We start from the raw sequence: 68,464 nt of genomic DNA, 5'->3' as shown, positions 1-68,464 counted from the left end.
AACCCATTTCTGAGCGTCGTTGGGCGGCACAACGCCGCGGATGACGGCTACACCATACCGGCGCAGCCTGTGCGCAAAGGCCTCGACGCGGACAGGGTCATTGATGTCGGTGAAGTTGATGGACGGGATCAGCTCCGATCCACGGGTAGAAATATCGGTAATTTCGGTCCTCAGAGCGTCGATGAGACGGTGCCACGAAGCCTCAACGGCAGCCTCATGGCCGGCAATGAGCCGCTTCTTGACACCGGCGAAGCGCGACGGCAACGGGATGGGCTCGGCCCCGTAAAAGGAGACGACGGGGGGCTCCATACTTTTGGGGAAGACCTTGCGGCTTGCAGCGGCAGCAGCAGCGGCGGCGCCGGCCACTGCAGCAGTGGGAGTCGAGGTGGACGAGCGCGTCGTCGCGGCAGAGGTTGCAGCTGTGATGGCCGCAGACGAAGGGGGCGAGGTGAGGAAAGTAGAGGTAGGGGAGACGGAGGTGGACCGGGACACGGCGGTAGACGACGGCGGGGTCGTCTTAATAATTCTGGAAGAAGTCCTGCGTCTTCCTCCTCCTCCTCCTTGCCCTCCTCCTGATGGTTGTCCAGGTCCTCCTACTCCTAATATCCCTCCTCCTAATAACGGTATCCCTCCCCCGATGCTCCCACCGCTTCCGCTTCCGCTGCTGCTGCTTGACCCTGTACGTGTACCTGACCCAAGCCCCCTGCGAGTAGTAGACTTCTTCCCCAGCCGTGACTTGGGGGACTTGACAGACGAGGAGGTTGCAGCGGGAGCTGGTGTTGTGCTTCCTGAGCTCGTGTTACTACTGGTCGTCTCGGTCAGGATCGCTGTGTTGCCGGCATCTCCAACTCCCCCAACTGCTGCTAGTCCTGCTCCTCCTCCTCCATCTTCTCTATCTCCATCTTCTCCTCCTCCCTTTCCCCCCTCCTCATTTGCGGGGGGCGCCTCAGTGGGGCCAGCGGCCCAGCGGGCCAAGATCATCCGAGCTGCCGTCGCCCAGAGATCGAAAGGGGGGTGGTGTGGTGGGGGAGACTCAAGTAACTCTTATTACTCGAGACTCTTGAGTCGAGAGCGGCGTGAGTAGTGTGTCTGGATGCACACACTCACACTGATACACGCCTATGCGCGAGTCCTGCAGCCGACTCACGGGTCAAGGTATGTACTGATACCAAAGGTTTGGCAACGGATCAGTACAATTTCAGTCCTGCTCAACAGAATCTTTCGCCAGCCAACAGATGCGATTCCCGATAGACGATCAAATATTGGGTATGGGCCGGTCTAGTTCCTGGGTAGAGCAGATAAAAAAGGACACGTCAAGTGCTCAAGTGACTGTCAGACTGGTGCGTTGTGTTGTTGAGATTCATGGAAAACGGAATCGAGTATCGTATCCGGCTGGCCGAGGTGAGATAGGAGCTGTCAGTTGACCCAATTGTTGCCTCCAAAGCAAGGCCCTTCAAGGAGCGAACGAAATGCAACAAGACGCAACGCGTGAGCCTGGTTCCCAATAGTCTTCTTTTTATATATTCCGAAATGTCTCGTGACGGCGCAAACCACACCACAACGTCGTAGGCTGTAAACGTCTGTTATCCCCAAGTGGTGGAAAACGTCGACAACTCCTGTCCTGCAGACGTATTGATCCAAAAACCCGGACAGACAGCGGGCGGCGGCGCAGGAACAGAGCAGGTTCTGGGCCTAGTGTCGCTCGGGGCTTTTTTTTTTGACAGCAGTTCCGAATCGAGTGAAGAATGACACCTCGTGACCATCCCAAAGCGGGTTGAAAATAGTGGCGGACCAAGACGGCCGAAATGGTAAGAAACGGTAGTTGACCTCTCCGTTTGTACTGTGGCCAGAAGAAGACGAAACAAAATATCTGCAAAAGTGTCGATATGGCTGAAATTCAAAGACTTCAGAAAAAGAAGCCTTTCCAAATCAAAAATAACTCGCACAGCGTGTGTACTCTTGGGGCATCACGAAGACTTTATCATCAAGGGATTCAAGGTCACGGCCCGCACCACGACGCAGAATGTGTCCACAATTTTCTCTTCTACCTTAGCGTCAGCATGGCCAAAGGAACAACAGGATACAGAGCCGAAAAGCTGGTCCGGCCGTTCTGGGCTTGGCCTGGAGGGGGTAACCATCCATCTGCGACGAGATAGATTGCATCAAAATCCTCACTCTGCACCAAAAATGTCTTCTTCCGGGTGAAAAGAGGATAGGACGGGAGGGGGCGCCGCGGAGCTTACGGGCAGATCGAGCGCTCGTGGCCCCATCACGACCTCCGTCTGCGCTGCCCGCCGGGCCGCGAAGCCGCGCAGCAGCGCTACGGCTAATATGCGGAATGTCGCTTTGGGCGTGGGTTGGTCAGAGCCTGGAAAGGCCTCCTCCTCCTCCAGAGTCTCATAGAGTCTCTCAGAAACTGAGAGTCTCCCCTGGCCAGAGAGGCCGCTTCTTCCTTGGGCGGCATCCTTGTCATGGCTTACTGTTCTATCCAATCAACCCCCGGTCTCATGAATGTGTGCTATGGACGGAATCGTGCAAGCCTCCTGTACGACGGATACAGACAGTGGTAGGTCCCGTGAAAGCCGCCCGCCCCCATGTTTGTGGGAGAACCTGGGCGAAGAGCCGTTGGGATTTGGGACTTGCTGGTCACTTTGAACATGGGATTCTAGCGGAGGGAGACCAGTCGGCTTTGCCTCATTCTCCCTGGATGCATTTCTTAGTATCATACGGACATCCCACTGGCTAAATTGCGGAGTCTCTATCTTTCGTTCTTGGTCTCCATCGGTAAATGTATCCGTCTTGAAAATCATTGTTCAGGACTCAGTACACAGTGACTGGCCTACCACTCAGACCCTTACCTTCGGGGCACATTGCGCCGTAGCTAAAAGGGTGACAAGACGTGCAGAACTCAAACTGAGTCGTGCTCGACATGCGACTTCATGCCAAAAGGAACAGTCACGTTGCGAAATTGAGAACATGTGATAATGGACAGAAATTGCAAAACACATGTCAAGAAGCCCCTAAGGTTTCTCCTCTTGACGTCTTTGCATTGATAATGGCCATGTACTATCGCCATATTGGGCGCGTTTTCGGATGCGAATGTGACTGGCAGCTTTTACGTACTTCTGAGACGCGGACCCGAAGAGCTTCGTGAGGGCCGAAAGGATGAATGACTGAAAGGACAACTCCGTTCTTGACGAACCCTCAATCGCCTGGAAAATTGCAACGTTGCTGCAGTCCGTTGGACCGAATTACTGACTGGCTAGTCCCAGAGATACCAGACGAAGGGGTGACGACGCCAGAGAAGTAAATTGTCCATCCGGATTCTGAACTCGTTTTAGAGGGATACCAGAAGGACGGACGGCGTGAACCCTCACTCACTCATAGAGGCGAGCTAGGTATCAGAGCGTAGCAGCAGCGAAAGCGACATGAACGCCCGCGACCGATGGCGATATGAGCCTCCAATGGCGACTTTACTTGACACAAAGGGGCGGCCCAGACTGGAGGGTCGGTAACTTGGTCGTGGGAGAATCGGACCTCAATCGAGATTTGCCTTTTGGCTCCTAGTTGCATTGCCAGTGTTTCGTGCGCATCTACACACACCACCTGTTCGTTGCAGACGGTCCATCGGGACCAATCTCTACCACTTCAAGAAGCAGTTCAACAAGTCAGTCCAAGGTATGTTGCCTGAAGCCAATGAATGGATGCTGACAACCTGGAAGCATCCCACGAAAAGACTCCGGTGGCCCAGCAATGCAGCACCAAAAACACCAAGCTGGCCGTTGGCCCCCAAATGTCGGGCAAACGCAGAGGCTCCGTCTACCCCGATTCCCCGAGACCCCCCCGTCAACTATTATGATTGCGGGGGTACGGAGTATCCGTATATAGTATGCTAAGTAATAAGCAAGGCTTCTTCTACCCGCCGACATTGCAGGAAGGGTCTCCCGTTTGCCGTCTCGCGTGGATTGGACTGCGGGACTGGCGGACTGGGGCCAGAACTGCACGCGCACTTCCCACTGGTCCAAATATCCGTGAATTACTACGGATACTGCCTGCTTGGTCATCAGTAACCGAAGATTCTGCCCCGATCCACCGACTCGAATAGAGGCATACGACGAGCCCTTGATGCTTGAGTTCCCTTAGGTGCCATAGATGATCCCGAGGGGGGGAAAAGTCCGCACACACGGCACACGCCGCCGTTGGATGGCACATTGCCCGCATTCTGCACGCCTTGCAGACTGTCAGACAGGAAAGGATCCGGCAATACGACGAACCATGGGCTACGACGAACGAAATGTCCTGAAACCCGATGGCCCTCCGATGCTCTCGGCCGCCGGGGAGCTACCTTAGTTGGTTTAATGTTGCTTACCACAACTGCAACCGTCTGGCCAACCAGTCGCGTGCTCTCACGACTTCGACTTCTGTAGTGAGGAGGTATGACTTGGAAAGTTGGAATACGAATTCACTTAAGGATTCAAACGGGCGAGCGGTGCATATGAGACGTTGGTTCTCGGACTGGGTCCTATCATCAACCAGTTTGGATAAGGGGTCGCGAGAGGGTGTACTGGGCGTTGTGTGTGTGTTTGTGTGTATGCATGAGGTCTTCCAATGCAGATACTCCGTCTGATTTCTGACATTGCAAACTCGTTCTTCCGCATGCTTCTCTCGCAGCATCCTTTCTCTCACAAAGTCACAGGCTCACATCAACCACCAAACGTCTTTCTTCTTCCGCAGAACTGCAAGCAACCCACAGCAGCTGTTAAATCGGCGGCTCGGCCGAAACTCCTATTGCTCCAAACGCGCCGCCGATGGGGACCATGGCACGGATGGTGCCGACAGGCAGATCCCAAGGACCCAAGCCCAAGTTGAACGGAAGGCTAATAAGCACCCAATCTCACAATCTCGTCTGGCGGCCAGCCCCTCCCGAGATTTGACTTGGAGAGTCCTCATCTCCATCGTGATCAGACTTTCTGCCCAGCAAATAGCGTAGCACACAGAACGACCCCTCCACTGTCCAGTGCCCAACCCAAGCCCGCCGAACCTGTCAATAAACTTCCGCTTGAAACGGTTTTGGGCGACTCGTCCGTGATAGCCCAGGGGTACCCGTCGACATCGACTTGCCTATTGCCTTCGAAGCGACTAAGCCTCCTGAGCCTCTCCATAGACTGCCAAGATTGACGATTTAAACTTTAGGCACGAACCTTGTTGCCATCAGTCGGACGGAGTTTGCTTTGCTTCACCGCTTGGCTTCGTCTTCGTCTGTTCTTTTTTTTGCAGTCGGACAACGATTCCGTACCACAATAGCCTTCCAACACTTTACGATGAAGCGATGAAGGGAAACCAAACAGGCTTGAACCCCGCCGACCCCGCGACTGGGAACGGGCCCAATCCATCAGTCCCAGACTCCCCCAGCCGTCCTTCTCTACACCATCTTCCGCCGTTGTTGATACACCACTTGCGCCCGCCAGGGAGGGAAAAAAACCTGTGCACAATCACATCGTACCTTGCCTACCTACGGATACACCACTTTATCCACCCCTTGCTACCTCATGAGCAGCAAGCCTCCAGAGTCCAGGGGCCATGGCGCCGGGTTTCAGATGGCGGTTAGCACGCTCAAGAGAGAAGAGGAGAGAAGAAAAATCAGCCTTACTCTACAAAGGGTACTCCGTACACAATCTACCTCGAGGTTTGCTGGTCTTGGCCCGTTGTAGCTTGTAATTAACTCGAATAAACTTTTTGTGATGCCTTCCCAAATTGTCAAAAGATTGTCGCAGTCGACGACCGAACATGCCGTACGCTTTTTTCCTCCCAACTTTTTTGGCTTTGGCATGCCTTTGCCCTACTCCAGTCTCTCTACTCTATCAAACCCAGGGCCCAACGTGGTCTCTATTCTCCACGCACCACATGTCAAGAGAAACTCTCGAGAACTCCATGTTCTTCATATTAAGGGACCTGATCTCCCGGTCCCGTCAACCTTAGTTTGTTGTCGTCTCCATCGGGTTGTTCTGGCAGCACACCGGCCGTCGTTAATTTGATATTTTGGTCCAATTTTGCAATAATCGTGTCCGTTCACTATTACACGAGCATCTCTCTCTCTCTCTCTCTCTCTCTCTCTCTCTCTCTCTCTCTCTCTCTCTCTCTCTCTCTCTCTCTCTCTCCTTTGTTTTGTTACTCGCTTCGTCTCTTTCAGAGTCAAGATGAGCCGCGCCAGCAGTCGATCGTCAGACCGGCCGGCCTCGGCCGACCTCTCTGGCAGCATCTACCTCATCACCTCCGATGGCAAGACACTCAAGCTACCCATGCCAAGTAACTCACCCTACGACCCGTTGAACTGGAGTTTGCCGAAGCGACTCGTCGCCATGGGAGTACTCATACTATACTCGATTGTTTCCATGCTGGAGACGCAAGCTGCCAGTTTAATGTATAAATCTCTCGCTGTCGAGTTCAACGGACAGGTATGATATCCAATCTCCCATCAGGCGGCGATGGCCCCCCACTGAGTTGACCAGGTGCTAACACGATTTTAGCAAGCCGACAAGTTTCCACTGAACATTCTCGTTTCAACACCGAGCACAATATTCCTCGGTCTCGGGGCATTTCTCTGGATACCCCTGTCGGTAGCCCTCGGGAGACGGCCAGTCTTTTTGTTAGCTTCGTGTTTTATGACAATCGCTACGGCCCTGGCTGCGAATGCCTCGGGTTTCTACCAGCTCCTCGCGGCTTTGAGTTTGCAGGGGTTCTCGGCCGGGTTGAGCCTGAGTGCGGTATGTGACGGCCCTTCTCTTTCCGTCCCTCTTCCCGGTGCTTGACTGACTTGTCTTCTGTAGTCCATCTTGATTGTCATTGACTTGACTTTCATCGACGAGCGCCCTAATGCTCTAGGCATGTTCTGGAGTATCGGGTGCGGCGGTGGCCTTCTGTCCCTCCGCATCGTCCCGGCACTCGCGGCCCCGGGATGGAGAAGCTTCTATACCGCATGGCTCGTACCTTGTCTCGCCGTATTCATTTGCGCCTTCTTCTTCCTGCCCGAGACGTACTTTGTCCGGCCAGCCGTTGCCTTCGACGGCCACATCCTCGTCCAGGGTGGTTCGGAAAAGGTCAAGATGTATGACGACTGGGAAGAGCTGCCAGGCGGAAAGACCAGCGAGGTAATCCAGCCCGAGGCTGCACCCGAGACGGTCTGGCAAGGCATGATCAGGCGATGGGGAGTGCGCAAGAGCGGTGCAGGGTTCCGGGAGATGTGGACGTGCTATGTGCAGACAATGCTCTGCGCGTGCAATCCCCTCGTTTTCTGGGTCGCGATCCTCAACGCCCTCAACTTTGGCGCAATGATCTTCATTGGCGAAACGTACGCGGTGGTCATGTCCCAGCCGCCGTACAACCTTCCCGAGCGTGTCATCTCCATGGTCAACCCTGTCTCGGCGATCGGTTCCCTTCTCGCCTGGCCCGTGTCGACCATCCTGACTTCGCGTGTTGCTCGTCGTTTGACGCTCCGCAACGGCGGAATCCGAGATGCGGAACACTACCTCATCGCCTTTCTCCCCGCCGTCCTCGCTGGTGCGGGCAGTATCTTTCTGTACGGCTTTACCGTGCACTACAAATGGAGCTTCATCTGGATCTTTGTCTCCTACCTCATCAACGCCTTCAGCGCGGCTGCATACGGCATCGCTTCAACGCTCTGGGTAACGGAAGCTTTCCCTCGCTGGGCGGCGCCAGCCATGGTCATTGTCGGCGGAGCGGGGTACATGTTGAGCTTTGCGACGAGCTACGCTGTTACACCATGGCTTAGGTCACAAGGCTACCTGGGCGCCAACTTCGAATTGGGTGCTATCCTCCTCGTCGTGGGCGGCGTTGCTGTACCCCTTGCTTTCTGGGGAAAGAGTTTGCGACAGTACATTGATGGCCGGTGGGGTGTTTCGGAAGCTGGAGCGTTGCGTCCGCAATAGGAAAACGCGGCAAACAGAACGTGAATGGAGTTTGTGTGTACCCATGTATGGCCCAGTCAGTATCATGGGAGGTTATATTACAGCAGCGTTGAGACCCTATTTCCTTGGTTCGCTCTTGCTCGTCAACGAGCAAGACCCGATCATCAATGATAATCATAGTCACTAAGACTGAGTATGGACCCAATCCTTGCATTGTGATGCCCTGCTATATAGCTCTTGAGACATTGGCCAAGCTCAAACCATCCCAAGATCCTTATCTGGAGTAGTATGGTGATCAATAGTAGAGAGGAGGCCAATTGGCGTCCACTCCCCGCCGAGGAGATTTTGCTCCATGGCAAAATACGCATCTGCCCGAATGCGAGAAACACCGGCAGATGATATGAGTGAAATCGGCTCAGTGGGCGGGACCGCGGAATCCAGAGTATGATGAGAGTTTCCTCCCCGGTAGGAGAAGTCATGCTGCTTCCGTGTGGGGAGCCGTGTCTCAACGGACCCGGGGTTGCTATCGAGCCCCAGCACAAGGGTCTCCTCTATTTCAACGGCGGAAGGATCGGATGCGATGCTTTCGTGACTATGCAATGAGTGTAACGCCGTGGTGTGAGCATCAGTTGCCGGCAGTTGACTGTCGCCAAGGCTGTGGGATAGCGGTTGCTGGAGAATCCTCAGACTTTCGGCGAGTCTCTCCATCTCCATGTCGTGGGCGAAGGTATCGCCAGAGCAGAATTCACCAAACAGGTATCGTATACTCGTGGTGTTCCGGAGCCAGTCGACAGGATTCACTGTGCAAGGCCACACATCATTGGGGCGAAAGATTCGAACCAGATCGCATAGCTCTTGATAAGACGAATGCCGGGAGTAGGGGAATGTGATTACTCTGGGCAGTTCCCCGCTTGGTCCGTCTATTGTTGGTTGCGTGCTTTGCGAGGGTTGCTCCTCAAGGTGTTTCTTCCGACCAACTGCCTGAAAGGCGTCCATGATGGCCGCCTCATTCTTCTCTCCAAAGAACGCAATATCGAGATCCAGGGGAAGGTTTCGCCCGGTTTTGGCGCCTGTCTCGAGGAATTCGGAAAGACGGAGCTTTGCCTCTGGGGAAATATCCGCATTTTCAATAAGCTTCGAGACTGCTGCGATGTCTTCCGTTGACAGAGGGTCGAGCTCGGCGTCTCGTTCTAGATCATCTCCGCCACCGCCAACACCAATCTCAGCAATGTCAGCACCGCTCCTGAGATGCGCGACAACCGGCTGGATTGACACTACTCTTGAGCTTTTGACCGTGTTGCAAAAGTTTCCCCTCTCGCAACTGTGAAGTCGAACATTCTCATCCCGAGTGAGGCACCCGGGATGGGGTGTATTCCCACACACGTAGCCGGCCAGAGCAGGAGCTTCGTGACATAGCTGAATGGCAGAACTGAAGCGATCATTGGATGTCTTGCCGGTAAGTGACGAGAAGATACGCATCTTGTAGTCATCGACATGAATCCGGGACTTGAGAGCTTTGGCCAGAGCTATCCAGACCTGTTCGTATCCATAGGTCCATGCTTGGATGTGGAAGACTGTATCAACTGGGTACTGCGCTACTTTTCGGAGTAATTCCGCGATACCTTCAGCCTTGGTCTGGAAGGGTACGTCCTTGATGAAGGAGGTGTCAAGGTAGATCTTATCGAGCGTCTTCATGCCAGAGGTGTACTCGATGACGGCTGGATTTCTGGCAAGCGTATTCACGAACCATGGCTCGCTCCGGATGTCACCCGTGTAGAGAATGGCGCGATATGAATCCTCAATGAGGAACATAACAGCACCAGGGCAATGGTTTGCGTCGAATAGCGTGACTTGAATGTGACTGCCCGGCGCCAGCTCCAACGTGGTAGGGGTCTCCAGGGGTAATGGCTTGAGTAGGTTCTTCAGATGCTTGTACGTCTGCACTCGTGCCTCGAGGATGCCTTTGGCGTAATTGATGCGACAAGGGTAACGCTCGAGACGGAGGAGCATCTCCCGAGTGGCTGCGGAGCAGTAGACGAAAGGAGACCGCAGGGAGTCAAGCCCGGCCAAGTGGTCACTGTGTATATGGCTCAGGAAGCATGCAAGAGGCGGACGACGGTCTGCATGTTTCCGAAAGAAGTCAACTGTGTGATGGTCAGCAAAATGTTGCGATGGAGATACGGCTTGTTGTGCGAGGTGAATTCTGTGAGGCAATAGGCGATTCGCCATGTGCATTGTTGGACAGGAGGCTTACTTCGTATGTCAGGGAACTCCGCGACGAGTCCATTGAATGTCGACATGTTGCCTGTCCTTCATTATTCAGGCGGTGGTAGCACGAATAACAATCCTGCGATGCTGTTGAGAGGTGAGGTTGAAGTCGCGTCGAGAGAAGAAGGTGAATTCACCTGGAAGGGGAGCACACATTTCGGGAAGGAAGCTCCGATCCACTTCTGGTAGCGGGGCAGCTGGCACCGGCTGTGCTGGGTGGAGATAGTTGAGCCGGACGGTCGAGTCGGGAATAGTGGGTCATCGCCCGGCTCCGAACTCACAGGTCCGGAGGAGATCTCTGTACCTGAGTCTCGATCTCTTGCTCGTCCATAGGAATTTCCTACATTCTCCTGGACTAATGTGCTGTAAAGATTCATATAATCTTCAATTGTGTCTACCATACTCATACAAGAACTTCAAGCCTACAGGACCGGGTGCGGGACTCAGGCCGAAGTGCTCATCGTTGCAAGAAATGCACATGGATGATGGGGCAAAGTCTCAACTCCGAAATAGTGGGGCTCAACTCCGGAAGCCGTTCGTCATGGTCAAGCCCACAAGACATCGACATCCATTGCAGCCATATTTAGACCGGCTTCTTGTTCTTTGAGCCTCAAGATACTGGCAATATCTTAGACCATTTCTGAAAGTTGTAATCCTACTTGGAAATTCAAAGGTCAAAGATGGCCCCTCAAAGTGCTGAAGAAACCCTCAATGTGAGCAACACGCAGCCGCACGAACCGTACACCATCTTCGATAAAGGCCAAAAAAGAGTGATCGTATCTCTAGTATCGATTGCAGCTACTTGTTCGTATAGCCAGTGATGCAAAAGACCTCGGCTTCTCTGCTAATCTAGACCACAGTCTCGGGCTTCGCCTCAAACATCTACTTCCCAGCCCTACCCACCATCGCCGACGACCTCAACGTCTCAGTAAAGCTCATCAACCTCACAGTAACCACCTACCTCATATTCCAAGGCCTGGCACCAAGTATATGGGGTCCAATCTCCGACGTCAAGGGCCGACGGGTCGCCTACTGCTTCACCTTTGTCGTATTCCTCGGCGCATGCATCGGTCTCGCAGAAACCAAGAACTACGCAACCTTAATCATCCTCAGATGTTTACAGAGCACCGGAAGCGCGAGTACCATCGCCATAGGCTCTGGAGTCATTAGCGATATTACGACGCGGCAAGAGAGGGGCGGGTACATGGGCGTCTTCCAGGCCGGCTTGCTGGTTCCAGTTGCCGTTGGGCCTGTCATCGGAGGCGCTCTAGCTGGATCTTTGGGATGGAGGAGTATCTTTTGGTTCCTTGCAATTTACTGCGCTGTATTTCTCGCATTTCTGGTACTTCTACTACCAGAGACTCTGAGGTCTGTCGTCGACAACGGTACTAGAACACCAAAGGGTTTTCTCGGAAAGTACCCCTTAATCATCTATCAACGAGCCACACAGGTATCGTGGCATGCCGACACGCCAACTCCAAAAATGGCACTTACCAAGCACGTTGACACCACCGGACCTCTTCGGATCCTCTTCAACAAATGCGCTGCCCCTATCGTGTTATTTCTCGCCATCTACTACGCGGTATGGCAGATGAGCATCACAGCCATGTCAAGTCTCTTCAAGTCACGCTACGGCCTATCAGAAACCCATATTGGCCTGACGTTCATCGCAAACGGCGTGGGCTCCATGATCGGCACGCTGGTCACGGGCAAGCTTCTTGACCTTGACTATCAGCGTGTCAAGGCAAAGCATGACGCGAACAACGACCAAGAGAGCAACACCCTTACGATCTCGGACGCCAACCAAGAATTTCCTATCGAAAAGGCACGACTTCGTCTCATACCAATCTTTGCGCTTCTCCAATGCGTCTCCATTGCAATCTTTGGCTGGACCATCAACTTCCCTCGCCAGGTACACATCGCAGTGCCCATCATATCGACCTTTATCACGGGCTGGACCGCCGTTTCGATACAGTCTCTGGTCATGACGTACCTCATCGACATCTTCCCCGACCGCAGCGCTGCGGCTAGCGCTAGCGTCAACCTCGCTAGGTGTCTTTTCGCCGCTGGTGGCACGAGTTTTGTGATGCCTATGCTGAGCGGGATCGGTGTGGGATGGGCTTTTACTGTGTGTGTTGTGGCTCAGCTGATCGCACTTATAGGTGCCGGGGTGCAGTTGAGGTTTGCCGCGCGGTGGAGGGGGGAGATGGGCAATAGCTGATCAAGACCTTGAAGAAGATACGACATATACGAAGTGTTTGAGACAATTACTGGCACGATCCAAGGTTGAGTAAACCATCTCTGAGTTGGAATAGACAAAAGCAAATGATACTTATCCCCCTTTTTGCGCAGTTCATGTAGCATCTTATAGATGACATTTTGGTCAACTATCTCCCTCGGAAACAAGGAGTATAATGGCTCACTGGAGAGACCACAACATGAATCTAGAAGTCTCACCGAGAATGGACGTAGGAATTGAAGCGATTCATTGCTGATAGGTGATTCGGAAGACCTGGAGGATACGACTTCACTTTGTTGGCCAGCTTGCCCCTCAGCCTCGCATTGATGCATCGTGAACTCTTCAAGTCTAATAAATCCATCATTATACAATTCAAAGAGCTTTGAGATTGGAAAATTCGGAGATCTGCGTCACTCCGGGAGAAGCCAGCGGCGAGATCATTCTAAAGCCTCGTGATCAGTTCTCAATCGGTCATCTTCAAACCGCCATCCCAATCACTGATTACGTTTATCTCTTAGTTGTAGGCTTTTTCAACTTCGGTCATTGCCAAAATATTGTGTAACTCCATCATTTCCGACTTTGCATAAGTGTAAATCTGTTCTAAAGATGTTGAAGATGTAGCGCGAGGGGGAGCGGATGACGGCAGAGATGGCAAAGTCATTTCCGGCCAGCTTCTCCGCGACGGTACCGCGTCAGCGGCGTGGTCTCGAACGTACATCGACCATCCTCCGTCGAAGAACCTCTTTCACTGTAAGCTGAACCCGTGGTGTCCGGGAAAGATGCAGGACACTTCGAGCTTCAGCCTCGTGCTTGTGAGAGTGTAAAACTGCTGGATGCCAAATTCTGAATTCAATTCCAAATTTATTGAGTCATTGGTATGGCCGTCTGACATGGAAAACTTTGCAGAGTGTTTAGTATTGACCCAATTTCACCTTGAAGCACTGTTAATCATATAGGTAGCTGGAGGCCTCTCTAACCGATGGGAATCTTCGCTGTCGCCTCTGGAGATATCAAAAGACCGTGGACTCCATCAAGAAATTCACTCGAAGCTCCACCAAGGTCGTGTCACGAGCCGTAAGAGGATGAAGGAAAACCAAAATTTAGTCGCAAAAAGCACGATAACCGGCAGTTAGGCTCACGACCAATTTGACTCATGATGGATGAGGAAGAAACAGCCGGCAATAGTATTCAATAAATAGCCCATGGCACGACGCCGAAAGATTGGAATCCCCGAACCGCTGTGCGGCTGTGAAACCTGCGAGGATTCAAACGCCACCCTCGGCTGTTTTCAGTCCATCATAATCAGGGTTCGAATCATGAGTCAAGTAGGCCGGGATACTTACGGCGTCAAGGTGGTGTAACTTGCGTGGCTGCTGAGAGAGTTTCCGGGTTGACGAAGACGTCAGCCAAAGTTGTCTTCCCTCACGGCCTCAAGGACCCGATAGCTTTCGACTCGGGAGAAAATGTCGCCGACTCATGAAGCCATCTTCGCCGAACCCAGCGAAAGGCACATGCGATGCGTAAGCCACCCAGAGTTACAAGTTAAATAAAACACAATCAAGGCCCTCAGGGTCGCTGAGCAGCCCGGGACCTGGCCTACCAAGGTTGTGCCACACTCATAAGGGTACGTGCCTCCTCAGCATATGAGCCCGTGAGGGTGCTCCCATTTCAAGATTCTCATTACCAAGCTCAGTATCTCTCTCATGATGCCGATTTCGATTAATATCACTGTCCAGAAGCCGCTTCGCGGGGTCAAGCCTGACACGACTAACACCAAGGCGGTTCCGCGGCAGTCCATACAGCAGCCGAAAAATCGACTCAGGTTCGACCTGAACTGCCGCTACTACGCGACTAGAGATGATATCCCTCAATGCTTGACATCCTTGTGGAGGTATCTGCTTCTCCCCAAGCACCAAAAGCAATTGGTAGGATGGGAGCTGCTGGGGAGAAGGTTGAGACGTGGGCAAAATATCGAAGACGAGACGCCGAAGATTGTGTTCTTGGAAGTGAGTCAACAGTTTCCCAACCACGAACACTCTCATTCAGACATCACTAACATGAAATAGATGAGGTTTGCTCATAAATGGCTTACCTACGACCAGATGGGCGTTGCGAGACGTGCGTTTCTGGATACCATGGAAGCCCTCAGAGACATCATGTCAGGGTTGGCCAGGGCAAATGCCGACGAGCGAGGCACACTCGATTGGGGAAAGGTTTTTTCGTTTGCTTGTCATCCTCGCATTGCCGGTGAATGTAGGAGGCCGTGGGGTATCGAGCCGGCAGGATACTACTGCCACCCTCTTGAACAGGGCGGGCCAAGTGGCAGTGCGCAGAAGGCAACCCAGGAGCTTCTCCTCAAGTACATGGAGGTATGCTTCCAACCCGGCTGAGTCTTGACTATGCACGGAACGCTGAAAGAGCATGCTCAGGTGACAGACCCCGTTTGTGGAATGACATTGGCGACGACCTCGAGTTCCGTCGCCCTTCGAGAAGCTCGTAGGCGAGTTGATCGGAGCGACGACAACACACAACCTCTCTGGAATGCCATTATGTTTTCTTCGGTTCTCGGGCCCGACCCTCTTCAGCTCGATGTTGACTTGGCCGTCTTCACAACGAAGAAGGTCGTCAAGTGGTACGACGAGCTTCTTTCCTTGTGCAAAGTTGCTGTGCAATCACAAGGCGTCGAGGGTCGAGTGGATAAGGCGGTGACGCTTGCCAAACAACTACAAGTGGCGTCTGAAAGGAGGACCGCCGCACCAGACAGAATGTCGGTCACATCCGAGTCGGCGTCCGAGAAGACTCTCTGTGGCGAGAAAGATTGGGGATTAGGCAAAGTGACTGTTGTTGAAATCGAGGATGTCAGAGATTCGGCGAGGTACGAGGACCGAGAGGAGTTGGCTCAGCCCAGAAAGGCAAGATGGTGGAGAAGAGTGCTGGCGTCTTTCGTCACCAAAGTCAGGGCCTCAAATCGCCAACGGCAACAGGATGAGGCAAGCAAGCTTGTTCGCCGCTCGTTGGAGATCAGCCGCACGAGAACCGAGCTTAGCAAAAGTGTTGTTGAGTGTAAGCATCGTCCTGAATTCCACTTGAGAAGTTATCGAGGTAACTGACACCAGTTGTAACCTACAGTTGGCGCCGAAGTCGAGCAATTACGGCTCACAGCCAGGGGGTTCATTCTGCAGCTGAAACTACAGACCAAATGGCGCCAGGTCCAGGCAGTGGCGCAACGACCCGGGGTGACTATGGTCGAGGTCAGCAAAGTGACGACTGTCAACATTGACCACTTGTCGTGTGAGCGACGGCGGACGCAGGCGATCCGCGAGAAAGTGAGCAAATTGAACGGCGCAGACGATGCCATGATGCAGGGAGTAGGAGAGATACTGGAACGTAGTAAAAAACTCAACAAGGAGCTCAAGAGCTTGCACAAAGACCTGAAGAAGCACGCCTATCGGTATGAACCCAGAGCAAGCTTGGGACGGCGGGGAACACTTGTATGTTGCGGGTGACAGCCATAACGAGAGGTTGAAGTTGGTGGAAAGGATTTAAGCGTAGATGTGAATTATGAAATTGAACTCCTCTTCCAACTTTTGGCTTTGAACATTGATACCCAAAGGGGCATGTCACATCTGCAAGTGCTGAGCATCGATTCATGAACGTAGGCCTTCTGACCTCTGAATTGCTTCGAAAACAGTCGCTCGCGTGAGGGGTATGCCAATGTGGGCTCCTGAAGAAGCGCGTTTGCGGGGCTCAACGTTCTGGCAGCAGCAGGGCCAGCACGGACAGACCCTTGATGCAGACAGCGCGGCGGGGAGGCATTGGGGCGCGCCGTTGGACGATCATCGCTGTAGCCACGATGCCCTGCAGCCCAGGGCGTTTCCTTTGTCTGCCATCCCGTGTACGAGGCGGCGTGCGTGGGCCATTGGGTAAGGAAATGGCGAGGGAACCGGCCGGTCTATTTGGCATCGTCACATCCTCCCATTTCGTTGAATGCTCTTGGTCATTCTTGTCTCCATCGTCCGATACCTCAACATCTGGGAATGCTCCCCTGCGATGGAGAGCACGCCATGTGAAGCAGGAACAGCAAGGTGAACGGAGACAGGAGTGGGCGTGGCGTTTGCTGTGGTCATGGGACACGCTTGCGCTGCACGGTTCAGGCGGGCTTTGCCGCTGAAGAAGGATGAAGAGTCGATATTGAGTAGAGTCACCGCGAACGGTGGTCGAGACTGTAAACACGGTGGAGGGCAAGCTCGTCGAAGGCACCCGTCATCCATCATCGGTAAAGGTCAAGATGGACCGTAAGGCATCTGATCCATGGCCATGAATGAGCCCGGGAACGAGAGACCAGAGCGTCAGACTCCAGAGACCGGGGAGTTGGGCGCCAGACGTCGCGTGCCGGGGATGGTTTCGGTCGGTCTAGAACTGGCGCGTCCTTCGCTTAGGTCCATCATGTGCTTGGTCTATCGGGACCATCTAACGAGATTGCCGTGACAGAATCTTGATAGAAACTTGATTACGATAGCCACTGTGACGAATCGAGAGATGAGGTCTTCATGCCGACGAGCGCTCGAGGACATGGCTACATCATGAGAAATGTAGGCAAAGAAGACGAAGAGAGGTAGCAACGTAGGAAGTGGGAGGTAGAAAGGACGCAGGCTCATTAACAAGGCTGGGCATCACTGAATTGCCGGGTCTGCGCCGAGACGGGGAAATTGATGAAGAAAATCATAGTGAAATGCGGAATAGAGCAGAAAGGCAAAAAGAGGGGAAAGACAAAATGTTTACGTGAGGAAGGTTCAAATCAGAGAGGGTCGACAAGGGCAGGACGGGAGGGGGAAAGAAATGGAAGATTGAAGAGGACTAAATGGAGGAGGATAGAGCCAAGGGAAGAGAAAGGGGGGAGGGGGGACACTGGCGACTGCCAACTTTGACCTTAGGTGTGGTGAAGAAATGGATGAAAGTGGGAAGGGGCAATATCAGGCCGTCTTGCCGTGTGTGATATGACGCCCAAAAATGACGGGGGGAAACCACCACAAATTCAGGTATCTGGGCCAAAGAGCAGGAAGGACTTGCCGGACAGTAAGGTAGGTAGGTACCTTACCTTAAAGTATCCAGATAGCAAAGGGTAGGTACCTAAGGAAGGAAAGAAAAGTATCAGACGCAGCAGCCCATTCGGGCAATGGGAAATCCCAACGTAAGGTATCCAGATCTTCCATGTGTTAAGGTAAGTGGTGTTGTGTCTTGTGCCTGCCTTCCCTCCAAGTTCACTCACTCACTGGCGGCTGTCCCGCTCTTTCCTACCTTACCTCTCTGCCTCTGCCTCCCGTCTGCCTCTTTTCTTCCCCATCCCCTCCATCCTGCCGTCGCAGGTGAACAAGGTGCTCCTTCCATTTCATCCTCTCGCAAATTCACTAGAAAAGAAGGCACGGCTTTACTCCATTCATTTGAAAGATAATTTAGTTAGCCGAAAGAAAATAAACAATATGAAAATCAATTCCCTCCACATCGCCCACGATAATTCAATCTCCAAATAGATGTGTTCCGACACCGCTCCTCCCGTGCAAAGGTGTGTGTGTGTGAAGACGTGTGTGTGTGTGTGCCCCTTGTGACCGTCCACCACCAGCACCACCGACCGCCAGCACTCAATCAGCCATATCCGCAGTCCTCCCCCCTCCCTCCTCGCGCCGCAACACGAAACCACGTCACCTCCCATCTTCTCTTCTTTCACAACAACACCTCGCCATTCCACCACACTTCGTCGCAAACTTACCATTTTCCATCTTCCTTTGGATTAACTCGATTCTGCAGCTTCAGAAAGCTCTAACGCGTCACTTTTTCATCATCTTCATCCATCCGTAAGTCTTCCAAAAACTACCAACTCTAGCCCGTTTTTCCCGCCCATCGCGCCATCGCCACACGCCTTCAGGTTTCCCCTCCTTCTACTCGATTCTTCAAGTCTCTTTCTCACGAGCGCATTCACAACCACAACCTCTTCTTCTCGTCGCATTACATCTATCGCGATCGCGTCAATCTCGTCATCGTAAACCAGTAACTAACATTTCATCGCGACACCAGACCAACCGTTAAAATGGCACGTGAAGGAACCCGCTCCCAGACCGGCAACTCCAAGCCGCGTCTCTTCCCAGTCGTCGACACCGCTCCTGTTCGCAAGCAGAACACTACGACCACCACGACCGCGAAGAAGCCCAAGACCACTTCTACTGCTGCCAAGGCCGCAAAGCCTGTTGGCGTCACCAAGAAGAAGGCCACCACCGCCAAGAAGGGCCCCTCTGTCGCTACCAAGGTATGTTCATTGTGCATTCTTTCTGCCTTATACGTGTTGGAGGCGCGCAGCTCTCTCTCTCTCCACCACAACTACCTTCAAATTGTTCTGTTCCTGGTAACAACCTTGATATTTGGATTCAGTCCTATCATGTTGTGTTCGTGTTCGGGAATTTTGGGCAACCAAGTCGCGCCTCCCACACGAAACCAATACTTCTGCCCCAACTCTATGACATAGACACTCTTATTCCAATAATCCTTCTTGCCATTTCAAAACTTGATCTTGATCACTAACACACCTTTTGCAGGCCAAGTCGGTAGCCAAGAAGGCAGAAACCAAGGTCGCCGCTGCTACCAAGGCAGGCAAGAAGGAGACCAAGCCCAAGACCACAAAGGCCAAGGCGACCCCGGCCGCCGCCTAAGTCTGTCTTGGCTGCTTCTTCTTTCGAAGCATGCTTCACGCAGGCATGAGAGTTTCTCTCTCTCTCTCTCTCTCTCTCTCTCTCTCTCTCTCTCTCCCATCTTCAGTACGGGGCTTGCCAGTGTCTTTTTTCCTCCAAGATACCACCTTGATTGTTGTTGAGCGAGCGGACTTTTGGGCTTGCTATTTGTGACTTTGGGTTCTTGGGCGGGCGTCTTGTCTATCGGATTGCTCTCTGTCTATACGCGCCTCGTCCGCATGTTTGTATTGGGAGGCTAGCTTCTCGTTATCCCTCTCTTTAGTGTAACGTTTGGGTTTTTTTCGGACCATGGGGTGGGAATGCAAATAGGTTACTTACTTGTTGGGCTTGGGTCTGGGTCTGGGTCTGGGTTTGGGTCTGGGCTCGTCTGGTTTGCTTCACGTCTTGTTACTGCACTGTAGCAAGGACCAAACAGGGGTCCATTTCAACAGTCAATTATGGATGAAGTCGATTTTCGTTTACATAATCCTCGGTATGAAGCCTGTGTTTGAAAAGTACGACATGGGATGTGGTTTTCCGGCTTCACTGGCGCAAAAGATGGACGTTCAGTGGTTAGGACTCTATCAGTACAAGTCAGATGTGTTCCACCGTGAGGATAGTATGTTCGGCCAAAGTGCTTATTTGTCTACACAAAATAGCACAATAGAGGTGTATGGGGAACCCACACCCATCCAATGCTAATTGGACTGACGCGGTGCGCCTTTCTTACCAGGGGCGGTTGATGTGATCAATGGGTAGTAGCAGCGGCAACTGAGAGGAATCGTTGATAGTAGTGTATTCAAAAGTATAACGAAAGTGGTATCAAGGTGCACAAAGTGTGCCAGTACGTCTACGACACTTTTCCAAAAACCCCATTGCCCCTTTTCGCCCCCCTTTTGGGTGGCATACAGCCTCCGTACCCAACAACCTGTTCCCTATTGAGCCAACGTCGTTATACCCAACAGGTTGATCCACTCAATGCTGCCGAACAAGAATAATGCTGATGCTTCATAGTTTAACCAACCGCAAGCGCCGTGTCCCCCATTACACCAATCAATAAAAGCGCCGTCAAAATCGAGAGTAAAATCAGATGGGGAAGTTCAACTGCTGCTCCGCCCATGGGATGTTGTAGTGGTTCTCCCAGTTGCGTCCGTTGCGCGGGCCCTCCTTGATGAGCTGCATCTCCCGGACTCCGCAAAACATGCCGTTGCGCCCCGTCCGCTCAACCATCTTCCACCCCTCCCGGCGTTGGTAAATCTCTTCCATGAAGCGTTGCCCTTCAACAACCTCTCTGTGAGGGTTCGGGGTCGGGAATCGTGAAAAGTAGGTAATGATCTCCTGCGGCAGGGCCATGAGCCGTTCCCAATGGCGAATAACACGTTCGAGGCGTTGTGTCCTCTTGCGATAGGCTACGCGCACGTATGGGTTCACAAAGACGCCCATGTCTGGCTCTCCGGCCTTATCCGCAACACTCGTAACATCAGCAAGGAACAGACAGCATTCGCAGGCGTCAAAGTAGACCTCGGGTTCGTAGCGGAATCGGACTGGTGTCGTCGTGTTGTGAGGGTGATCAGGGTTAATGACGTGGTGCGCAACAGCTTGCCAGTCTTTGGTTGGCAGCTTCTTATCCAAGTTCTGGATGTACTTGGCTTGCATAGCCACCATTCCACCCCAGCAGCTCTTGACGGGGACCGCATCTGTCTGCGCGAGCATAGCCTTACGCGAGATTCCCTGGCCCTTGTTCGTGAAGTATGGAAAGATTGGAATGCCGTTGGAGTACCCTTCAGCATCGCGCTGCGCATAAAGATCATACTCGAGGAAGGGGTTCCAGTCATAGTCCAAGGAGCATGCCGAGAGGTAGTGTGCTTTGCCGTCTTCGCCCGCGTTCGTGTTGAACAGTAGATGAGCGGCGTCTACCGGCGCAAAGAGCGCGTCGTTGAGGAACAAGATCTTGTCATACTTCACAATCCCTGCATCCGTGTCGTACTGGTCCAATGGGTAGAGCGCCCGGTTGCGCATCTCGGACAGGTACGCCAAGCGTTTCAACCTCTGTGTTCCATCAGGCATGGTGACATGTGGGAAGTCGCTGTAGTCTACCTGACCCTCGCTGACGATCTTGTGCTTGCAAGGCACATTTTTCTTAAGCTCCTCCAGAGCAGCAGTACCCAAGTCGCCGCTGTCATTTTCGTAGATGCTGAGGAATGTGTTGTCCTCGCCAATCATGTGGATTAGGTCTAGGACATTCTTGGCCCATTCTCCCCCTGCAATCTTGCCCTCTGGGTCGAACAAACTGACGGCAATGAATACCTTTTCGTTTTGCATGTTGGCGCAGCCAGAAAGGCTGTCGGACACCAGACATCTTTTTCTCAGGTTTTTGTAGTGCTTCGGATGGCGCGTGTACGACGGGAAGAATATCGGTGTTGTTACAAGGATGAAGATTATGAACATGAACGTATATCGGAGTAAGAGTCGTGGGAGGGATCGAGGTTGTCGACGGAACTTTCTCAACAAGGACTTTGGCCGTCCTCTGAGCCACGCAAGCAGTGTTCCTCGTTGCCTCCGACGCGAGATTGTGGCCGAGCCGGGCAGCAATGGTTCCTTATGTTCGTCATCGAGGTCAAAGTCTTCTACGGAAGATGAAGACCGCTCTTCAGCGAAGGGAAAGTCCCCTGATTTCGGCATTGCAGTATTTTCGGTCGTATCAATAGAGCGAGGCTCGGTTCGAGAGGTCGTGGTCCAGGTCGTCGTCTTCGTCGTCGTCTTCGGAATACAAATACGTATCTAAGTAGGTCCTGGAGGCTATCACTGTGTAAGTCTAGGCCAAAGTCGTATGCCAAGACAAAACTCACGATGATATTAAATGTCCAAAAAAGATTCCCTTTAGCCCTAATCGAGACTGGATGTTACGGCAGCTGTACAGGAGCAAGGTGTCAAGTCCGGCCGTTGTCGAGTTTTGTTTGGAACATGCGCGGTCAGAGGATCCAAGATCGGACGACGACTGCAAGGGCTTGGACCGAAGACGAGCTGACGTTGACTGAGCAGGGGAACAGGTCCAACGGGTCTCCTTGGCAGAGATGGGGAGGAGGGACTCGGGAACAAGGCGAGGAAACGGAGTATTAAACTAAGGTAGTAAAGTAGGCTAGAGAAGAAAGAAGATGGGGGGGGATAAGCATTACAAGAATGGTAGTGGCTTCTTGACGAAGCACAAGAAGGGAAAGGCGCGGAGGCGTGTAGGTCTGGAACGACGGCGAGGAGGAACCAGGACGAAAAAGGCCTCGAGGAATGGGCTTAGAGTTTGGGATCGAGTTTGGGGGCAGACCAAACATCAGTCCGGCCCTGCCCCAACAGCAGCCACAATTCCATAGCGACGACCCACGGTCCAAGATCCACGACGGCCCACGGCCCACGGCGATGACGGCCACCGCTAGAGGTTGACCGGGGACACGACGCTTCCGAATTGGGAGCAGCATTGTGCGATTGGGGATGGTCCATGAGGTGGCTTATGGTGCCAGTGACAGGACCTGATGGCCCATGGATGGAAGGACCATGGGAGGGAGAGAGGTAGGGGCCTTGAGCTGCACAGTCTGGTCCATAATCTTCCCGCTCCGTATGTAAGGTAGTCGTACAGAGCATTTGTACTCCGTATTCCGTACATTCTGTACAGTATCTATATTTGTACAGTCGTTGCGTAGAGGCGTACGGAGAGGCGTACGTAGTAGAGGCGTATGGAGTAGTGTGCGGGTAGAGTGTGTATCCTAGGCGTGAACGTGGGTATGGCTAAGGGATGTGCAGCCGCAAATGCTAGGGCAGACGCAACATGGCGACAGCTTGACTCGAGGGCGGCATGGGTTGGACGTGACCGCAGTTCGCCGTTCCTGGTCAGAGGGTCGGTGGTAGACAAAGGGGGCGCGCCGCGCGCAGTGGTTGCGTGGTTGCCAACTTGCTTGCTTGGTGCTAGGTATGGTGGGTGGGTGCAGGGGAAGCAAGCGCAGGACGTAGTGTATGTCGCAGGCAGCGTGGGGACAGCAAACCCTCGACGACCTCGAAACTATGTTTCTGTTCCGGCAATGCGGCGCCATCCTGGTCTCGACCTAATACACAGTATGCTCCTTGTTATTGGTGGTGGTTGTGGTGGACTGGTGGTGGGGCCATGGAGAGAGCAGCTTTGCAGCTTTGCTTCATTCATCGTTTTCATGCAGAAGCGTCGAGCTGAAGACGTGCGCCATTGGCTAGGAGGAGGCGGTGGTGGTGAACCGTTGGGGTATGGCGAATGTGGCCTTGATTGTTCACTGTGCACTCCGTAGGTAGGTTGCTTTCGAGGGGACACCTTACAGGACGACTGAAGGAGATGCTGCTGGGAAAGAGACTTAGTGGATGGAGATGGTCAGGTTGGGTGAGTGAAACATTGATCCCGATTTCCAAGTGTTGCAGCTTTCGAGATGAGGTTGGGGGTAACAGAAACAAGCGCCAAATCCAAATGGAAGGGAAAGAAGTTCCGCATCCAGTATCAGATGCCAGGGCAAGAACGTGCTCGGTCGAGGTCGAAGAAGAAGGTCCGGCTGGGCAAGCGGCAGACATGGGTAGCTCCGGCACCTGCTAGCTGTGCCTCTCCCAAGTTACCTTACACCTTCCCACTTGCTCAAAGGTACGGAGTAATTACCGTACCTTGAGATACCTTAGGTACCTTGAGAAGGACCTTGGCATGCAGCTATCTTAAGGTACCTTACCTTAAGTACCTTATCCGTAAGTATCTTGCCTATCGTGCTTGAGGTGAGCGATGGAAACAACGACCGTGAAATCAAGATACAATCAGATTGCAAGTACGGAGTAAAGTGCAAACATCACTTCGATTGTTCGATAAATGAATGTGTCGTTTGCACGGCCAAACGTTGAACGAATCTATGATGATCAGATTGTTTATGTACACAGTACGTGGTCCCAGTGGTGCCAGTTGCTAATTGCAGAAAGACAAGGAGGTAAGGGGTACGGAACACCTAGCGGGCCCCGTCTCTCAAGCATCGAAGATCGCACCTTAGTGTACCTTACCTTAAGGTGCAGGGCTGCAAACCAAGCAGTCACAGTGAATGCCAAGGCCCAAATGGAAGGAGGTTTTTGGAGCTCCCAGCCGTGACAGTCACTGTGACACTAGACCCGGTGAGGATTAACGCAATGTTCCCCTGCTCATGATCAGAAATTCAGAATCACCACTACCGGATGCACGGCCCATTTCTCATCTCATTTCGGCCGACCTTACCTTTTTTTCCTTTTTCTTTTTTTTCCCCTTCCTGTCTCAAATTCCCACCAGGCAAGTAGGAACACACAACAATAACATGCCAGGTTCCTTCTAATTTTCCCACTTGCCTTCCTCTTACCCTGGCTGCTTACCTAAGTCCAGAACCACTGGTGGACTCCCCGAGGCCAGGTCTTCGAGGTTTCTCATCCTTCCCGTTGATTCCTTCCGCGGCCCCTCTCTCAATGGAGTATCTCAACTCTTGGCAAGAGATATTTGCCATTCCGAATGAACTTGACAACCTTCAAGTTGATGCATCATGGACTACGTGAAATGATGCAAAATTGCAATTTGTATGTACTCAGTAAACAAATGCCCTACTGTATAACGTCGCCACACCTTACCTCATCCCTCCACGCACACAACCAAGCCATCGTTCCACTGTTCACGGCACGCCGCACCACCCACCTTCCGTCCTGTTGTGATGCGCTGCGGTCTGCCACTGCCAAACTCCACGTTGCATCCCTGCCTTTGTACCAACCGGATCCGCACCACTGGGATTTTCCCCTATTTGCTGACTTGCTGTCTGTTATTTCTGCTGCGCGCCCAGAAATCTTTGCAACGGCCAAGTTGGCCGGGAAAAAGGGTCAAGTCTTGGAGACTAAGAATAGCTCGCTGCAATCTCTGAAGGCTACAGAGTACTTTACGGTCCATATCGCACTGCCCATCGGCCATCATTCAGTCTTAGGTTCACCAGTCAATACCTCTGCCTCGGTACTTCCGTCCATGCAGCTTGCAGCCGTTGGTTGGCGACTTGGCGCACGCCATCAGCCACAATTCGTCGAGTTCCCTTAAGCAACCCCCTTGATAACGGGCTTTAGTCAGCGGCCTTCTCTTACTCAATCTCCGTTGCTCACTCACTTCCAAGTTCCATCCCACTCACTCACTCACCCACCATTCAGACATTCATGACCACAATGAACGAGCAAGGATTCCATTGAGCATTACCTACATCAGCAAGCCCCGCTTTCATTCCAGTACGGAGCATCCGTACACACACTTCAAGTGAGGCTTCTCTGAGGTATAAAACTGTATCTTTGGGCCATCGCGATCCTCACTGGTCGCAATTTTCCCCCTTTGCAGGCCATCATTCAACTCCCACGCGCGCCAGCTCCACCCTCATTTCGGCTCCGCGGCATCGTCAACAGGCCTGTAAGAGAGCGGGGCCGCGATTCGCGGCCTCCGATCGGCGTCTGTCAGCACCAATGTTCAATTCCTCCCACACGGCCACACCTCTCAACATCTCTTCATCTGGCCTAGTACGGATACATGCAAGACGTCCAAGAACCACGCTATTTGTTTTTCCCAACCTAGCCTAACAGTTGAACTTTAGCTTCAGCTGGTCATGACATTGCATAAATGGCAGCCTAGAAATACGAGCCGTTTAGGTAACAACGAGCATTCTTACTGAGCATTGAGTTCTGCGAACTGTTCCTCTTCTCTTGACGGCTCGAGATGTGGGGTCCATGAGCTTCAAAAAATTGAACTACCCAGCGTTCAGACGCCGGTCAATTCTACTTCCTGAGAACCCTACGGATATAGACACAAATAGGGTTTCTGATTACCTTATTCGCACGGTTCCTGGGTTTACCATCGCAGCCGCCCTTGCATTCGTTGCTTAATGATATGAAGAGGATGAAAATCCCTGTAAATTGAATAGTCAATTTGAACCTTGCCTTCCTCTTCCTAGTCCTTGCTCCACCAACACAACTCATGACGTGTTTGCCTGCACTGTTCACCGTGGACTGAAGATAGACTAGGTAAATTATCTTGTTATTAACAACATAGTTGGGTGACAAGCTACTATATGGCTGGTGAAGAGCCTCTGTCTTGGCACATCAAGTGTCACTCGTCAGCCGGAACCACCTCTCGTTGCGAAGAAGGCGTGTATGGATTGAAAGCCCCAATCTTGATCTGCAAACACGTTCAAAAGAGTCACTGACTCGTCGACTAGTTGCACCCAAGAAACGGAGCCTCTAGCCGGGAGAAGGGCGTCTGTTACGGGATGGATGCCGGCACCTCCGCCTCAGGTCCTCATCTTACAAGTGTGGCCACGCTGCAAGCCGAGAACAAATAAGCAGGCTCTCTTTACTTATCGTCTTCACCTAAACTTCTCAGGCGAGGCTAGCTAGCAAAATGGAAACTGCCTCACCAAGACGGACACCATGGTACGTGGAAAGAGAGTGTGTTCTCTTCTCATTCTTCGTTCCTATTGGAATTAATCGAAATTTATCCGCTCAATGACAATGAATTCGCGAGATTTCGGGTCCCTGCGATTACAGTACAGCTTGGGTAGAGACACTGCATCGATACTCTCAAATGCATAGTTGAACCTCCGCCGTGTATGTCGGCTCGCTACCTCTTCCCATGCTCGCAAGGCCTTATGCCTTCCACCACATTGCCAAGACAAGATGTCGAATTGCCAAGTCGCAGCTATTATGAAATTGATTTCGCTCCCGTTGACCACGTATCTGAAAAAGAACCTTTCTCCGACACCATCTCCATAAAGGTGGCGTTCAAATGAAAATTACGAGAGTCAGAAATTGTGGTGCGGTAACCGATAAACCCAAAGCCTCGAGCATGATAGGGCGAAATTCCCATGGTACATACGCCAATTGTGGAACAAAGTGGTTCATAGTATCACGCCGACTTCTATTGACCTCGTGCTTGGATCCCAGTGATAGATAACCGTCTGTGTAGCTACACCATCCCACGTGGTAATATTCAGGTCGAAAACTCTTACATTGGTAGCCGTCTCTATAGATGAAATATGGATTTGCCCTATACAGGTCCTTGCCTCATCTCAGCCAGAGTGAGCGACTGTCCTCTCTAAACATACTCGAATGTGTCATGTCTTTGTGGTGAATTGAAGTAGTTGTCCGACTTGTCCGCCATGGCCTTCTCTCGCCGTGTTCCCAAGAACCAAGCAGCAATAGTGAGCAGTGTGAGACCCACTGTGAGGACTGCAAACAGCCAAATGTGCTTCGATACTATAGACTGGCCTTCAACTGCCTCCCAGTTAAACATGTCCATAGAGAATATAGCCTGTGGTCGTCCTTAGTACAGGGGAACTTGTGAAAAGGTCCTAGCAACTTGGAACAAATGACTTACTGCGACACTAGATAGAGGAAGGTATATCATGGTAAGAAGCGCAATCGTCCTCATCTGAGCGCTCTCGACCTTTGTTTGTACTGCAATGGCAGCATTGGCTTTTGACATCTTGGTGTTGGTCTTTGAGTCTTGTCTTGCAATGTGGTTCCAGACCTGCCATAGTTACTACCTTTGACTCTTGGAGTAAAGTCTCGTGTCGGAAAGATTACTTACTGTTTGCATTGCCAATGATGTGTTGCAAATCATCATCTGGCACTCATCAATCTTATCGTCATATTCTATCATGATGTCGTCCACCCTCTTCTTCATGTTTTCCCCCACTTTCGCCACCTCTGCTGCCCTTGGTTCACTCTTGTATATGTATTCAACCCCGCTAAGAGACTCTAGCTCTGTCGTTATGATGCCAATCTCTTTCGAGAACTTTGCCAATTGCCGTTTTGCCATACGCATTTGGTCCATCAAACTCTGGCTTTGAACACAGAGGGATAAATGCTGTTGTGCTTTTGAGCCGTCCGTATCTGCGTCTGGGCTCCACGGATGTGTTTCGAGCTTTTCTGATCGAAGTGTGAAATCATCCAACAGATCTTCTACTGTCTCAACCAATCTCGCTCTCTCCAGCTCTTCGAATATCCCTGACATCAAGAGTGGGTGAAAGGCTTGTTTACCTGCTCTTCGCACTTTTGACTCAATACTTCTCAGCTGATCATCGTTACAACCATACACCACAGCGAATGTGGTCCCGGTACTCGGTATGTAAGTGGCAGACAGTGCTAGATCGTCTGAAAGACCTGAAGACATGCGCGCAGAAAGGCTATAATACGTGTCAGACTCTTCAGGCGGACAGTACCGAAGGAAGAACAAACACATCTTGAGATGACCTGACGTCGCGTCATCTTCACGGGTGGAAGAGAAGCAAGGGACAAGTCTTGCTATCGTTCGTTTTACATTTCGAGATACGTGGAACTCTCTGGTGATTCTTTCCCAGGTGTTCTCTGTAAAAGGGAGGTATTGTATTCTACCAGGCGCTTCGGAGATCGGAGGAGCTCTGCTACACAGACTAATCGGAATCAGTATAATATCTTATAGTAGCATTGCCTCCTTGTGATGTAGACTAAGGTGTTTGGATGCCCATTATCCTCAGAACTTTCGACTCACATCACGCACACTCCTGGCTTCAAGTCTTTCCAGTTAGGAGAGCTACCTTGTGACTGTTGGCACTTATTGTTAGCATTGTTGCTCGGCTAGAAGGAAATGCTTGCAACCTACAGAGCTGAACCATCGCTCCCAGTCTTCTTTGGTATAAAGGGCTTGAGTTGTAGGCTATGGGGTGTTAGCCACTATGAGAGGTTCAAGGAACAGGTCGTCACAAACCTCCTCGCCATCTAGGAATCTTAGCACCATAGCCTTCCGCTCGGCGTATCCAAAGAAACCAAGATCTGATGCCGACCATGTTACTGTCTCAATTGGTAAATCCATCCTTTCAACTTTATGTGTCGGTGACTATTGATCCAAGAGGGCTTTATAGCTCCCACGCTCTCAACGCTACGAGTACTGAAATGCGTGGTCCGTCAGAGGTAGGGTACTTCTGGATGATGTCGAGCGTTGGATTCTTCGACAGCGTTGATAGCATACTCTATGTATCTCGGCTCCTTTGAGAGATATATGTATTAGTATGCGAGAGTCGACTCTGAGAAGGAAGCAATTTCTGGAGTGACGTTCATAGTTTCTACACTTTCAAACCTCTCGCGACATCCTGCTCTCCAGCCTGCCTCGCAGAACGCCTTTGGCCGCTTTAGTATGCCTCCATAACCCCTGCCCACACTATGCTGGCCGGTACCAATACCAGTTAGTTCCATGTAGGCTTACTTGCATTGCAGCAGCCAAAACATCTCTTGGCCTAGTGTAGGTAAGTGGGCAGATTCGAGGTGGAGCGATAGGTAGTGTTCATGTATGTGTTGTCGGGACGCCATTGGGATTCTCCTCATGCATCATGCAAGACAGGGCGGGTGGGACTCGAAGTTGGGATTGGTTACCTGCACGCATAATCTTACCCTCTCCAGGACAGAGAGCCTCACCAGTGACGCCAGCTCGGATGCTGCCCCCGCCGGTTTTGCCTTTTCAGGTCTCGAACCACGTCTTCTCCCGCCTCAACTTGGACACCGAAACCCAACAAGCCTCTCTACCAAATCGCTGTGAAGCAGACCTTTTCGGTACTTGACGAAGAACACATTATACAGCCTCGAGAGCCCGGGATGTCTTTCTTCCGCAAGAGCTTGAGCCGCGGTGACAAATCAGAACCGAAGGCAGAACCTGAAAAGAGTAGTGCAGAAGTATTACAAGCGGCAACGAAACCAGGACCGGGATCAGAATTCCCGTTCGAGGAGAGGATGAGAGCGAGGTATCATGATTCTGCAAAGTTGAAACATCGCTGGATTCAATCTATGGCCAAGGGAATTATAAAGTCAAGGTACACTGCTGTTATTACAAAATACTCTCATTTACTACCTGTACATGATTTACTGACAAATTGCTTGAAATAGGAAAGGGCCAATAGATTCATTCTCATGCTGCCCAAGCCACTGAAAAAGGTCTGATTTACGCCCTGGGAAATCCACAAGTCAGACTGAATGAACTAACGTATTCGGGTTTGAAGGGCGAGCTAGCAGCGATCGAACAGCGCATTAGGGTTCACTACAACGATTGAATTAATAGTTGGCTTTCAGGCTCGGGATGTGGAGGTTCTGACCTTTCGAACTAGAACGGTCAATGCTTTGAGGTCAGATATATGTGAAGGACGAGACGCCCCGCCCTTTCTTCCTTAGATCGTGTAATTGATGATATCCAAACATCGTGATCTAATGTGGGCTGAAGAATAGCTCTTACTTCTTCTGAGTTTGAGCTTGAACATAAAAAAGTGAGATCCATTTACCTTCCCGGGCCTTAGGAAGGTTGCCTGGGCCTCTCAGCCATCGCTTTCGCGAATCTTAGCTTTTGGGCTTAAGATAATAATCGGGGTCGACAGTACATGTCTTCAAAAGATCCTTCATCTTTTTGCTCAGCAAGCTTGATGGGATCCTCGTTGTGGACTCGGGATCTAGCATGCGGTCTCGGATGATATCAAGCAAGTCCGAAAGGTACCAGGAACAATCGCGGTGGTTCTTGAGTTTCGTAATCCATTTGGTAACCGAGGACTTGAGGTAAGCCTTCTTGTCTTTTATTGAGAAAAAGACGTCAGAATCGAAACCATGTTTATCTTGTTCCAATCTGAAGTCGGGAAAGGTTTTCTCCACGTCTTCGAGCCCGAGCAAAAACCAGGTGACGTATTCGAGGAATACACACCCTAGGCTGAAAATATCGGACCTTGGTGATACTAGACCAAATTCCAGGTCAAATTCGGGGCAGCGATACGTCGCCGTTCTTTCCAGGCTGTTAGGATCTTGTTTTGAGCGGGAAACTTGGGTGTGCAGTCGCCCGAGACCGAAATCCGCTAACGCCAGAAGACCAGGAAAGCTATCCGATTTGAACCAAAGGAAATTTCCTTGAGAGAGTCTTTCAGTAAGTTGTGTATCGATATGGGGTAAGAATAGACAATTTACCTGGCTTGATGTCCCCATGACGTCCATACAGCTGCTTGTTGGAGTCTCGATCCTCTAGATATCGTACAGTTGGTTCGCGGTCGTTATGAACATAACGAAGAGCTTCGCAAACTTCATAGAATTGAGTTGCCATCCACTTGCAATGCCGTTTGTCTCTCACTAGAGCTTCATTGCTCTGCCAAAACTTGTTCAAAGTTCCATCAGCCCAGTCAAACAAGAGATAGAACGTTGATTCTCTTGTCGCCGCATTCTTGACCTCGAATGTGGCGAGGAGTTGTATGATGTGTTTCTTTTGATAGTTCTGGGTAGTGGAAACAAGTGACGACAACTCGAGATTGAAACTGTCGCGACTATGAGATGTGAGCTTCTTTAGCGCAAAGTAGCCTTGTGGGTGCCGAATCTAGATGGGTGAAACTGTTAGTTGATATTACCTACGGCCGAACCTTCCTCAAGATCTGCTCTACAATGTAACTTACCCCATGCACTCCGAAGTCGGAATGACCTTCATGAATCTTCACTTTGTACACCTCGCTGAAGCCTCCGTATGAGTTTCCACCAGAATCCGATTTCCTCTCTTCTTCCTCAACCTTGGCCATAACCTCCATGGGGAAGACATCTCCCGTATCTAGAAGGTAATGCTGATGTGTTCCATGCTCCCATTTGATGAAGGGAGAGCACATGGAGTAGGTCCATTGGGAAAATCTATTACGATCTTCTGGTCGACGATAGCTATTGAGTAAACGATGTTCCTTGTGCTTCCTGCACTGAAGTGTTCGACGTCTGTCATTGGGTACCTTTCGAAGGGGCAGGCAGCTGTCCCTCAGCTCATCAGTCCACATGTGTATTGACATATCCTCGGCTCTGTCAATCCCAATCAAGATTGCAAGTAGCTTGACACAGGGCGACTTGGAACCATCTGCGCTACCAAACCGGATTTCCCTGGCGAGCTGATCTTTGTCCTGTACGCCTTTGAAGCACTTGAGTACATGAACAGCAGATAAGACTCGGCTGTGTGTCATAATCTGTTCAAACGTGCGCCGTGGTATGAAGTCCTTGTCCGGTTCAAGAAGGTCAGGCACCATGGCAGCCGCTTCGTCGAGTTCTTCGGCGATGATTCTGATGACATCGTGTTCGAAACGAAACTCTTCTGGTCGTTTAGAAGCCCCAATGGCTCTTCGGCTTGGTGGGTTTCTTTGTTCGCTCTTCAGTCGAAAGGACTCGCCTCTATCATGGATATGTGTGACTTTCTGTGGATTGTCCAATACGAGCTTCCCTTGTTGGAATAGCAGCCTGAAAACCTCCTGAGGTTTGGCTGCCATGATGCAAGTAATACGTAGTCCGACCTACTTATGCAATGTTAGGGAGCTCAGTTCTTAGCCAAAACCCACAGGGCAGTGAACTTGCCAATGATGTCCTACTTGTGCCTTTGTTAGATGGTGACTTGGTGGCGAGGCTCAGAGCTGGTTCTGGCAACTTATGACCACTACCTATCGATCAAATGTGATGCGCAAAGACGTCGCGCCAGCGTAGAGGAATTCCACGAGGCGACGCTATGTGAAGAAGTGCGAAATCCCCATGCACGCAAGATGGAGGAATGGGCCCGGAATGGAGCAGATCTTAAAGCCAATCGTACTCAGAGAACGGGCTGTGAGAGTTGAAGTACCTTTCTCAGAGTCTGTATCCCCAGTTGATGGAGTGGTGCCTCGGACCATGATTTGCTGGCCTTGCCATCTTCTTGCCAGTCTCTGCCACCCATCCTTGGCCTTATTAGGAAAGCCTCGTTTGCGAACCTTGCATCTAATGTAGAATTCGGTCAGCGAACCAGCCGGAGAGCACATAGCGATGGCATCTTGATAAGGCAGAAGCAGTAAGGCAATGGGGCGCGCACCAGGATTTCAATAAGCCGCAGCAAGATGAGGGCAGTATCGTGATTGGTCTGCGTATTGTGTCTTGCACTTGATCGCAGTTCGCATTCCACACGTGCCGTCAGACAGCCTGCTTATTCCATCCGACAGAGCCCGGCGAAATGTATGCCTAAGGAGGCCTCGGCCCACCACCCACCCTCATCCCTCGCGCCGAGCAACGGCCCCCACAGGCTGCCTCAACATCGCCTTCATGGGAGGCATACGGTAGAAAGAGATGAGCTTTCCAATCTGTCAAATGAACAATTACTCTTGTATCTACATATTCTAAATGGGCGGAGTACCTAGGTCTTTGGAAGTGTCTCGGAGAGTTTGGAGGGACCAGACGAACTAGTCTTTGGGGTTGACGGTGATGATTTTGGCGACTCAATAGAGATGAAAGGAATCATTAGAGCACTCAGTCGGATTAGACCCTAAAAGGCTTTCCATAACATCCGATTCTCACCATGAGAATAGTCAGAAAGTTCGATATTCCGATGCTCTGGATAAGCCTGCTGAGAACATGCTGCGCAAGGTGGTCTACTAGGTATCGAGGAATGATGCCCCGTCGCGGCAAGACGCGGAATTCGATGGCTTGCAGCAGCGATAATCAGCCCACTTGATGAAGTGCGATATGGCTGCGAAGTTCGAACAAACCAGATTGCATTTCAAGAGCGCACCCATGACACAGAGGGATTGTAAACCTTGCTTTTAGTGCCTGCAGTGTAACCAACATGCGCTGGCAACGCGCTAATACTGCGGCTCAGTCAGTCAAAGCCTCAAGGCGAGGGGCTGGGTCGCCTGTGGTCCGCCTCGACCCTTGTCTCCTACCCAATCAAGAGGCCAAGGTTGTCTCCGTCGATGGCCGGGAATTTGATGGGATAGCATGACCGGTGAGACCCGTGTGACAATGATGTGGCGGTCAGGGAGTAGACGACCATATCCTCATAAGTTGAGTAGATCCTCGATGAGAAGCTTATGGGAACGACTCCTGTCCTGATAATTAGGAGATTAATCAATATTCATTGGTAGCAATGTGCCGACTCTCGCCACTTTGATCACCCGGTCGATTTGTTTTTCGCGGGTCATTTCCAGGTTAAAATAGGAGTTTCGCGTCCGACAACTGTAGCGTAAGGCGTCTGGCTGCCTGCTTTTCCCATCGCGCCCTTTCAGTTCCACGAATAGTCATCTTCCCGATTTCTTAACTCAAATTTGAGTAAGCGTCATGGCCTGGCAGCAAAGACATACACCTTCCGGCAAGGTTCAATGGCAGAGTAATCAGGATGGCACTCAAAATGCCATCATTTCTGCATCTCAAGTCAGCTCCAGCCAACTCAAGGAATACTTGGACACAAATTATCCTGGACAGTACTCAGTACAGGTAAAGTTTCCATCCTCCGCCTTTTGGTTTCACTGCAGTGAAGAAACTAACCATGGCTCAGCTGAAACGAGATAAATTCAGAATTACACTCGGATCACGCGTCCGTTAGCTGCATTGTGAGTCCTGCATAAGGAATAACAACACCAACAGTGACTGATCTTGAGATACTAGTACAACTTCGCGACAATACCGTTACCGACCTTTGCCAAAATGGTCGTTTGTTGAGAGCAATTATACCGTAATGCTACATTTACAGAAGATGGAGTGGCAAAGCTTCCATGTGCAGTGCGCGAGATACTTCACAAGGCATGGGCTCGGTAAAAATAGCACAGCTAGCAATAGCACAAAAACAATCATAAGAGATTTTTAAAGAAGACGCGCTGGCGTGAACACAAAGAACAGGCGAGGCTAGAACTTTGAAAAGGTTCAAGGACGCAACTAGGTAAACAACAAGTTAATTTCAGTACTTAGGCAATGTCGAGATATAGCGTGCCTTGCCCAGGTAGTTGAAGATAATATCGCTGACAATCAACTTGGCATGTTAGGAGAATACTATTTGCCGTTATTGGGCAAAGAGAACGAGTCTGCGGATAGTATAATATATGGTATCAAGTGGAGAGGATCTATGTTCTGATTCGTAAAGCTTAGAAAGTCATTTTGAACAGCCGTTGACTCCTTCGGGTCTCACAATGTGAGTGCATGAACCTTTCTTTCCACCGCTGCTAACGCATCCATGCCATCATTCTCATGTTTCAGCTTCATTGCTGCCTTTTTGAACTTGGTATCTTGGAAGATTCGGTCAACCCCAAGCCTGATTTGATCTGTCGAAGGCCTTTGGGTCGATAGACTGACGCCAAGGCCAGCGTAAATTGCCCTCATAGTAACTTCAATTTTCTCTTCGCTTTCTCCTGCTAGAACAATGGGAACACCGTTTCTCACAGCATGTGTTAAAGCTCCATATCCCCCATTGGAAACGAATACATCGGTGTACTCAAGCATAATGTCGTAAGGCATGTAGTCCACGACCCTAGCGTTCGAGGGAGCGACAAAGCCATGCGGGAGTTGAGCGCCACGGCCCCCCAAGGTTGCAACAACGAGGATGTCTTCAGTTTTCGTGAAGGCTTCGATTGTTGGAAGAACGAGTTCGGAGTAATCCATATTGACAGTCCCTTGGGAGACGAAGACCACATGCCGGTATTGGTTGTTTTTCTGAGCTCTCTCGACTTCTGACCACCACAATGGATACTCAAAGCTTGGAGCAGCGGGCTTGCGAGGCAAGACGCCTGCGAATTCAACAGATGGAGGTAAGTCCGAAATGTTGTATTCAAGGCTGGGAGAGCAAAGCTGCAATGTAAAGTCATGTGCCGTGTAGCATGAACGGAAAATGTTTGTCTGTAGGATAGCCGTACATCCAGTATCCTTCATAGCCTGCTGCCACGCATCGATCATAGGTTTCATTGGGCCTCGCTCAACCAACTGTTGGAGAGCCGCGTTTCGCTGACGACCTGAGTCAGTGGCGTCAGCGGGCAAGCCAAGCGAGGCTGGTCCCGTGTCTTGACTTTCCATCATAAAAGCCGCAACACCAATACCAATAGACTTGGGCGCCGCGTTGAAACCTTGAGGCAGAGGACGGCCATGTCTGAAGGGAAAGAGCGACCAGTTGAAAACGTCCTCAATGACAATAATCTGGCGGTCTGGATTGCGTGTCTGTAACTGAACAAGAACCTCTTCCATCTTGAGCGTTCGTGGAGGAAGTGTCTCCAAGAAAACAGCTTTGATCTGCGCAGCGAACCGCTCTGGACCAATTGGGAAAGAAGCTGCTTCGAGGAGGGCTTGAAAGGTCGTGTTGTTCATCGGGTTGTCGGTATGAACCCATTCTGCGCCCGCCTCTTGGACTTTGTTTCGGAAGTCTTCGGTTGTGACAAACACAACTTCGTAACCCTTCTTAACGAGGTATGCTGCGATGACAAGGAGGGGGTTGGTGTGACCTTCTCCCGGGAAGGCCACCATGAGAATAAGAGGATTGCTTCCTGTAGCATATTGAGTAGCTTTTGCTTGGTTCATCGTCATCGTGTAAATTGTGATTAAGCACTTGTAGGTGGAAAGATTCCGTAACAAGAGGCAGATTGCTCTTGGGCCTCTCATAAATACTTTTTAATAAGTCTATGGTCATTCGCGATGTCATTATTGCTTATGAAGCATGAACGGAAACCATGCATCGTGTAGTAACAAATATGGACCATACGCGACGCGTGGGGATGGGCTGAAAAGCAATTGATGAATTTGGTTGGATGTTGACAGCACGTACGGGTACATTCGCTGACCAGGCTTAGCGATCGACCAAAGACACGGTGTGATTGCTCATGTTTGAAGGCGTATTCCCCCGACTGAGACACTCATCCTGAAGTGCCAGGACAACCGCTACGTGAAATCTCAGGAAACCTTGGCATCTTGAGATCACGGTCGCGCAACTAAGCCCCCGATCACAGGTTTCAGAGTGCGTTTGACTGATTGAAAATCCAGCCGAGCCGCTGCGTGTAGTGTTATTCAACTTGCACATGGTATTATCCGGGTACCAAAGCTGCGTATCGGTGGGAAAGACCCAAGGCGACAGTGCCACGAGTGCTTACAGAGATCAGTAGTCTAGGACATGAAGACTAAGATCTTGGCAACGATGATCTTTCGGGCTTGCGCTCGGAACACTTGGAGCTTCTTAGGCGATTCGGTGTTACGAACGGCGCGATGAGTATCCCTACATGATACGCCACCTAGACCTTTGAGACCTGCTTCTGTCCTGAAAAGGGCGTTCCGATATTGGGGCGCCTTTTTACTTGTACCATGCCGCACCGACGAAGTTCTCGCTAGTGACGCGGCTACTCCCGCCTCTCGAAACGAACGCCTTACCTGATGCTCCTTGGCTTTTACAGGCACACTCGTTCAACACACTGTCCCTTGACACCTGGAGCAGTGTGATGTTCGCTAGAACGCCAATGCAGCAGGTCTCTGCATCTTTGCGTAGTATTCCTTCCGAACGGCAAGGTGGCAAGGCGCTAACGTCGTGTTCTCGGGCTCATTGCACTAAACGCGAGCCGCGAGCGCCTGAACGACATTATTCTCGTTACTTCATTACTAAGCGGGTGCCAAACTGTCCAGATCATTATCACCTGAACAGATTTGAGATATTGAGATGGAGGAATTTTCACTACCTTGAGAGACATAGGCGAAATTGGGATTAGTTTTTCAGCTCGTCTTCATTAAATGCGCCTCATCATTAAGAATGCTCTCAAAGTCTTGTCATTGATTCATAGTAGACGTGCAAACGCACTTCTGGCGTTTGAGTCTTCCGGACTAAGAGACCGCAGACGTTCAGACTAGCTCACACGTACAGAGACACTGCTCACTGCTTAGTGAACTTGGGCGGGCTGATTCACGTCCGAGAGTGTGGTAGTTTGAACGAGAAGTTGGCATATCCTGATATGTCATTATTGGTTCTTATAGTTATGTCTTCATACAAAGCTTTCCATAGGCCCAAGTCCGCTATGTTACGAACCAGATGCCTGAGAGACTATGTGATGGATTTCGCGCGGTCGTCTCTATAAGAATGATCTGAGACCCCATTTGTCTACAGTCGATCTTCTAGAATCATTGAGATCTCCCGCGTTTGAGAGGTTCCATGAATTGGCTTGGCCTCTACCCAGACCATCCGTGCTTTTCAAACGATGGTTGGCTATCCGTAAAGTTATGTAGCTAGATTTCCGAGTCACATGGATTGCTATAAAGTATTCGCGAGGGTGGTTTGCTATACGCTTTATGTTGTGCAACTCGAGGTCCAAGTGCGTCATCATTCGCCTTTTGCTATGCTTATCGATGTGTACACCAAGCCCCAACTAGGCGACCTTGACTCAGCAGGAAACTAACACACATACTGCATTAAATTGTGGACTAAAATGACATTTTCAGTCTTGAACCGTGGAAACTTCTGATAGTTGGCTGCCATCTGGTATCATTCCTCCACCGAGCAGGCTTGGGTTCACCTTTGCATAGATCTGTAGTGTCCACTGCTTATCTAAGAGTCGGAGACTTAGGATGAGTTGAAGCATTCCTATTGTCAAGAATTCATTTATGCCGTATTCTCGTTTCTCTCTCGGAAATGGTCAAGCGGTGCTCTGGATTCAAAGCCTGAGTGCTGGTGTGGAAGGAAGACTCATGACTTTCTACGTATGCAGTCATTCTTTGAGCTTCTGGTTGTTTTTCAGTAAATGAAGTGTGTGAGGGGCCATGCTGCAGCTGTCCTTTTTTCCTTCTCGTCAATCTTTTCCTCTCGGCAGGCAATTTGAAGAACTTGGCAAGGTAAAAATCCTCTCATCGTAAACCCTCCCATCGAGGAGGAAATCTGGTCCGTCATTCAGCTCGTCAAATTTGTTCCTGATTGAATGCAATTCCCCAATGTTCTCGATAGGTTTTGACCCAGATCAATTCCGAATGGATTGTCATGATGTTAGAGTCTCTGCGCGTACTCGAGTCAGATGAAGGTAGGGACAGCTGCACACTCCCGTACATTAGTATCTAGTATTATCCACCTCAATCGAGAGTCATAGACGCGAAATGCTCTCCAGCGTCGGCGAACGCGATGTGTCCCGAATGATCATCGAATTTTGTCGAATTATGACAGAGGTTAAAAGACGGTCATGACTCTTGATATGTGATTCTTGTGACCCTTCATTTAAACCAATCTGGGGTCGGCCTACGCCGTAGTTGAATCAAACCTTATAGGAGTTTGTCGAATTTCTTTGGCGTGCAGTTGCAGGTGAGTTCGCCTGCTAGGGCGGAAGCTAATCTAATAAGCGCCCGCAGATCTCAAGAGACCCTTGACTTCAAGTCCGAGAACTCCGGACACGAGGTGGCCGAATGCAGAACATAGCTTCGAGACGGACTTTCGGGAACAACCATCAAACAAAGAAACAGGCTTAAGTGAGATTTGAAATAAGTACAGGGATCGACGAAAGTCTATCCCAAAGCCAACAACACTACTCAAGCCCACTCTCCTCGCATTCGCAGCACTTGGGAGTTCCGATTGGAAACAATCACATTTTAGGTTTGCATCGCGGGGCTAAACCGGCACAGGGCCGCTTGACCTGCAGTGCCGGCAACGTGTGCGTGTACCGCCGACGAGGAACGCAGCCAACGCTTCGGCGGGTGAACGCAACGGTAACTTTATTAGTGAAATGAATGAAGAGGGGCTACGAATGCCTACGGTGATGCTGGAATGGGTAGCGCTGAAGGCTAACTCAATGATGGCATTCCCTCATCTTTGCTCTGAGACAGGGCGCCGAGTGAGGGGTTCGTGAGCATACATCTAAATTGAGGCCCTTTGCCAGATTCTGTTCGATGTAATCGGCTCCCACACCCTCAACTTTCCTCTGTGCGTTCATTGACCATGATGCAGTCGTTCGTTTCGGTACTTTGTTTCTTTGCCTTGCTTACGCAGGTCTCTGCTTGGGGCCCGCGCAAGTCGGATCACGGGCCTCCAGGCCACTATGGAGGTCGACAAAAGCATGGTGCCAGCTTTACGCCGGACTTTGTGTTGAAGATGACTTACGAAAACGTCTCAATTGGTTGCCAGACAAGAATGTCGGCCTTGATCAATGGCACATTGTTCGGGCCGACGATCAGACTGAAGCCTGGGCGAAGAAGTTGGATCAGAGTCTACAACGATATGCCAGACCATAATGCCACCATTCACTGGCATGGTTTGAGTATGCGCATGGCACCCTTCTCTGATGGTAGCCCATCGGCCACCCAGTGGCCTATTCCACCTGACCATTTCTTCGACTACGAGGTCTACCCCCTACGATCCGAGTCCGGCACCTACTTCTACCATTCTCACGTCGGCTTCCAGGCTATGACAGCTTCTGGCCCACTGATCATTGAAGACAAGGCCGAGCCCCCCTATGCATATGACGAAGAGAGAATTGTTTTCCTCACCGACTATTTCAACAAAACGGACACTGTTATCGAGAAGGGGCTGGTGGCAACGCCTTTCACCTGGTCTGGCGAAACGAATGCGGTCCTCATCAACGGCGTCGGAGTCTCTGTTGGGGAGACAGCTGGCAACGGGAGCTGCAAGTTACCAGTCATCGACGTGGAGCCTGGAAAGACTTATCGCATGCGCTTCATTGGTGCCACGGCTTTGTCCATGGTACAAGTAGGCATCGTGGATCATGACAACTTTACCATCATTGAAGCTGATGGTCACTATACCAAGCCTCACACTGAGAAGTTCATGCAGTTGACTTCGGGTCAGCGTTTTGATGTCATCTTCAAGACCAAGACCGAGGCAGAGTTGAACGGGAAAACCGACTACCTTATTCAGTTGGAGACCAAAGACCGTCCGAAGGTTTACCAGGGCTATGGCGTACTACGATACTCCAAGGCACAACCCCAGATTATAACTGCGCCAGTTTCTCCTCCTCTGACTCTTTCCAACAAGACGTATGAATGGGCAGAGTATGCCTTGGAACCGTTGGTACCAAACAATTTCCCCAAAGCTAGCGAAGTGACTCGGCAAATCCACATCGATAATCGTCAGCTCGCGACCCAGACTACCCTTTGGCAGCTCAACGGACTGCAATGGAACGAGACTTCGACACCTTATGCGGGAGATCAGCCCTACCTGATCAACATCTACGAGAACGGGCCGTCTGCTATTCCGAACTACACTGCAGCCATGAACAACAACGGCTGGGACCCGACCACGTTGACATGGCCGGCAAAGATGGGTGAGGTGAGTGCTTGATACCGTTTTCTTTTTTTCACTTAAAAGAACATTGAGTTGACATGATTCAAGGTTCTCGAGATCATTTGGCACAACACTGGATCGCTGGTCAATGGGAATGGTGGCCTCGACTTCCATCCCTTTCATGCTCATGGTGGACATTACTGGGACATTGGCAGTGGCAATGGAACTTACAATAGCACCGAGAACGAGGAGCGGCTGAAGAACTACAATCCAGTCAAGCGAGACACAACAAACCTTTATCGATATAGCGAGAAGACGAAGTCCGGCGATGTTTCCGGTTGGGAGAGGCTGGCGTCTGCGTGTGGAAGACGCCGGTGTATGGATGGTAAGTCTGCTTCATTTCCACAAGGCTTGTTAGACATGAGCTGACCAAAGTCTAGATTCACTGCCACATTTTGCAACACATGGTTATGGGCATGCAGAGTGTTTGGGTTATGGGAGATTACCAAGACATTACTGGCATTCCTGCCGTTGATGCGGCTGGATATTTGCAGTACGGAGGAAACGTAAATGGCAACGCCACTTTCGCACCATCAGTCGTGCACTTCTTTGAGGAAGATGAGGAAAAATGATACCCATAGACTGAGATAATTGTTAGATTTAATGTAACTCGGAGCTGTTGTAATTGTTACCGAAACACCGGTACAGCCAATGGTTGCGGACCCGCTGCAGGGATGGTTATGATTTCTGCAATGAATCAAAAACCAGGAGCCGCCCACGTTCTACAAGGCAGCCTCACTGTTCGTTCATCTGAAATTGTTTCCTGACTCATGATGTAGCATGACAGCCTTTTAATGGTGAAAATAAAAGGCGTTCCTGTGCCACGAGCCTTGGCAATGCCAAGAGACTATTGCATTCAGTGTTAGTTGACATTACTTCTCAACCGACAGGAAGATCTCTCTCCCTCTACGAGAGGCAGGCTTCATGCAATTGACCCACGGTTTCAATGCGCTCTGCGCATCCCATATTGGGCTAGTGCTACTTCCTATCAGCTTTTGTGTTAGTTAATCTGAACTTCTATTGCTGCGTCCTTGTATTTCTTAACAATGCGTAGTTTTCGGCTTTCGTTGCATCTCGTATCATCTATAACATTTACTTCCATCCTCTAAGCCGCTACCCTGGGCCTCGACTTTGGGCCGCTTCTCGACTGCCGTGGAACATTGTCAACCTGCAAGGCAACCTCGCTTGGAAAATCCGCGAGCTCCACGAAAAGTATGGCCCAGTTGTCAGAATTGCACCTGATGAGCTATCTTACACGAGTTCTACGGCCTGGAAAAAGATCTATGGTCAAAGATCACCAGAGTTTGCGAAATGTTTTGACGGACGGGGAATCGCTGGGCCTAGTGTGACTAACCCAACGGTTCGTAATGGCGGTATTGTGACGGCCGAAGAGGGACCTCACTCTCGACTTCGTAAGGCAGTCTTGCCAGCCTTCAGCGAGCGGGCACTAAGAGAGCAGGAGAACATCCTCCAGCTCTATGCCGGGAAATTGATGGAACAGCTGCGATTATCTAGCGAAACTGGAGCTCCTCAGGACATGGTCAAATGGTTTAGTCTTGCTGCCTTTGACATCATTAGCGACCTGGCGTTTGGCCAGGCGGCTGGGTGTCTAGACGATGCATCCCAACCGTGGTTGCAAGTCATTGGTGCTCGAGCGCAGGGAATCGTCCGATACCAGTTCGCTATCTACTATGGACTTGAAGCCTGGCTAGAATGGCTCGCTCCAAAGGCCCAGAAGCTCGCTCTGAAGAGACATGGAGAGTTGACTGCCGGCAAGGTCAAACGTCGACTTCAGCAATCCGATAACAAAAGAGATTTTATGAGTTACATCTTGGAAAACCCACAAGCCGACCTCAGCAATGCCGATTTGGTTAGGATGGCGTCAGCTTTCATTGTCGCAGGCAGCGGCACAACGGCTACTGCACTTTCTGGCATCACCTTCTACTTGTGTAGCAACCCGAAGACGTACACGGCACTATCGGCAGAGATCAGAACAACATTTCAGACCGAAGATGAGATATCAATTGCATCGACAGGGGAGTTGAAACATCTTAAGGCCGTCATCGAAGAAGGGCTGAGGATATACCCCCCCAGCCCAAGCGCTCTGCCGAGATTTGTACCTGGAATCGGTGAGGAAATTGACGGAAGATGGGTGCCTGGAGGCGTGAGTTTGACCCGTGATAAAATGTCACTGATGGTGATACAAGCAAGACGCTAATCTTCTTATCTTAGACGGCAGTCGGCGTTCATCAGCTTTCCGCTGGTCACTCGGAACAAAATTGGACTAACCCAAGGCAATTCATTCCAGAGCGATGGCTAGATAAGAGCGACACATGCATCTTTGCCAACGACGATAAGTCTGCGAGTCAGCCGTTTTCTTATGGCCCTAGGAACTGTATAGGCAAGAGGTAAGGCAGCAGTACCTTCATCCAATGAGCTTTCTAACCATGTTTTCTAGCATGGCCTATGCAGAGCTACGCATAATATTGGCCAAGTTGATTTGGAGTTTCGATCTCGAGTTGATGGAGGAGTCAAAGAAATGGACCTTGAGACAAAAGACATACCTCGTCTGGCAGAAAGTGCCTTTACTGGTCAGGTGCAAGGACAGACACTAGTACCTACGTGGTTACTCGCCGTGACTTGACGACTTGGCAGAAGTAGAGAGGAGAAGGAAGCGAACTGTTGCATCAGTCACTCATTTGAAGTGTTTACTATCAGCAATGGACCTGTGAACATTTCGATACTTGAGATAAAACATTATCCAAGGCTATCTCTCAGCGGAACTCTTGTGACATATGTAAGTGTGGCAACCACGTCCTCTTCTTACATAACGTAAGGATTATACACGCTCCCGTTGCGAACGGCCTCTCGGTACAGTCTCTGATTTGCCTTGTAAAGGTAGAACTTCAGGCCCATGGCACTCGTGCACGCAATTAGGCCCATAACCATCATCATGATGAAGGCAAGCCGATAGCGCGGTTCATCCGAATCAACGAAGAAGTAAGGAGCGATCAGATTACCAATCTGACCAAGAACATTGACCAGTGCGACGGAGATGGCTCGCTTCTCTGGCGTCCTACCCATGGTATTGGATGTCCATGTTGATATGAGGGGGTTTGCAAAGTACATGCCCCCAACATACACAAAAGAAGCAGCGTATCGTGCTGTCTTGCTCTCAGTAGCCAGGCAGATGATGTAGCCGATACAACCAAAAGCTATGGGGCCGGCGAAATGGTACCCGCGCTCCTTCTGCCGATCAGAGTGCCATGCGTTCACGAGAGAACCGAGAGCCGCAAAGATATAAGGTGGTGCAGTTAGAACGAGGGTGATGGTGTTGTTGTAACCAAATCCCCGTACGATGGATGGGAAGAAATTCGAGAAGCCATATGCAGCTGAGATTCCAATGTTCATGCCGACGAGCAGCCACATCTTGTAGTCGAAAATGCTCATCTTCAGGCCAGCCCAGACGCCAGCTTTAGCTTCCGAAGTTGACACGCGATCGGCCAGGATGCGAGCAGCAGCCACTTTGCGCATGTCCTCCGTCATTGACCAGCGGGCGCTACCGGTATTGGAATCAGGATAGTCTGGGAGAATGAAGAGAGCAATCATGGCCAGGCCTGCACCGGTTGACGCCAGAACAATGAACAACCATTGCCAGCCTGCCAAGCCATACTGGCCCTCCAAGGTTCCAAAAACTGCAGCTGCAATGAGTCCAGCCGTACAGAAAGCAAGAGTTTGGCCTGTGTACAACAGTGCGCAGCGCAACGCCATTTCCTTGCGGGTGTACCAGCAAGACATGACGTAAATTGCCTGGATAGCTGTCAGAAGAACGCATGAGAGACAAAAATGGGATGACATCGATTTATTACGTACACCTGGGAACAGAGGTGCTTCAACCACGCCTAGGAAGAATCTGACGGCAATGAGACCCTGGTAATTCTTGACACCACAGGTTGCTGCCGAGACACTAGACCAGACCAAAGCCATACAGCAAAGATAAAGACTGGGTCGCACTTTCCCAATGATCATGTTGGACGGAATTTGACCGAGGACGTATCTTTTCTCCGGTTAGAGGCTGGCATGAACGAAGGCAGTAGTAAGGGTTCATTCGCTCACCCGACACTGAGAATTGATACTGCAGTTCCGTACTGGTAGCCTTCAAGGCTAAGATCTTCGTCCAGGCTGCTAAGGCGAGCTTGTCTGAAGCGGTCACGTTCAGTCAGCGAAAGTACGGCCTGGCCTTGCCGATCTCAAAAAGTAGTGACTTACGCAATGGAGGCTCGATCCAGATAGTTGAAGAGATAAAGAACCCATAAGCATGGCATGAGAGTCATATCAAGACGCTTGACGACCTGTTTTTCAAGATCACGCCAGTTGGTGATTCCAAGAGCCTCAATCTGCTCTTCGGGAGTAGGTAGAAGGTCCCCTTTACCGTTGGCTTCGTTAGCCTCCATTTGTGAGGGGTCCTTCGTGACATGGTCCGTAGCCTCGTTGTCGTTCCCGGAGGGGGGAGACATGCCGATGCCTGACTGGGCCGTGGGCTTCTCTTTATTGACCATGACTAGAAATGACTTTGATGAGGAACAGTTGTATGGCGCAGGCAGTATCAAGGGAACGCGAGGGCGTGACAGTCAATGGAAGACATGGGAGATGCCTCTTTTTATAACTTAAGAGCCCCCTCACTGTTCAATTCATACTTGTTGAGCTGCCGTAATCTGGTTCTAGGAGCCTATTACTGATATCCAAATTGTGTTTCTCTTCCCCATTCTTCTCCGCCATCTGCAATGTAACTTCCCCAGACCCCGCCCCCATACTCCAGTCCAGCTAATTTCTGGCGGGTCCTCCCCGGGTCCAGAGAAGCCAAAGGTGAAAATTCAGGGATAGGACTGGATTTGCCCTCGGCCCCGCCTCAACGAAAGTCGCAGATGGCCGTGTGTGTGGCCATCCAAATCTGTGTCCCGGAGGCCTACGGCAATGACTACCTTCGGCGAGAGGCACGCGAGGGATCTTACAGGACAGCAGCTTATCATGGTGGAGTCTCCGCGGTGAAGCTGAAATAGGCTTGGCCACTCAGCATGTATCTCACATGAAGCCCCCAAGATCGGTATAAAGGTCCTTAGTAACAGAGTATCTGAGCCGGTCTCCGGCTGAGCTTTCTTGGCTCCGAGATACTTCGGGAAGATTCGGACAATGCGACAAGGTCTGGCGCTAAATGAAGACGAGGAACTGGCAAGTAATAGGCCTATTGTGGGGTGTATAGACATATTTTCACGATACTGACTGAAGAGAGGACTGGGTTGGTTTGGCAAGCCAAGACAACCAAGGAACCAAGACCTCTTGGTAGTCGGGAGTTGACCGAACCGCCTGATTTAAACGAGAATCTGGCTGAAAGCTCAACTTGGCTGCTGCATGATGACTACGCCCAGTAGAGCCGCAATCCAAACCCTCATGGATTAAATCCTCATCTCCACTTATACACGCGAGAGATGATTCGACCAAGAACATCGCAATCGACTCGGACCGCACTTGAATACCCGACAAGACACGTTGTCTTCGCCAATGCCTTGGCCGGAGGAGATGCCATTAGTAGCGAAGATGCATGCTTGATCTTTACGTTTCTAAATGCGAATAGGTAATCATCTTTCGCTTGCTCTCCTGCAGCAGAAAGAGTTGAGTTGCAGTCCGGAAGGAATTATTCTTGGCAACAAACCTGCCGGTAAACACCAAGTCTGGCTGTATTTGCTGCTATCGACTGCACTCAGCCCTGACCCTATAGAGTGTCCTTGAACTCGCTTGAATTAACCTTGGGACAGAAGCTCAAAGCTCCTCTGACCACTGAACCGACAAAGAAGAAACCGATTCCTCGTTTCTTGAGATCGTTATTTCCCGAGTCTGCCCGAGAACCTTGCCCCTAGCACTGAGAGCTTGAGCGAAGACCAACGAGTTTTCTGTATCACCCGCCCCCGAAAATTGAAAGTGTGTTTCGAAACCACTCCTTTTAGTTTCTCCTAGTAGAAGAAAACTGTCCTTCGCCGCACTTCTAGAAGAGAATCGCCATGACGCTGCTTCGGTATCTCCATTCCACGACACATATACGTTGATGACAGAGCCCTTGCCTCTGAAAGCAACTATGGCCGGCTCCTCTGTGGGCACGCCAGTCCAGTTGAAGCGGAACCCGCGATAACTTTGGACCAAATTGCCCACGGGGGCCGAATCGAGGTACGCGTGGAACAAGACATCACCATCATTGCTGTACTCGGTCACCGCGCCTGCCTGGCCCCAGTTGATGAAAACGTTGCCGTTAGGAAGCACTTGGAGATTTCCTTGGGTATGGGCCGATAGCCCATCCGGAGCATCGTATGTCTTCAGAGCCTTGGCTGTGCCGTCGGTGTGGTTGAGCTGGTAGATCCGGCCGCGAGAGAACGGGTTTGTCTTTACTGATGCAGAGTGCGCGCCGTTATCAAAGAGCGAAATTACCTCAATATTTCCGTCAGACGAACGACTGCGGAACCGTGCGTGATGCTGGTAGCCAAAGACATCTTCCTTCGGAAGAGTGAAGGAAGAACCTCCGTGGAATCCCCCAAGTTGCCAGATGATCTCACCGTTTGTGCCATTGATCTTGAAAACGGCCGCCGTGTTACGTGCTGATACAAGGTAGTTGCCCTCGTCATCTTTGTCGACGCTGTTGACGTGGAAGTAGTTCCACCCATCAGTCTCGGTTTTGCCGCCTCCTGGGAGACCTTCGCCAAAGTCGAGCGGGAATGCACTGACTATAAGGTCTCAGATTAGAAGGCTCACAAGAGTTATCTCGTCTATGCGGTGACTTACACTTCGGGTCTACGTGGTCGAGACTTTCCCATTCGAATACAACCTCACCCGTCTCGATGTCGGTCTCTGTCACTGTAATTAGCCATCGAACACCTTCTCTATGAGAAAATATGATCGCCATACCTTGGAATCCCCCGGAGATGATCCAGTTCTGGTCTTCACTGCCTCCCCAAGGCTTGAGAGACACGGGCCTTGGGATAGGTATCTCTATCAAAGCTGTCTTCCCATTGATCAAGCGAAACTCATGGGCAGAAACTAGTCTATGCGACCCAACTCGTACCACCTTAGCGACTTCGTAATCGGAACCTAAAAGAGTATGATATCCAAACATGCGGCCGTGATGCCCATCAAGCAGACCTTGGAAACCGCGTAAATATCGCTTTCCGTTCCAAGTATCGGGGCGAAAATTGGCGACCCAGCCGGCGTAGTAGCCAATGCTAGACCATACGAGCTCCCCATCATCTCGGAAGATGTAAGCTCCCGGTTGGTTCGGTCCGCTATTGCCTTGCTCAAAGCCGGCATAGGGGGCGACGAAAATGAACCCCTTTCCCCCTGAGTTTCCAGCTGGGATGGTGATGTTGAGCCTCGGAGGTGCGAGGTCCGGTCGCGAGCGGAACTGCCAGTCGGCTGCAATCCATGGCACAAGACCACTCACGGCCATGAGTATTGTAAATGCTTTCATGTTGGGCTCAGGAATCTTGCGCAGTGGGTGACGAGGGAGTGAGTTAAGCTATGATGTCGCGAAGCACCGCAAGAACATCAAGGACTTTCATGTACTATACTGAAGGCTGTCCGACATAAGCCAAGTCTGCATTCTTTAATCCCGAATTGAAGCAGAACCCCTCCACGTCAAACGCAAAAAATAGTTCGGATGGCGCAATAAATTCGACATGCCCTCGTTAGGCATCGTCCCCGTCTTATCCCCGCCCGCAGTGATCTAGACTCGTCCGATTTAACTGCTCCAGCAAAAGCAGTAAAAGCTTTGAAGGAGCGTGAGAAACGACATACGGATGTTTACACGTGTGAGTGTGATGTTCTTTCATAGGATTCAAGTGCTTGTGGTCCCAGAATTTTGACTTCTATTTCGATAAAGCCCCGCCTCGATGCGTTGATCATAGGCCTCGGCAACGTCTAGTTATCAATAAATACGGCTTAAGGTAGAGGATGTTCGCACCTATTTTCAAACTCACAAAGGCCGGTATCGCTTTCCACCAGCTCGCTAAATCTCATTCGTAGAGTGCTTAATATCGGATCTTCCCGGCTGAATCCTCGGTTAAGTTTCCAGCCTGTAGTGAAGACCGCCAGTAGACAGATGTACAGCAGCGCACTCAGTGACACTGGGAAGATGCAACATGAGTTCGCAGACACCTGAACCTCGAATGAAGAATGTATTGACGATCAACTCGCTGTAATGACGCTAGACAATGCTAGATGACTTAAATGACCAAATGATTCCGCCTCGCATCACCTAGGCCTCGCAGGCCTCCCCAGTAGACTGAACCGTACCCAGCTTGTCATCGCACGCAATATCGAACCTCGACTTGACGAGAGCATTTGACTGGTCAAAGCAACAGATCTGATTTCTCGTCAGTACGGTCTGGTATTATCTCAAGAAAGAAGTCCATGGTATTTGCAAGGTAAACTTACTCCCTTGCCAAGAGGAGCGCCTCCGGCCGTGGAACAGACACCATTGTCCTCAATCACCTTGTTCCCTACGTCTCGGCAAAGGGAGGTCGTCTTAGCGCTCAGGCCCATGGTCACGAAGAGAACAAGTGTTGCGATGGTGGTCTTCATCTTGGCGGTTTCGTTTGGTGGGACGAACGAGTGTATGATGTTCTTGATTGGCGTATAGATGGATGGTTGTTGTAGTTTAGTTGCTGTACGAGCTGCAATGAATTGATAATTAAGACGAACAAAACCAGAACACGACAACGTGGTTCATCCAGTTTATATAAACCTCTCCATGCCACAAGAAAGTCAAGGGAACGCAAGGCGGCTAGCTGAGTAGCTGAAGTCAAGCACAGGCCTGAGCTCGCCCTCGAGTCAGTCCCGCACAAGGACGGCGAACCGCCCCGTCGGGACGTCTCAGATGTCAGGGCCTGAGACTCCGAAACGGCGACAGCGAGCATCCTGTCCCTGCTGGCGCGCGCCATTCCCCATATCGCAATGCTGGAGAACGACTTGGGTTCTCAACTCTGGACCCTTGGAACTAGGCGTGTCAGGTTGTTCCAGAACGCCGCGTCGCTTAGGCTGAGTTCGTCGCATTAAACGTGCTCGAAATAAGGTTTAGTCTCCCGACACATGTCGTGACTCGAGGCATTCGTACTTGGTCTCCAGCTGATCGGGGCCTTGCGACACGACTGCAAAAGCCCTCCCTAAGACGACTCATTGAAAAGGTTCCGAGGCCAAACACGGCGGCGGTCAATAGGTACGATCAAAGGATGGATGTGAACTACAAAGTCTACAAGCACACTGTTTATCCTGGGCCCGTCTGTCAGGGCCATGCAATCCCGCTTCCCTGGTTGGATATCATTCCGTCACCATGCCTTTTATGACTGCCCATGTCCTAAATTGAATCAACACACGCATGCACGCTGCATACCTGAGCAATGTCGCGCCGACTATGCGAAATAGCTCTTCCAAAGCACACCTTCCAAATCCTCAAGCTGCTCTGATGTGAAGTACTATTGAGATGTGAGCAGACATTCAGCACGAGGTACGGGGTGAAATGATGGACTGTACCTTTTGATCCACGCTCCAGCTATCTTGTCTTGTCTTCTTGAAGTCGGATAGGATTGATTTAGTAGCCTTGCCAACCACGCCAGGGTCACTGGCGGCACGGGTGGCAAGAATTTGAAGCACCTCCGGCATCCAAGACGGGGGCGGTGTAGCGTAAGGGAAGGCCTCGATGAGGGCACCGAGACCCAGTACAGCGGCGTGGCGACGGACAATCTGCTTGTTGTTATCCACGGGGGTCTCCGTTCCCGGGAGCTTCCTCTTGGGCATCGGGTTGAGCCTGAGTTCGTTCTCGAAGCGTTTCTTGAGTAGGTCAATGGTGGGATCGCGAATTTGCTTTGGCGAACATCGAATCATGCCGGCCAAGGTGGCCGAGGCACAAGACCGGACTTCGAGTTGAGGGTCGGCGAGCATATCGCTGACGGCGTTGAACAGGATGTCCCGTTGCTTCTTCTCGATGAGGAATAGGCGACGGAAGTAAATCACTTGCATGTTGACCATGGATCGCAGCCGCTGATGCCAGCTCGTGGCAGACTTGCCGATGCGGACCAGTGCATCGATGAAAGCGCCATCCTCACCAATTCTGAAAGGAATGTTCGGTAGATGACGGTAAACGTGGTAGGCGAGCCTCATAAGCTCGGGATCCTCCTTCACGTCCATCATGTGTAGAAGCTGTTCCATAAAGGGTTCGGGGAAGAATGGCATCAGCTGGGTGCATTCCTGTGACGATAACGTACTGTCAAGCCATGTCAAGACAGTCTTTGAACCACTAGTGTAGGACGAAGGTGTTTGTTGACCGGGGGTACGCTCATGTCGCCACTTCTCGAGACGATCAAAGATCTCGAGCACGGTCTCAGAAAACTCCTTGCTTGCCTCGTATGGGCGAAGGCCGAGAGAGGAGGCCGACTTGTTGGCTTCCAGCAACTTGTCGACGTTCTCGAAGGATTCGTGATAGCGGGTTCGATAGATGGTGGCGATGACACGGCCCATGGCTTCTCTCACTGTCTTGTAGGGGTGATCAATGTGCGCGAGGAAGTCTGCGAGGATGGGCTTCTCGTGACGGAAGTGCCAGCCCGAGTCCGTGATGATGAACTCTAGTACCTGGACCTTGCTCGACTCCTTGAAGGCAGCATTGGAAGCTATGTCCAGCCGGAAAGAACTCAGTGCGTCAACAAGCTCGTGCGACCTACGCGGATCCTTCGGGTCAACCGTAAGATGCAAGCATGAGACCCAGTACTGCAGGTTCTCGGGTGTAAGGTCCTCGTTCAGGACCTTTAGCATCAGAGGCGCGGCAAATCCCCATACTTTATCGCGGAACTCGGGTGGATCATCGCTCGATCCGCAGAGAAGCGCCGCAATGATCTCTGCCGTAGCACGGTGTTGATGCTTGTCGCTGCCATCGCCATAGACTTCGGTGGTGAGCTCTTTGACATCATCTAGCTTGATCGCTGTGCCCCCATAATGCATGAGATCAAACACGTGCATCAGCATATACACATTGCCCATGCGGAATCTATCAGCGTTCGCATCGCGAGGTTCCTGCTTGAGGTACTCGAAACATGTCTTCAGCCACTCCTTTGTGATTAGTTGGCCGATTTGCTTTCGGACGGCTGTCTCGGTATCGTCGTAGTCGGTGAAAGGCATGGGTTTCGCACGCGATGCGAGGAACTTTTTGCCCCAAACCAGCCATCCAGGATGATCAGAGTCGACCATGTACTCTGCAGTCTCGGGACTGCCGGCAAATGCGTTCAGATACTTCTGCGTGAAAGCTGCATCGCCTTTGGGGACCTCAATCGTGATCTTGTTCCGATCCTTTTCCTTCTCAAGCAGGTAATTGCGGTAGGTGTGGTCATAAGCTGCACGCATCTCTACAGCTTCGAAGACGCTGGTAAATGCAGCCATGTAGCTGGAGCGCAAGCCAGGGTGAGTGTCGTTGATACCCTCCGTCACCAAAGCGATGAACTCAGGTGGCGCGACCGTATCGAAACGCAAGCACATGTTGCTGGCAAAGATTGCGCATCGAGACGCAATCTTCCAGTGGGCTGCCCGGGCCATTTCAGTCAATTCCAAGCCTAGTGCAAGCTTCTTCTTCTCCACACGCTCTCGACGTTGAACAATAAAGTTGTGGCGGCTATCGATAGCTTTGGAGCAGTCGTCTGAAGGTTGAATCTTGTCGACAAAGTCTTGGTTGACAATGATCATTCGCTCAAAGGGCTTGCCAAAGTCTAGCAGGGGGAAGAGCGCCGTCGCGTTGAGCTGCTGAATGCTGGGCTTGTCAATGGTCCCGGCGCGGAGGTATAGCTTGAGCGCGTCCGGAGCAAATCTCCAGTCCTTTACCATCGTCCTCAACAAGCTAGTGAAGAACAGGGTATACATGGCGCCCTTGATGCGATCGTGATCAACATCGTCCAGAGCCAGGCGGAGTCTGTCCAGAAGAATCGGAATCACGAGGGGCCGGCCACCAATCAGAGCCTTGAGAGATGAATCGAGAGCGCTTTGTGCAACGCGTCTGACATCGGCGTAAGGCGAAACAGATGACTGGGCGAGGTTAAGCAAGAGTTGCTTATCCAGTTCGCTCTTCTGTCGCGCCGATGCATTGTGCTTGACACGGAGCAGTTGGTACGCATCCGCTCGCTTGATCAGCAACGGTCTTGGGTATACCTTGCGAAGGCCACTGATCTTGAACGCAGAGATGTCGGACTTGTAGAGGCGAAGGTGTCGTTCTAGCGGATGAGCTGACCGCTCGATGCCAACGTCGGTAATCCAGGTCCGATAAGCCGCATACAGCGTCGTGAAGCAAGAGACATCGTCCTCTTGGTTTTGGTTAAGGAATTCGTGACTTCGGCACAGCAGTTGTCCGACGTCTTCTCTTAGCTCGTGCAGCTTGTGGTAGGCAGGATCTTCGACGGTGAGGAGGTAACCAGCATCGTAGCGGTACTGAGGTCGCGTCTCCTCGTCCTCGGCCGCCTCGGCGAGAGGATCATCGTCGTTCATTTCCGTGTCGCCCTCGCCGTCGACGCTGGATTGACCATTCGGGCTCTCGCCAGAGGCGCGGTGCGCATCGAACAATGTGGCCACTCCCGAGATCACCAGCCTAATCTGTTGAAATAATCGGGAGACCTCATCCGACCACTCCTTGTTCTTTCCCGTTCGGCTGACTGGGGGCTTTTCGCTCATCAAGAGATCCAGCTTCTTCGTAGCTGCTTTGGTCTGGGAATCAAACAGCTCCAGAGCAAACTGCACTTCTCCGGCCGAAGGGCGATGCCACTTGATCGTGAGGTCGGCCGGAGAGGTTGTCTTTCCCCAATCAGTGACGTCGAGTCCGCGCTTAATGATGTCAGGCTCATACAAAGCGGTGTCGATGGGATAGGTGTGTGTCAAGTTTAGTAGCAGGTGGTGAATGTAGTTGGAAATGTGAATGGTGGGCAGACCACGACACTTCTCTTGCATGTATTTGGCGATGTCATGGAGCTCGGTCTGATATTTCAAAACCTCATTACCAACGTGTACAACAGCCATACCTAACATGCTTACATGCCAAACGAGGGCGCGATCTCTTGGCAAGTAGTCAGTACCGCTGCTTCGGTCTGACGCAGCATGATTGAAGTCAATTTCATTTCGAATATTGACAATGAGCATGGGAATGAAGACCTTCAGCGTCTTTTCAGGGTTCACCTTGCACAGGGCGTTGAGAATCCAGGCCATTGCGTCTCTGGCCTGGTGGACGACATGAGTCGAGACGAAGGAAGCGAGCTTCTCAAGGGCTGTATCGAAAAGCTCGGGGGACAGCGATGCGAAGAGAGGCGAGAGAGCTGCCGGCAACGCGTTGATAACGTTGTCTTCCGGCGTGCCTCCCCGGATGTGAGACGCATCAGGCAGGTTCTCCAACAGCGTAAAGACTTTGCCCAAGAGGGCGATGACAAACTCGCCGAGTCCTGCTGTTGATGATCTAAGGACGTTTGCTTCATCCTCGTCGGTAAGTTCAGTTTCGTAGTCCAGTCTGATATCTTGGCCCTCACGCTCCATGCGTTCCATCTCACCCTGTACCCACTGCATGGCCAGACTGGTGTCGTGGACATAATCGCCGTCCTTGACAAGAGGCACCATGGGAATGCTATACGCGACACTCTGGAAGAAGTTCAATGTATACTGGGTCTTGCCCAAGTCATTGGCGTCAATACCAGGAAGAGCAAGAGCCAGGAGAGCAGTAATGTGGCAACGGAAGCCCTTGGTCTTGGACATGACGTTGGCAATCATTTGCAGGCCGTTCAGACTTGATGTTGTCCGGTGCACTTCAACGAGGCCCTGCAAACTTGGGTAAAACCGCTGCAAAGCTCCAGGCAGGATGAGATTTGGCTCAAGGTATGCCAATCCTTGAAGAGATGCGTAATAGTAATGCGCAACTCTGTTACTCTTGGAGAATAGTCCCATGTATGTGACCTCCTTGAGCGCAGACACAAATCGTTTCTTCAATGCGGGAGTGATCTTGCGATCTTCTGGCGTATCCAGTTCGCCGCTCTTTTCGCGGTTCCAACGAGACACAAAGATATCTGTGAGGTATACTGTAAACTGTCCCAAAAAGGTGGTCCACGATCCCACGTTGGAAGGGTGGTAGAAGGTGTCGATGGCTTCTAAAAGGCCCTCGAGACTCGCTAGAATGGAGCTCTCTTGCTCCAAGCACTTGGGCGACAGGGAGTAGACAATCCACCTGGCAATCATGTAAGCCGTAGGGTATTTCTTCTTGTCCTTCTCGAGGTACAGGCCCAAGCCTGATGAGTAGTCGAGAGTCGAGTATGGTGAGTTGGACTGGCCCACAGGGATCTCTGTCAAGCGGAGAATGGCAGTGAAAATCCAATCTGACTGTTCCCTGGTAAAGATGCCGTGGGCATCAAAAGATGTATTGGAGGCCTGCAAAAAGTCCCTTGCCATGCGAGAGTAGAGATCAATGAAGAAGACATCGAAGCTCTTGGATCTCGAGATCAAAGACCACAGGTGGAACAGTGTAGGCATGAACTCTTGTGGCTGGGAGCACGGCACGTTTTCGGGGGCAGCATCGGTGGGAAGTAGCGCGTTGATAGTTCCGACGACGATGTAGGCGTTCGAGACGTCCGAGGTGCTAAAGTAGGGCAGAAATTCGTCGAGCATTTCTTTGCGGTCCTTGGGATCGAAGTATGTCTGAGCATGGAGGCATAGCTTCCACAATTGCTTCTGGGAGCGGCGGCGGTTTGTCTGGTGTGAAGCAACCTCTGATGGGAGCACCAAGGCCTTGATCTCGCGCCATAATGGGCGCCAATCGAGTAGGAGGTCATCGACGGGTTTGAGGTAGTGATACTTCCTGCACGAGAGGGGTCATGGTCAGTGGCTAGTCGGGCACGAGAGAGAGAGATAGAGAAGCAAAGTTGGTTGGGAGAAGGAGTATGGGGTAGCAGCGCACCTCGTCAAGATGACAACCATGCGCAGGAAGCGGTCGGCAGTACTTGGCTCAAGGCCCGGGGCGAGACACAGGTGATAGTAGAGCTTGGCCAAGGTTGAGCGAAGCTCTCGCGTCATCTCGAACTTGAGATTCAGCCACCCTGTGAGCTCTCTTGTCCAGTGCAAAGCGCCGGGGCTAAAGTCTTCAGCCTTGATGGCGATGTATAGATGCTTGAGGATACCGGCCAGAGCAGCATCGCGCTGTGATTCCTCCTCGACGGGAAAGGGCAGGTGATTGAAGTAGCTGAATGTGCGGGGGCGGTATCGCTTCTTGTCGTCCTCGTCGTTCTTTGTGTAGGGCGGACCGGGGGAGTTTGATCTTGAGATTGTATCGACGGAGGCGAAGTGGCTGGACAGGTAGTGTGCGGTAGAGGCAGCAGACAAGGCAGCGGCATGGTTGGAGGGCTGCGGCCCCGGTGTCTCGTCCATGGCGGCGATGGCGTCGTGTCGAGGACACTAGACGTTGGGAAGATGGGTGGGAGGTGTTTTGCGACTCTATCGATGAGCGACCGAGCGGAGGGGTAGCAGCGATGGGGATGGTCGCACAGGTGCAGCAGGAATCAAGCTCCCGCTCCCACACCACAGCAGGCGAGATGCAAGGCACCTGGGGGCGTCCGCGGACAGGAGGTCGGGTGGTGTCGTTGGTCGCGGGGCGTGCGTTGATCCGGGGGGATACAACACGAGATTGGAGGCAAGGCGACGTTTGAGGGTGGACGGATGGGCGGATCAGCGGGTGGATTGGTAGCACGAAGAGGACGTCAGAAAGAAGTCGTAGAGGAGGGGGGTTGTCGCGGGCAACCAGGTCAGATGTCTGATGGACGCTGAGGATGGTTGTTGTCTATCAATGGTGGTCAATTGCGTCGTTTTTGTTGGAGGTTGAACCAATGATGAATAATGGACGATGATGCTGTCTGGGTCTTGTATCTCCGCAGAATCCCCGTTTGACCATCCCAGTACAGTATTTGGCGCGTGGGGATATGAGCACCGCAAAGAATACCTGGGACAAGGGAAAATTGAATCGTAAAACAAGAAGAAATGGTGTTGGATGGCAATGCAATCTACTATTTCCCCATTTCCGAGCAGCCTGGAGAGGAGTGAGAGGAGGAAAAGAAGGAAGAGAAATAAGAAAATAAGAAGAAGAAAAAACGAGACAGATGCAGACGGGATGCAGGTGCAGCTGTGGTCGGAGCGGAAGAGGCAGCAGAGGCGGGCACGTACTTCACCGGGGAACGGGTGACGGGTGATGGTATGCGGTCGGCGGCCTTGCAGCATTTGCAGTCACGCAGTGAGGAAGAGACCAAGCTACCTAAGGTACCTATTGGATTCGTACTGAACGTAAGGTACCTTACCTTTGTTACGCAGTCACACGCAGATGAAGGATGGGAGGGAGTGATGATGCAGCAGAGCAGCAGCCTGGGCCTCACCTTTGCTGGGGAGGGCTGGCGGGGAGAGCCCAGAGCCTGGGAGGTGAGGTGAGCTCCCAAGTATCTCTAGTGCCAAAGCTGGTGTGGGGATACATCTGATGTCAGAAGACCTTGACAACCCAAGGGCCTCACCTATTACGCACCCTTGGCAGCCTTGCCTTTGCCTTGCCTTTCCTGGAACCTCTACCCTCTGCAGGTTCCTACCACTCGTGCCACTGCGGTGTACGCGAGAGCCTTAGCTAAGCTCAAGGTCCCCACTTTGATGCACCTCCCACCTCCCCCCTTGGGCCCTTCCAGTTTGGCTTCCCGTCCTCTCTCGGTGACAGCTGCATCCCAGCGCTTGCCGCTATTTACTTACTTACTACGTAAGGTAGCTACCTACCTTGCGGTGCACCGCGTGACTGAGGCGCTTAGAGGGGGCCCTCTGAGCGGAAAGAAGGACCCCGAATAGCCCCTCTTTCAGCCTCCAAATCTCGACATGTATCTCTCCACTCGATTCCAGCCCAGAACTATTCGAAACCTGTCGCTAGTGTTGAAGGAGAATCTACGTACACTGTAACATCCATTGACCAATTTGACCCTGAAGGCTTAAGGGCACAATCAACACATCTTCAAGCACAACCAGACCGACTTCACGTACCAACATAACCGCGCGCAACGCCTCAGTTACATACATCCCATCGAGTTACGTGTGCAGACTGTGCCGCGACATTTCTAGGCAAGACTCACTGGTGGACTCGATATTGCCTCGCCGCACTTGCGCTACTCCAGATGAGAGAACAGGTGCAGAGCGGCAGAACATGATTGCTCACGTGTCACAGCATCATAAATACGGAGTACCTTCTTTCAGACCTTGTTACAGCTCTTACAGATTCGATCCGTACACTTCTCAGACTTGAAGTATTCGTACTCTGCCATCTCTCACCTTAGTCGTCAACTTCTCCGACACAGTCAATCATGTCCAACGCCACCGACGCCCACCTGTCGTCTTCATCTTGCTCACGTTACGGATACGACCCTGTAAAAAGCACAAACCACGCGTTCCAACATGCTGCCATCGTGTCGGCAACCTGCATTGCTACCCATGTTTACGTTACTATCTTCGTCGAAATTCACCTGCACCAATCGTCAGGCAAGCATCGAGCAACCAGTCATGGCCACAGATATACTGTGTACAAAGTATTGGCACGTCTTCACGACCAACAGCCTCGGACTCAGTAGCAGTCAAGCACCACTCACCAACTTCTCGCATGCCCATCCGCTCATTAGTCATGCTCGACCAGACGATATCTGCCCACAGGTGGGCACGGCGGGGAACCGGGCCTCTTGCTGCTGCTGTGAGCATCATAGACATGGAGCAGGTCAATGCGTTTGTTTTCTCTTTCGGCTCGCCGAAGGCGGCACTCGGAAGACGCAATCATCCCCTCCATCTCTACTCACCGCGCTTGAGCGTCCAAAAGCAGCTGTGTTTCACTCTTACAGTGATTGATTATATTCTTCATCATGATCTTTGTCACATGAATTGGCGGCCACGTTGTGTCTCGTCTGCTTGCATCCTGCAAATCACCAATTCAGAGTCTAGGCATGTCTAGTCTTCTCTCTCACATGACGGCTACCTTGGGACAAGACTTCAAGCATGCGCGTCAACATCTTGCTGCCTCACCCTCAGCCTCTAGGGTCTAGAAGCCGAGCACTCAGCAGACACCATGTGCCCGGTCCATTATCGTCCCTTGTTTGGCAAGTCACGACAAATGCCGAATTCTCCAGATTTTAAGCATTTGATGGCCACCAAAAGCCCCTGCATGGTAACTTCGCCTCTGCCAACACTCAAGGTTAAGGCTGTTCATGCGAGGGACGTCCCAACTCACCTACCCAGTCTTCAAAGACGGATAGCCTATTGCTTACTTCACATCTATAGACGGTCATTCGTGATGGGAGACTGAGAAAAAGCAATGTCTCTACTCTTACCTAAGATGATATGAGACCATCCCCCCTCCTTCGACCTCCTCAAAGTTCAGGGTTGCGACACACGATGATATCGGTCTGTTCCCTAAGAATCCGTTGGAAAGTACCCATGCATCCGTCCCGCTCAAGACCCCTTAGACCCGATGGCACGGCGCCACGCCGGCAGTACCTTCCTAGCTCGCCGCCTCCGTATTGAACCGTTGCCCGGCCTCTATTCGGCCCTGCCGATCAAGAATTTTCCAGACCGCTGTCCATTCTTACTTGCCTTACGCATGGCTCGTTATTCCCGCCGAGCAGTGACCAGCCAGTTCGCATCCCAGGAACAAAAGCCTAAAAATACTCAAATCATACGACCGCCCCTTTTCTCATCACTCCAATACCGACTCGTTGGCGTGACCCGCAGGCTGGAACCCCAGCAAAGGTTGGCTGACTCATCTGCTGCAGACTCTAAATTTAACGTAGGGCCATCCCCATCGGTTACTGAAGTGCAGTGACGTCGATCATCTGAGCGCCGGGAACCTCGAACAAGGAATCGCGACCTAGTTGCCTCAAAGAATCAATCAGTCAATTCTCACAACTCATCAATCTCAGCAAGAGAACCTCACAAGACTCAGTTTACTCATGTCAAATCCATCGTAATGGCTGCCACAGACGAACCATTAAGTCAGTATTATCCTTTCATTCTCATACTTAGTCTCATGCACTCACATAATTATCGTAGATGTCGTCTCCAAGGCCTCGACCCGGACCAGGGACGAGGGCCAAATCTCAGACGAGCCACCTCAGAATGCCCTCATGGCCACCCTCTCCCGCACAAAGAGCAGAACCAACACACTTTTGGAAAAGGTCTCTCTGCGCGAACGCATCCACCATTTCACATTTGCATGGTACACCCTAACGTATGTCTCATGCCGCGTCCCGAGCCGACGGCTTCCCGCGCTGGCTTACCCGCCTAGCCCCCGTCACCCCCTGCATCTCACTGACACCTTCCACACAGCATGTCAACAGGCGGCATCGCCCTCCTCCTCGCCGAGACTCCGCACCGCTTCCGCGGGCTCGACACCATAGGCCTCATCGTCTTCCTCCTCGACATCGTTCTCATCTTTCTCATCACGTTGGCTCTTTGCCTCCGCTTCTCCTTCTTCCGAAAGACGCCGGCAAAAGCCATCACGCATCCTTCTGAATCCCTCTTCATCCCAACCTTCTTCCTATCCATTGCTGCCGCCCTTTCGAATATCCAGCACTACGCCGTTCCAAAATGTGGCCCGTGGCTCATCGTCACGCTGAGGGTGTGCTTCTGGATCTATCTCGTCGTCACCTTCTTCGCCTCTGTCGGCATGTACCACCTCCTCTTCACCGGCCGCAGGAGACTGTCCCTGGATAGCATGACTCCGGCCTGGATTCTGCCCATCTTTCCCGTCATGCTGTCAGGTACACTAGCGGGCTTCATGGCCTCGTCGCAGCCACCAAATCAAGCCGCTGCCATGCTGGGCGCAGGTCTCGCGGCTCAGGGGCTGGGCTTCCTCGTCTCGGCTTTCATGTACGCGACGTATCTGTCCAGGCTCATGACCATTGGTCTCCCCGTCCAACGCCCCGGTATGTTCATCGCAGTCGGGCCGCCGAGTTTCACCGCCGCAGCCTTGGTGGCCATGGGCGCCAACGTGCCCCGGCTCATCGCCTCCGAGGGGTCCATCATTTCCGACTCCCTCCGTGATGCGGCTTATCTGTATGGCATGGATAACCCAGGCACCGTCGCATTCGCTGTAAGGGCCGTGGCCCTGTTTACCGCCGTCTTCCTGTGGGGCCTGTCGTTCTGGTTCTTCTCTTCCGCCTGTCTCTCTACAATGTTTGGCATGCCCGATCACTCCTTCCACCTCAGCTGGTGGAGTTTCGTCTTCCCCAACGTCGGCTTCACCATTGCCACCATCCGCATAGGTGAGGCTTTCGGCAACGAGGGCTTGCTGTGGCTAGCCACGGTATTCACCATTGCGCTGGTCGCAGTCTGGCTGTTTGTTGGCTTTTGCTGTGCCCGTGCTGTCATCAGAAGAAAGCTCGTATGGCCAGGCCGCGACGAGGACAGCGACTAAGCGATGTGTTTTATAAAGTCTCCGTTATTCATGGACTCTACTTTCAGGTTCACATATAACCCTAATGAGGACGATGTGGCAATTTTAGAGCCTGCTCGTCCTGCTAACAACCTACTCATACCTAATTTAGACCCTATACCCCTAGCCTTCATCATCAGACCTCCCTGTACCTTTAGATAGTAGCATGTAGACCAATGATAAAAGTATATATTTATTAGCTGTTTGTTGTTGGTGTTTGATAAGTATGCTCATGGCCTTTCAAGGTTGATCAATAAACCTTGTGTGAATGCTGGCAAAGAAACCAATAGCCCAGCTCGAAGACCATGACTTCCAACAGATCGCGCACGTATACGGAGGTGAATGGATATACCAATGAGATAAGGTAGTGAGGCTTGTCAAGTCCCAATGAATACACGCCACTTTTGAACACCTTTTCACAAATCTTTCTGCCCTCTGAAGGTGAGGGAAGCTCCTTCCATCACCAACGCAAGACAATAACACGTTCTCCTCATCCAACACGGCGTCATCACACCAGAGAACAGTGGCCACACCGGCCAACCTCTGCCATCCCCCAACCACACCCACCCCTGACTTTGCGTACGTGATAACTAACTGTACCAGAGCCAAGGTCAAGTGGGAAGTTGAGAAATGCTTCATCTGACATGGCGACTGGGCCCCTTGCGTCCCGGACGAGGTAGGTGATTGATTGGCTTGTGATAAAATAACGTAGACGGTCTGATCAGTGAACCGGGAGATGAGGAAACCATCGACGACCTGTAGTCTGAGGAGCGTCATGGCCACCTGCTTTTGCAATTCCTGGGACCGCTCCCTGATCACTTCGGCACCTCCGTCGTGTGCTACTCTCGTCAGAATTCCGACGGCTTCAAGTACGAGGTAATCAACTCCGCAGTGAACGATCCCAAACAGCGTATTGCCTTCGCTATCCGCCTGGTCGTTGGCAATCATCAACAGGCCCTCGCTATGACTGGTAACGAGCTTTGCATCTTCCTTCAGATGACAGGCTTCTTCAACTCTGATTATCGATACCAGGCCATTTGAGCCTATTTGGCGCGTACCGAAGGTTACGTTGCTAACCGTTCCAAGCACATTTTCTGCAATAACGCAGCGGTCTCTGGCGATGATAAAGAGATGCGAATCATCAAGTTCGTCGTTGTCGAGGCTAATCCCCTTACGGATTCCATATCCTTTTTCCTGCGCCTTTGGCTAGAAGCTCACCGGTTCGATAACGTCCTCCGCCAAGATCGTGACATTGAGCGCAAGAAAGCTCGCTTCAAGAAAAGATTCATCTTCAAGACGGAGAGTAATGCTCGCACCTCGGTATACCTCTTACAGCTCAAGGAAAAGCTTCTTCAGTAGAAGGGTCGTCGTTGGGGCCAAGCCTATCCTCTTGCAAATAGCTTTTCTGTCAGTATAGGCACTGCCGGCCTTATTCATATCATTCACACGTATAGACTAATCATTGTTTTGTTAGAAGATGCATCTAACATCACAGATAACCGTCACCAATGCGAGTCTGAGCTAGGAGATGAAATGGAGTCCAAGGCTGGAGATGTCCCGACGCAGGCTCATGAAGGGGGCCCTGTAAGTTTGCGTTTTACCTCAGTCTCAAGAGCGAATGATTTCATGCTGATCATGTCTAGTTACCACGAAAATGCCATCGGGGTATGGCAGCTATCGTGGCCTTATTGATGTTCTACCCGGAATGAACATCCAGCCCGGCAATAAAAAAACTACGCACAAATGGCTTTATTCCCTGCTTGTTATTTTGTGATCTTGATAGGTCGCTTGACAAGCCGAATCAAGAACGACGAGCTACTAGTTACAAGGCTGAAACTTCTTTCTTTAAGAGTGTACGATGTTCCACGATATTCGCCACGCCGCCGACTGTATGCTGCATCTCAAACATAAGGGATCCAGCCCGAATATCGTGCTTGTGGAATATATCTGTGTAGACCGTCACAAATAATGTCGTGCTGCATTCTCGTTTGAGGCTCTCTCAGGTCATTTAACCGATAGGCCATCTACTCGGAACTTAGAACTTTCCAAACAGAAAACCAAGAATAGGATGTTCACACTTGATCATTTTCGAACCTTTCAATAGGCCACCATTGAACCAAGGTCGGGAGGTCACTCCTACTGCAGTCTGCAGTCCTTCTCTCGTACTTACTATGATGCGAGAAAGAGGCGCAGAAACAGGTCGAGCCATTACAAGGTCCCTCGAGACTTGGGTCTCATCCCATATTAGCCTTTCATCGCGATCATAGACCCTGAGATACCCTAGAACACAAATGTTGTTGGCATATAGATGTCATGAACATGCCAGAGACGTCAACCGACCTCGGGAAGCATGGCATCACCCTTCATGCTTGAGTCACATTGCTTTGACTACACCTCATGCACAAGGCTTTAGGTTTGCTTGGCTTACCTGCCAGCAAAAGCCAGGGCCCAGATAAGGGTCCATGAGCTTTCCAGGCTATCCGAAGTGGCCAACATTCTTGGTCATCATCCCATTTCCAGTGAAAGGCGTTGGATTCAGAAGGACCCCCCGTCATGGGACTCGATGCCAGAAGAAAAGTTTATTCAATATGATGAACAGGTTGAACTGAGATCCATGCGCCGCAGCGGCAGAACCCGGGGTATCTCAAGCAGGCGGTAGAAACGACGCAAACAACACACCCTGAATCATAGCGTACATTACCGAAAAAATGACAACTTTGCCGCCAACGTCCCGTCTCTTGCCGTCGGCCCCGTTGTCCAGCAGAGAGCCGGCAACCCACCAGTACCACACCGCATACCCAGACGCGATCCTAGTGATGATCTGGACATGGTACGTCGTGATCGCCAAGGCGGCAAGCAGGAGTTGGGCAGCGGCCATGGAGGCCACCAAAACCGACGTCGCGCCTTTCTGCCCTTGCTGCTGCTGCTCCGCCGTCGGACTCCGCGCCAACCCCGAAGGCCTGATGATGACCTCCCACCCGGACACCATGAGCAGTCCTAGCACCGGCGCGGCAAGAATGAACAGAGGAACGTTCGATAGCGTCCAATACCGGAACAAGCCAACGCCCCTGCGTGATCCAAGATTAGCAAGCGAGAACAGAATCTGAAGGAACCAAGTGACATTCACGATCCCATAAAACACAGATCCCACCTCAAATCTCCGCAAGTACCGATCCAAAGCACTTGACGGGGCCCGAGGGAAGGGAAGGAAGGAGGGAGGGGGTGACTCAAGAGTCAAGGATAACCAGACCCATGGCTAGTGTAGGGCTGGAGAGAAATTTTCATTTCTCAAAGAGAGAAAACGACGGTGAAGCGCCAAGGGTACATACCAGTAATGTTCCTGTACAAAGGAATAGATGCTGGGCACGGTCCGCTCACACCATGCGCGCGCCTCGGATGCGCCGGAACAGTATCGCAGCCAAGCAAGCGCTTGTGGTACAACGGAGCCCGTTGCCACGAGGAGCCCGCCTGTGACAGAACCAAACAGAGCCGCAATGTTTTCCAAGCTCGTAGGGCTGGCCAGCAGCGGGGGCAGGATCATTAGACAATCGACGGCGAAGGGGAGGCCGTTCAGGAGGCCGTTTGACCGAGAGGCCGTCGCAAGACCAAAGATGGCGCCGGCCAGGATCTGAGCCGTAACCCATGAAAACGATCCCTTGGTGGACGCCGGTGCATGTGCAAGGACGTAGTAGCCGGCGAAAGAGAAGAAGGCGCAAAGACTCTCTGCGTATGGTGCTGAGAGGAATAGGCCGGCCGGAGACAAGATGTGGAGCAAAGCGGATAGGAATGCCAATCGAGGTCGAGAAAAGAGCTTGATGGTTAACTCGTACAGCATAAGAGCGGCCAATAGATGGGCTACGTGAGCGACAACGATGCTGAAGGCGGCTTCTAACGCGCCGGTTCCATCGCCCTCGAAGCCAAGCAGGCGCGCGACCCGGATCAGGCCCGAGACGACGAGTGGCAGACCAGCGTTGAAAGCCCATTCCTGCTCGAACACGTAGCCACGTCTGGCGGATTGGGTGAAGTAGAGAGCGTCCCAGCGCGTCAGGCGGGTGACGAGGGAGATGTCGGACTCATTGCGATGGAGCATCAACGTCGTCGAAGTATCGTAAGATGGCGTCACAGCGCTGCCGAGGGCGATGGCCAGTAGGAGGGCCTTCCAGGCGACGAAAGCGGTGATCAAGGTCTGACGGGGCTGAGAGTCATGGCGGGAGAACATGATTGTGATGACGTCGGGCAAAGTCGAGGGTAGGTCGAGGAGCGGGAGATGCCGCGATTCCGGGGCGCGAGTGAAGGTCCGCGAAGTGCCAAGGCGGCGGAATTTGTAACAATCACAAGCTGACAACGGACAGAAAGAGTGGCAAGAGCTCCACTGCAGGAAAACTCTGGGAAGGAAGACAAAGTTTGACTGCCGTGGTGGTAGTGATAATTGTGGATGAACCCTTGGCTGGCGTTGCCTTTGCCTTGACGTTGCCGTTTATCACGTTGGACGGGAGGACTTGAGGCGAGGTTTAACGGAAGGGGAGCTTCAGCCGCGCCGGGACGGACGGGAGCAACTGTGGCCAATTGCAACCGCCGAGTGACTTCGGTGAGCCGGCTCAGTCGGTGACTCGGTGTGCGGCGATAATGCACAGACCATCCGCAAATTTTTTAATTTTTTTTTTGGTTCGGATTTCTTTTTCCTTCTTCTCTCTGTTCAGCATCGCTTTGGCTACACCACTGACTACCTGCGAGTGAGCCTACTACCTACTACGTAGGCCCGGTTAGGTAGGTAGGTAATCCTGCGTGCCTGTATCATCCATTCAAAAGACTTTGCACAGTACCTAAGAAGACATCCCGCCGAGGCGGAGTTCGGGGTCAGTACAATGCGAGCGGGTCTTGATCCGATCTAAATGTTGACGATGTGGGTGAGACGAAAATTTCTTCCTCCATTTTTTTTCAGCCCTTTCTGTTTTTTTCTTTCTTCTCGAAGCGTTCCAAGCATCCGTCTCCATGGGACCAGCCGTTGATTGCGGATGCCAGTGTCCACCTGGCTGTCAAGGCTTGAAGATAGACCGGGAGTCCAAACTTCAAGACCATGTCGCCCGTGACTGGTTACCAGGATTGTAATTAGCGGAAACCAGTGGACTGCCCCTCTCGATTCCAGCCTCCTTTATCCCCCCTGTGCCCCTCTCCGCAGCAGTGGAGAGTCTGTAGTCCAGGGCTCAAGGGCCTTAGAACAGCGGAGAGGCCTTTTGAAAAGCCCCTTGAAGCAGGCAGACCGCTCAGCCCACGGCGCTGTGAGCACAAGTTTGGTCGACTTTGGCCGCAACAGGATCAGTGTGCGAGGAAGGTGTGGCGAAGTCTCGGACCAGGTTCCACCGTTCCACTGGCCAGGGCTCGCCCAGGGCCACCCGTGGGCGATGGGTGAAGTTGGAACCTCTTACAGGAGAGCTTCATCCCCTGAATTTGCCGCCCCGTGTTTCTCTTCCCCTGAGTTTCCATCGAGTGCATTCCAGCTTGACGAGAGTAAAATGAAGAGCATCACGTCGGTACGGAGTATTCGATGCTCATTGCTTAAAAACCTGCACAGCCCATTCTGGGTATGGCAGCGGGATGCGTGCCAAGACCAAGGTGCGCCGCACCACCTTGCATGGGCCGGGCCATGCGTTCAAGGGAGGGTGAGGCTGGCTGGATATTGGCCTGTCTCCTTAATCTGATGTCTACGGAGTACTTATCTAATCTATCAGTTATCCGCTGTTGCAGCATTTGCTTACCGCTATATGCGGACTGAAGGTGGTCCCAGGACGCCCAGTACTGGGCATGAACATGCAGCCATCGATCCATCGTGCAGACCGAAGTGAGTGGGTGAGGGACCAACAGGAAGAAAGATTTGGCCATGGATGCAGACGAGCAGCCACCAGCATTGTTTTCAATCACTTGAGTGCTTGGAACAGGCTTAAACTTGTCCAATGAGCCAAGTCCCGGCAGATCCGCTGCACTCCAGCCGGCACGGCATGCGGAAGGGTGGAGGAGGGCGGGCTGGCGGCTGGTCCAGATTCGTCTTTCGTCACTTGACGTCTACTAAGATCCAACCCAGCTCGCGCTTAAAAGTTGAGTGATCGTTCAGATGGACGGCGGCTTGAAGCATGTGCAAATGCAAGTTAGGCAACACCTTCCTTACCTTACCTTACCTTCCCTTGCCGTCACGCTTGCCTAGGTACCTACGCAGGGAAGGGAAAAGGAAAGGGGACAAGCTGCATGTGACTGAGACCATCTCTCACATCTGAAATGTGTCAGGCGCATCTGCATAAGCACATAGGGTAATACCTAAGGTATGTATTTGGGGATCTGTGAGTACTTGGGTATTAGGAAAGAAGGAATAAGGTACCTAGGGCTGCGAGGAGGTGCCTGATAGATCGGACATTGACATCCAAAGGTAACATGATGACATAAGGTATTCATGGCGGGAAAGAACTAAGGGTGGGGAAGAAGGTGGGAAGGTGACATTCCGTCCAGCAAGGCAGGTCGGCCCCGGTTCTTTCTGGTAGATCGGCATCGGAGCGGAAAGCACCACTGCGCCGTTCCTCCGCCCTCGCCTGCTTCCTCCCTCGAGCTCACAGCCCCGCGTGGCTTCTCCAAGGAAGTAGGTACAGGCAGTTCGGGTCCTTCCAAAAAGTGAAGACTCACAATTAGATTAGGTACTAAGGTACTAAGGTACTGATA

The 68,464-nt window shown here is 51.6% G+C and overlaps 16 protein-coding genes across 16 annotated transcripts in view; 7 read left to right on the top strand and 9 right to left on the bottom strand.

The window, feature by feature from the left end:
• The window catches only part of N0V96_006234 (uncharacterized protein), a gene marked incomplete at both ends in the record, with an annotated part of 1,677 nt that extends 1,368 nt beyond the window's left edge, over positions 1-309 (bottom strand). The window contains one exon of the mRNA XM_053190909.2: positions 1-309. This exon is cut by the window's left edge and continues 1,368 nt beyond it. Within this exon, the coding sequence (XP_053051827.2) occupies positions 1-309 (309 nt within the window).
• Positions 310-6,197: 5,888 nt separating this feature from the next.
• On the top strand, positions 6,198-7,946 carry N0V96_006233 (uncharacterized protein; the record flags this gene model as incomplete). The annotated part of the gene is made up of 3 exons (XM_065757647.1): positions 6,198-6,455; positions 6,528-6,764; positions 6,828-7,946. The coding sequence occupies 3 exons, from the start codon at positions 6,198-6,200 to the stop codon at positions 7,944-7,946; spliced, it is 1,614 nt and encodes a 537-aa protein (XP_065613564.1).
• Positions 7,947-8,180: 234 nt separating this feature from the next.
• On the bottom strand, positions 8,181-9,935 carry N0V96_006232 (uncharacterized protein; the record flags this gene model as incomplete). Its single annotated transcript, XM_065757646.1, has 1 exon — positions 8,181-9,935. One exon carries the CDS (start codon positions 9,933-9,935, stop codon positions 8,181-8,183), a length of 1,755 nt encoding a protein of 584 aa, XP_065613563.1.
• A 938-nt stretch (positions 9,936-10,873) lies between these two features.
• Positions 10,874-12,414, top strand: N0V96_006231 (uncharacterized protein; the record flags this gene model as incomplete). The annotated part of the gene is made up of 2 exons (XM_053190912.2): positions 10,874-10,886; positions 11,054-12,414. The coding sequence occupies 2 exons, from the start codon at positions 10,874-10,876 to the stop codon at positions 12,412-12,414; spliced, it is 1,374 nt and encodes a 457-aa protein (XP_053051830.2).
• A 2,417-nt stretch (positions 12,415-14,831) lies between these two features.
• Positions 14,832-15,938, top strand: N0V96_006230 (uncharacterized protein; the record flags this gene model as incomplete). The annotated part of the gene is made up of 2 exons (XM_053190913.2): positions 14,832-15,495; positions 15,562-15,938. The coding sequence occupies 2 exons, from the start codon at positions 14,832-14,834 to the stop codon at positions 15,936-15,938; spliced, it is 1,041 nt and encodes a 346-aa protein (XP_053051831.2).
• Positions 15,939-18,517: 2,579 nt separating this feature from the next.
• N0V96_006229 (uncharacterized protein) lies at positions 18,518-19,133 on the top strand (the record flags this gene model as incomplete). Its single annotated transcript, XM_053190914.1, has 2 exons — positions 18,518-18,733; positions 19,020-19,133. 2 exons carry the CDS (start codon positions 18,518-18,520, stop codon positions 19,131-19,133), a joined length of 330 nt encoding a protein of 109 aa, XP_053051832.1.
• Positions 19,134-20,237: 1,104 nt separating this feature from the next.
• N0V96_006228 (uncharacterized protein) lies at positions 20,238-21,473 on the bottom strand (the record flags this gene model as incomplete). The annotated part of the gene is made up of 1 exon (XM_065757645.1): positions 20,238-21,473. The coding sequence occupies one exon, from the start codon at positions 21,471-21,473 to the stop codon at positions 20,238-20,240; it is 1,236 nt and encodes a 411-aa protein (XP_065613562.1).
• A 14,281-nt stretch (positions 21,474-35,754) lies between these two features.
• On the bottom strand, positions 35,755-36,500 carry N0V96_006227 (uncharacterized protein; the record flags this gene model as incomplete). Its single annotated transcript, XM_053190917.1, has 2 exons — positions 35,755-35,774; positions 35,840-36,500. The coding sequence occupies 2 exons, from the start codon at positions 36,498-36,500 to the stop codon at positions 35,755-35,757; spliced, it is 681 nt and encodes a 226-aa protein (XP_053051835.1).
• Positions 36,501-40,146: 3,646 nt separating this feature from the next.
• N0V96_006226 (uncharacterized protein) lies at positions 40,147-43,447 on the top strand (the record flags this gene model as incomplete). The annotated part of the gene is made up of 2 exons (XM_065757644.1): positions 40,147-41,214; positions 42,284-43,447. 2 exons carry the CDS (start codon positions 40,147-40,149, stop codon positions 43,445-43,447), a joined length of 2,232 nt encoding a protein of 743 aa, XP_065613561.1.
• A 605-nt stretch (positions 43,448-44,052) lies between these two features.
• Positions 44,053-45,788, bottom strand: N0V96_006225 (uncharacterized protein; the record flags this gene model as incomplete). The annotated part of the gene is made up of 4 exons (XM_065757643.1): positions 44,053-45,039; positions 45,103-45,196; positions 45,346-45,429; positions 45,499-45,788. The coding sequence occupies 4 exons, from the start codon at positions 45,786-45,788 to the stop codon at positions 44,053-44,055; spliced, it is 1,455 nt and encodes a 484-aa protein (XP_065613560.1).
• Positions 45,789-47,227: 1,439 nt separating this feature from the next.
• N0V96_006224 (uncharacterized protein) lies at positions 47,228-48,718 on the bottom strand (the record flags this gene model as incomplete). Its single annotated transcript, XM_065757642.1, has 4 exons — positions 47,228-47,269; positions 47,326-47,999; positions 48,058-48,123; positions 48,415-48,718. The coding sequence occupies 4 exons, from the start codon at positions 48,716-48,718 to the stop codon at positions 47,228-47,230; spliced, it is 1,086 nt and encodes a 361-aa protein (XP_065613559.1).
• An 807-nt stretch (positions 48,719-49,525) lies between these two features.
• N0V96_006223 (uncharacterized protein) lies at positions 49,526-49,851 on the bottom strand (the record flags this gene model as incomplete). The annotated part of the gene is made up of 2 exons (XM_053190922.1): positions 49,526-49,633; positions 49,705-49,851. 2 exons carry the CDS (start codon positions 49,849-49,851, stop codon positions 49,526-49,528), a joined length of 255 nt encoding a protein of 84 aa, XP_053051840.1.
• An 827-nt stretch (positions 49,852-50,678) lies between these two features.
• BLM3 (Proteasome activator BLM10) lies at positions 50,679-56,694 on the bottom strand (the record flags this gene model as incomplete). The annotated part of the gene is made up of 3 exons (XM_053190923.2): positions 50,679-50,741; positions 50,800-56,128; positions 56,228-56,694. 3 exons carry the CDS (start codon positions 56,692-56,694, stop codon positions 50,679-50,681), a joined length of 5,859 nt encoding a protein of 1,952 aa, XP_053051841.2.
• A 3,598-nt stretch (positions 56,695-60,292) lies between these two features.
• Positions 60,293-61,741, top strand: N0V96_006221 (uncharacterized protein; the record flags this gene model as incomplete). Its single annotated transcript, XM_053190924.1, has 3 exons — positions 60,293-60,317; positions 60,376-60,553; positions 60,652-61,741. The coding sequence occupies 3 exons, from the start codon at positions 60,293-60,295 to the stop codon at positions 61,739-61,741; spliced, it is 1,293 nt and encodes a 430-aa protein (XP_053051842.1).
• Positions 61,742-62,722: 981 nt separating this feature from the next.
• On the top strand, positions 62,723-63,118 carry N0V96_006220 (uncharacterized protein; the record flags this gene model as incomplete). Its single annotated transcript, XM_065757641.1, has 2 exons — positions 62,723-62,729; positions 62,868-63,118. The coding sequence occupies 2 exons, from the start codon at positions 62,723-62,725 to the stop codon at positions 63,116-63,118; spliced, it is 258 nt and encodes an 85-aa protein (XP_065613558.1).
• Positions 63,119-64,403: 1,285 nt separating this feature from the next.
• Positions 64,404-65,978, bottom strand: GPI18 (ER membrane glycoprotein subunit of the GPI transamidase complex-like protein; the record flags this gene model as incomplete). The annotated part of the gene is made up of 2 exons (XM_065757640.1): positions 64,404-64,827; positions 65,089-65,978. The coding sequence occupies 2 exons, from the start codon at positions 65,976-65,978 to the stop codon at positions 64,404-64,406; spliced, it is 1,314 nt and encodes a 437-aa protein (XP_065613557.1).
• Between the last annotated feature and the right edge of the window lie 2,486 nt (positions 65,979-68,464).

This window comes from Colletotrichum fioriniae (genome assembly GCF_027942845.1).
Source record: "Colletotrichum fioriniae strain IMI 355084 chromosome Unknown scaffold_7, whole genome shotgun sequence".
NCBI classification, from domain to species: Eukaryota; Fungi; Ascomycota; class Sordariomycetes; order Glomerellales; family Glomerellaceae; genus Colletotrichum; species Colletotrichum fioriniae.
This window is presented reverse-complemented; position numbering and strand designations above follow the sequence as displayed.